At 40.5% G+C, this 72,089-nt stretch overlaps 1 non-coding gene and 1 pseudogene across 1 annotated transcript; both read left to right on the top strand.

The window, feature by feature from the left end:
* Positions 1-28,433: 28,433 nt before the first annotated feature.
* LOC145633404 (uncharacterized) lies at positions 28,434-66,527 on the top strand (annotated as a pseudogene).
* Positions 49,791-49,897, top strand: LOC145565077 (small nucleolar RNA R71). The gene has a single exon (XR_014094961.1). It is a non-coding gene; the product is annotated as a small nucleolar RNA R71 (small nucleolar RNA).
* Positions 66,528-72,089: the final 5,562 nt, after the last annotated feature.

The raw sequence follows: 72,089 nt of genomic DNA, 5'->3' as shown, positions 1-72,089 counted from the left end.
TTTTTGGAAATATTGTCAGTTGGGGATGACAATCCAATTTTTGGAAAACTTTGTCGTTTAATAAGAATGCGCGACAATCCATATTTGAAAATATTGTCGTTTAAGTGTTTGCTTTTGAACCAATGCTTTGGTGCTTGTAATGAGCCAATACTTAGGCGCTTAAGCTAAGTGAGACGATATTTCGTCAGGTCAATCACTTATTGCAATTGTAATCAAGCCGACTACTAATCATGTCAAATTGCTTATAGGGGCTAACTGGCGTACCAAGGAACCCAAAATTGCTGCATGAGGTCGAAATCACCTTTCTGAGAGGCTTCGAGCTCTATTGTTGAAATATTTCTGGCGCCAAGAATTGATTCTGTCGCCGAACGCTGTGATAGGGTCTTCCCTGTTCTGCTGCACCTTTATTTATTTTTTACTATAGAACTTCGCCAATTTCTTTAGCCATCTTAGGGGTGACCTAACGCTTAACATTGTTTGACTTATCGACTTGACACGACTCAAGGTATAAACTTGACTCGCTGTGATTGACTGACTCGAGGTTGACTTGACTCAAATCAAAGTGATATGACACGACATGACTCAATGTGTACATGACTCGTGTGTGCATTGTAATGTGATCGTGCGACTCAAAAATGCAGAAAAGCAAAAATTTCCGTCAATTTTGTGGAGGGTACCGACTTTCTCCCGAAAAATAAAGACGTGAAAAAGAAAATCAAAAGTTTGAAGATGCATGTTGAATAAGCTTAGTCAAATGTTGTTTGATACTATCTCTCAAGATTCAAGGATTAATTCATCCTAGACTATCTCAATTGTTGACTCCATGATGAAAGTATTTGGGTAACTTAGGCACGGAGGCTAAGCACTTCATACTTCGTGATGCAATGACAATTATGAGTGATTTTGACGAAGCATGCTTCAGCGTTAAGATTTCATGACAAAGGGTTCCTAAAGGAAATATATTTGGTCATGTATGCGTGATGTGTGTGATAGTGACACTAAAGTTAGGCCGCAAGAGCTAAGTGTGTGGAGAAAATATTATTTAAAAGAGTCAAATGGTGGTGACTCTTAGGCTAGGTAAGATAATGATGTAGGGATCAAGCCCCCAAGTCTAGCTCTAAATGAATAGGGATGAGCATTGGAGATTCCTTGATATGATCATGGTGCAAGTGTGTGAATGTGAATATGAATGCATGTTTATTACGGCCGCACCTCGATGTGAGGTTGCCTACGTATCTGTTAGGAATAAGGCCGAACGTAGCTCTAGCCGAACCTCGCACAAGTGTGTATACCTCAAAAAGGTCTTTTTAAGGGTTGTAACGTGGTTAGGCTAAAGGTGAAGAAGAAGGGGATAAAAAGGCTCAAGACCCTAGATAAGCCCCCAAGGTGTGCAACCTTGCTTTTGAATCTTTGTATTTTTATGCTTGAGTTTCTACTCTTTTTTTTAGCTCTTTTTGCTTTAGCATTTATTTTACTTTTGCAAGTGTGGGCAATCCCGATCATGCGGTCTATCACTCACTTGGCATTCATGTTTCACAGGCACGGTACCGAGCACTCGATAAGAGACGCAATCTGAGACGTGTTCATATCGAAGATATTTTCATATCAAAGACATTAGAACACTTGCCCTTTTGTACACTTTATTTATTTATTTGCTCTTGCTTATCTTTGCTATTTTAATCTTTTGAATTTGCTCAAGCTTTCTTTAGAATTGCAAAAGTTGCACACCATCCCATCCCAAGGATAGATAGATGTAGGTTGAAAAAGGAAGGTCTATCGTTATACGAGGCTCAAAGTGGTTTATGAAGAAAGGATTTGTAAATTAGAAAGGCGAAAGGAGATATGATGTGGCTACAAAGGGGTGCCTTAAATCATTGGTATACCTTGTGCTTGATTCGACATGTTTTTTTTTTTTTTTTTTTTTTTTTTTTTTTTTTTTTTTTGAATGCAATGCAATGTGATGATCATGTGCAAGGAGATAAATGCTCATTTTTTTAAAAAGGGAAAAAGGAAAAATCTACAAAATTAATCTAAGGGAAAGGAAAAGGTGCCTATGCTAGACTTATTGGGGAAAGGAAAAAAATGAAAAAGAAATAGCAAAAAAAAAGAGGCCATGAAATCTTGTCGTTGCAGCTCGCCTCTTGTTTTGTGTCATTCGCTTCATCATCACCCAGTCTTCTCGCTAGCTAGAGGCAATGGGACCTTGTTTGCTTCTATGAGGTCTTGAATGAGATTTTGAAACCTGTAGCATTCATCAATGGTATGACCGTTTCCTCGATGGTACTTGCAATAGGAATTTGGATTCCATCTCGAAGATCGATTTTCTGGTGTTGGATCCTCGGTAGGGCCAATAGGTTTGATTAATCCTCGATCATAGAGACGATCAAAAGCAGCATCGTAGGTCATTCCAATGGGTGTGAACTCTCGCCTGGGTTTCCTTTTAGATCCTTGATTATCTATGGCTAAGACACCATTATGGTCAAAGGTACTAACATAATTACTAGAGTGGGCGTTTTCGGAAGAAGAAGGATTGTCGCTCTTCTTTCCTTTCCAGCCACCGTGGTTGCTATTGTTAGTAGCTTTTTGCTTTGCGAGGTCATCTTCGATCTCGATACCTATGTCATAGACGGCCTTGAAAGTATTCAAGTTGTGTTGATATTTTAAGTGCTTTGAATACTTTTCTTGGAGATTCTTGATAAACATCCTCACGGATTCTTTTTCAGTGGGGACCTCAATCATCTTGGCGGAAGTTTCCCTCCATTTATTAAAGAAAGAAGTAAAGCCTTCATTCTCTTTTTGTCTTAGCATCTCAAGTTGTCTATGGTCGGTTTCAACTTGGATATTGCACTTGTACCTATCAAAGAAAGCGTTCACCATCGATTCCCAGGTAGAGGTTTTCTCCTTGTCAAGGGAGAAGAACCATTGTTGGCAAACGGTTTCAAGAGATAGTGGGAACAGAGAGGCGAAAACCTTCTTATCGATACCCTTAATGCTCATTATAGTTTCAAAAGCTCTTAGATGGAAGTAAGGGTTGTCTGTTGCCTTGAGTTTAGGGATGTCAGCGGTGTTGAATTTATGCGGAAGAAGTTCCTTGTCCAGCGAGACCCCTTGTGAACTCATGCCCTGAAATTTGTAGTCACTAGATAGCTTGCCCAAGCTTTCTTGCATGAGGTTCATTTGTTGTTGCTTCACGGGATCATCAACCTTGAGGGTGAGTAGCTTCAGTGTTTCAGTCATGGTAACTAATTGATTCCTAAGCTCATTGACTTCTTCTTGAGTTGCCATTATCTTCTTAGCCTTCCTCTTTTGACGAATCGGTTTATCAAAAAGCGAGACTTGAATAAAGAGGTTGTCCTTGATTAATCGCCCTTCCCTCCTCGACCAAGTATTGTGGAAAAGGAATTTGGGGGTACTGATTGTTAATTATTTTACTCAAACTCTATTCGACATGCAATGGAAGGAGGAAGTGAAGAAAGATGGAATAGAATGTGAAGAAGAATGATGGAGGGATATGAAGAATTAGGAATAGAATGTACCCTCAACTCAAATGATGGAAAGACCGACTCATGCATGAACCTAAGACATGGTCATGGTGATGTGTACTCAAAGTGTGTGCTAAGACTAGTGAGTGTAAATGGTGCGTTAAGACTCGTATCATGACCATGCGGCTAGACTATGTGACCAAGACTCAATTAATGACTCGATAAGGTGTTATTGACAGCGGAAATTAACCAAATTAATTAGCAAACTGGTTAATTAGACCCTAGGTGATGACTCGACCAATAATCCGAACTGTCTGCCAAGCGACAGGACTGGCGTCACAATACGGTGATTGGCGCCAGACTTTTTAGTAAACGTCTGGCGCTACACACCATACAGTGGCGCTACAGCTCAGACTTTGGCACCAACATTGGAGCTTTGGTCTGGGACTGTTTTCGGTATTATTAGTCAACTAGGGTATGCCTAAAGTCGTACTAGGTCCATTCCGATTAAAAGAAGAAAAAACTTTATTGACGTAAATTAATTAATTAAGGCAAAGTTCTATAAGTCATTAATTATAATCTCAACACAAATCAACAAACGGTTAAGAGGAGCATAGAATATATATGCACAACAAATAATGCACAATTAGTCAAGTAGGCACAATATATTGCGATGAGTTCGCAACCTAACCATGGCTCTAGTTCTCTAAAGTTCGGGATATGGTTTAGTCAAATAGGGTCCATGGTTAATTGTCCAGATGCACCGCGTAGAAGCCTAACCGTTAAGGGTTAACGCGTGTGGATAGAACACCGCGAGTTTTTAGAAAAAACTCACTTCCATGGTTTGGTGAATTCAACCTCTCAGATGTACCCTTTGTTGCCAGGAGCGTTCAATCGGGTAGATAGAGCATGAATTCCCAGAGGGTTATGTCCATATGTAGAACACATATGGGTTTCAGAAAAGTGAGAAAAAATTCAATCAGGAAGCAGGATCGAGCAAACAATACGAAAAACCGATCGAAATTAGAACGCATATTTCTGGCTCGGTATTGGGGGAAATTGGCGCCAGCAAACAGAGACTGGCGCCAACTTTTAACTGTAGCACCTGGCGCCAATACTGGCGTCTGGCTCTACGGCTAAAAGTTTGGCGCCAAGCTCTGGCCCCTGACGTTACTTCCCACATGCCTCAGCTGCTTTCTGTGCTCAATAAAATCATCAGTTTCACGCGGTGTTATTTCAGTCCTAGTTGTGAAAGACATTTCTCAAATTTCCTACGTGTAAAATCCTATGTTTTTGACTCATTACGGATGGTCTTTCCAATGAGAACCTTCTTATGCATATGACAATAATGTTAATCAAAATTATCATTGCCGAAAAAAATTCAGGAATTAAAATAGAAATCCTCCCCAGCGGAGTCGCCAAAAACTGTAGGGAATAGTTTCAAGCCTTTAAAATCCCACTAGCTTGAACCCCACTGTGATCATACACTAAAGTACGGTGGCGTCCAAAAGGGAAAAAGATAGAGCAAAAGAGTCGCCAACAAGTTTTTTTTAGGAACTTGTAAACCGTTCACGAGGTGAAGGTTACACCCCTTAACGATCCAAGAGATCTTCAACTCCATAAGGTCATGAACCAAATAAGGGTTCGGGGATGATGGTACAAATCCAACCTAAAAGAGATTGAACCTGCCCTAATAATAGGCCTCTACTTTATTCTGCTCGTATTCATGTCCGCTTTCTGATTAACATGCAATCAATAGGTTTAACCCTAAACCTGTTTAATCTATGTTGGTTGAATATTAATGCACAAATAAACTATTATTGGCGATCACTTGAATTATAATCATATTTAACCCTAATAAGATTATTAATTATCTTATTAAGCATGATTGCAAATACTAATTCCCTTTAAGCATTCATAAAAAGGTGATCAAGCAATAAAGAATAAACAATGTGTATCAAGCAACATAATAAATAATCATCATCATTAATAACAATAATAAAATAATCACAATCACCATAAAAATAATGATAATCACAAATTATAATTATAATCATGTTAAAGCATAGCAAGATCCTAGGCATGATACTAACAAGATTAATAACAAACCCTAGCATGTCACTAAGCAATAAAAATCAAATCTTTAGCCCTAACATGATACTAACAATCATAAATATTAGGAAGAGAATAAAAGGTATCATACCAATCATATTTAATATTAAAATTAACCTAGACATGATACTAGAAATATCATAATAACAATCAAAGCATGATGTCTACATCATAAATCAATTAAACCATTAAAGTACTTACTTGGATGCCTCGTACCTCTTTCTAATTACAAAATACACACGTTAGTAACTTCAAGGAAAATAATAATCAAAACAATTAAATTAAATAATTGAAAGAGAGATTTGGGACCAAACCCTCATAAATTAAAACCTTTCACGCTTAGGGCGAAGGCAACTTCGAATATGGCTAGGTGTATCAAGATCTTGTGAATGCGGAATTTTGTATTAAAAAGCAAGAAAGAATATTTATTCTAAAGAATAAATGATGTTGATGATTGAAAGAGATGAATGCTTTTATTGAATGAATATTGATAATTGGTGAATGAAGAAGAGAATTGATGATTCTTGGTGAATGAAAACGGAGTTTTAGATACGATATTTATAGAGAAAATCATCCAAAAAAGATAATTTAACAAAACAGAGTCTGAAGATCGCAAAACAACATTGGCGCCAGCCCTGGCTAGTTGGCGCCAGGCACCAGTGGCTAACGCCAGGCGCCAATGGTTAGCGTCTAACGCCAAGCCTGGTTCCAGGCGCCAAGACCTGGGGTTGGACACCAAACCGGATTTCAACGCGTTTTTGAAAATCTGATAAATTTCCCGTACTGGAAGATAAAATAATATAATTTCAGTCGAAAATGCTATTTTATCTTGATTAAAACTCTAAAGAGTCCTAATTGAATTAGGAATGAAAATAACCTTCTAGAATGTTCTAGAAGACTAAAACCATTCCTAATTACATTAGGAATGATAAATTATATTAGGCCCTCCCCTAGATCATTAGGCCGTACTTAAAACTCAGACCGGGCCCAGTTTAGTAAATTGGCCATAACTTCCTCAATATTCATCGGAATTAGGCTTATAATATATCGTTGGAAAGGCCTTTGCAAGCCCCATCCAACTACACCACTGTTGGACCCATATCATGGACCAACCAAACTGGATTGGCTGTTTTCTTAAAATAAAGTTTTTAAAATCAAGGAGAAGAGAAAAGAAATAAAACTTTCCACAACACTAAACCTTTCCACACTTTCGTTTCATTCGATTATGATTCGACGTGAAAGACACTCATCATCGGGTTGGTTTTGGGGAGACACAAATGGGTGTCTACAGCTAGTGTTTACATTAAAGCAAGAGAGAGAAGAGAGAATGATTGTTCCATGGTGCCCCGAAACTGAGGAAATCAGCCTCCTATTTATAAAGAAAAAGAGTAGGGTGAAGCACGGAACCCTAGAAGTGAAGAGTGCCACGGAAAAAAACCCTAGAAAAATTCCACTTTGTAATACCCTAGAAATTCCTTTCCTTTAAAATACCTGTTTTTCCCTTTTAAAAACTCAAAATAGGAAAATCTAAGACATTATTGCCACCGTGAAAACAGCTAAGGCAATTATCAAAGACACACAGTGGAAGACTATCTTTACAAACATTCAAAACGAGTCAACTTGAAAAGTCAACCAAATGAAAGTAAAGTGAAATCAAAGTCAAACAAAGTCAACCTACAACTTGGAACCATTGTAGGCCCTTATTAAAACCAAACCAACTTAAAAACATTGCGTTAGTCTCACAGATAAAATAATAAAATATTCAAAGCAATAAACCACATCGTAAACTTATGGAAACTAAGCATGATTCGCTCTTCACTCATGCCCCATCATGAATATGCTTCATCACCTGAAAAGCTTCTCTCTACTTGTCCCCACTACTCTCCATTAAAAATGGGTCATCATAGGGCCAAAGTAAAGATAAGGCCAAACAAACACGCAAACACACAATCGGCAAAGCTGAGTACATAAGCGTAAATAAAACACACTAACATTGTTGAGGGTAAAAATACCCCATATACGTGGACCAGTCCGTAGTGACACGTGGCCCAGTTATAGGGTGAAACGTGTCACCACGGGAAGATGCCACGCATTCAGCTCAAGAGCACCCAAAGTTTCAGGCCAATCTCGTAGCGACACGTGACCCAGTTAGAGGGTTACACGTGTCGTCACGAAAAGATGCCACGTGTTTAGGGCATATGTTCCCCTTAAATCAGCACGCAAAAAGAGGCCTAACAACGTCATGGCCCAAATCCCGAGAGATATCCATGAAAGCAGCAAATCGGCGCCCCCAAAGTAACACGTGGCATTCACTGATTGCGCAGCCAATCACATCACGCAATTCTAGGGCACAAAACCTAGAAAGGGGCACGAGTCCCACCCCTATAAATACCACAATCATTTATGACGGGAGGGGTGGATTAAGACATTACAACAAAAGAGCATTAAATAGCTCCAACTTCTCTCTACTTTCTCTCTCTAGCCTTTTCTGTTCCGATCACTAACTTGATCGTCGGAGGCGAATATTCCGACAACCAGAATATTCGTTGTTTTACAGGTTGGACCGTCTCGTTACCAGGAGAGCGTGACCAGTATCCAAGGAAATCCAAAAAAAACCCGAAACATTTGGCGCCGTCTGTGGGGATACTCGTACGTTATGGCGATAGACGGTCAGACACCTAATCCAGGCGAGGATGGACATGTAGAGGATATAATCCCTACAATCCATACCAGTTATCCGCTGATAACCACATTTCAAGAAGCTGATGACCCTCCTATTACCGCAGCCTCTCTTAAGGTCGCGCTTAACAAACTCAGGAAAGAGATTGAGAGCAATGGATCCTCTACCTCTAGGCAGCCGCCCAGGAGAGAGGAACAGAAGGATCCAAAGAAGACACACAGCAAAGCGGTCCATGCAACGGACGCTGGAAACACTCCCTTTCGAAGGCCGACTGGAAGGTCCCCAAGGGTACCACGGACAAATTTCTCTAATTTGTTGGCGAAAACAAAGTCGGCTGAGGGGAGGGGTAGGCTGCCTCGAAGAGAAGAGCCTGAGCCGTCCAGACGATGGAAGGACACAAGGGATTACCTCCGGCATAAGCAGCGGGAACGTGCCGCCTACTCGGACACGGCCTCAACCCCAACTATGCCGGATGATTTTTCACATCATTCTCTCTCCCAACATACCAACACGGCCATCTCCAGCAGAAGTCAGGCGATCCGCACCCCAACTCCTATTCTAGTTGTCCATACTCCAACTCTCATTCTAGCGCAATCACTTCAATATCAACCTCCTCAGGGGTTCAATGGCTTGATGCAGCTAAACCCCCAAGCCTTCGGACAATATGGGCCATACGGACAAGCGTACGGACAGGCTCCCTACCTGGTCGGACCTTCCGTGCATCCACAACCCATCGATTCGCAGATGTGCCTACTCACTCTGGGAGATTAGCCGCCTCCGTTTTCGCAAGATATTTTAACTGCCCCTCAGCCGCCAAAGATGAAGAGTGTACTTGTGGGAGCCTATGATGGCACGGGCAACCCAAAAGAACACATCACCTCGAACAGGAACCTGATGTACTTGCAGAGTGTAGATGATGCTACTTGGTGCAAATGCTTTCCGACCACTTTGAAAGGTGTGGCGCAGGATTGGTTCAATAGTTTGCCGGCCGGATGTATCAATTGTTTTACTACTCTTAGTTTGCTGTTTGTGGGAAATTTTTCATACAACATACCGCCTCGAAAGACTAGCCTTAACTTGGCGACAATCGTCCAAGGGAAGAGTGAGGGCCTACGCTCGTACGTCCAACGATTTAACTAAGAAAAAGCCCAAATTCATAATCTTCCAGATGAAATGGCTTACTCTGAATTTCTCCGGGGAATAAGGCACAATGGTTTTAAATTTGACCTGGTAAGAAAAAAGATTCGGACATACGCAGGTGTCTTGCGGGAAGCCGAAGCTTATATTGAAGCGGCGGACTTTTGTTCGCTCACGAAATCAGAAGCGTCGGCTAAGGGGGTTGAGAAAAAACTTTCTCAGCAAGACTCGGCCGGCCAAAAGAAAGAAGGAAAAAAGAGAAAGGAAGTCTGGGTGGCTGATGCTCAGCCACAGAAGCCCAAGAAGGTCAAGACGTACGAGCCTCAGTTTGAATTCAACAAGGATTGTTATTCTATCTTGATGGAAATCAAGGATAAGTTTTAATTTGAAAAGCCATAGCCGCTGAGAGGCCCGGCTCAGTATAGGAACAAGAACAAGTACTGTCATTACCACAAGGACGTGGGACATGACACAAACGATTGTATCAACTTGAAGAGATTGTTGGACAAGCTAGCCAAGAAGGGCATGCTGAATTCTTATGTGATGAAGTCCAAATTCACTTACACACGGACAAACAACACGTCCGAACAAAGACAGAAGAATGATAAGAATAAGGACAAGGAAGATGATGGGAATAGCACTGATTCAGGCTTTGTGGCCGTGATATCAGGGGGATTTGCGTCAGGCGACCCAACTATGAAGGGGATCAAGCAGGACGCCCGGGACTTGGGAAAGGTGATGCAAATGGAATCAGTAAAGGCCGAACCCTTCGTCAAAGTAATCATCAGTGAGGCCGATCAGGGGGAGGTCAAAGCCCTGCACAATGATCCCATGGTATTCATTATGAAGATAGTCAATTTGAAGGTCGGACGAATATTGATTAACACGGGTAGCGCGGCTAATATCATCAGCCTGGCCGCCCTGAAGAATCTAAGCTTCCCAGAGGATGCTCTCCAGGACATCACTCACCCGTTGGTCAGATTTGGGGGGAATGTCATCCACCCGGTGGGGTGGATAGATTTACCAGTCCGCTTTGGGCAAAAAGGGGAAGGAAGAGATATGGTTGTCCGCTTCTTGGTTGTGAAAGAGCTGACTGGATATAATGTCATACTCGGCCGTCCTACACTGAATGCAGCCAAGGCAGTCATTGTACCTCACCTAATGCTGCTAAAGTTCGAGAGGACGTACGGGAAAATAAGGACAATCCAAGGAAGTTAAAAGATGGCAAAGGAATGTAATCAGTTGGCGGTTAAGCCTACAGCGCGCGGACCAAAGGCGTCCGAGCCAAAAGATGAAGGAACCTCACTCCCAACACACCAGGTCGGCCAGAAGCATAAGGCGGCCAAGATAGAACAAGCATAGCAACTAATGACTGTCGGTCGGCCAAAAGAGTTAGGACCCCAGCCGGCCGGCAGTATAGTGCTTGACCCCGATCAACCAGGTCGGACGGTTAGTGTGGGCACTATAGCTTTGGGTGTGCTTGGAGATGAGTTAATTCAATTGCTGAGAGAGTTCAAAGATGCATTTGCATTTGATGTTGGTGAGATGCCAGGAATAAGCCCTGACCTGGTCGTGCATAAGCTGGCTGTAAATAAAGCCATTAATCCTGTCCGCCAGAAGAAGAGGAATCATGGGGAAGAGAGGAATCAGGCGGCCGCAGCTGAAGTAAAAAAGCTGCTGAACGCCGGTTTCATTCGGCAATGTTATTACCCAGACTGGGTAGCCAATGTGGTTCTTGTGAAGAAGCCGAATGGAACTTGGAGAATGTGTGTGGATTACACCGACCTGAACAAGGCATGCCCTAAGGATAGCTTTCCCTTGCCCAAAATCGACCGCCTCGTTGATTCAACGGCCGGGCATGCCCTGATGAGTTTTATGGACGCATACTCCGGATTTCATCAAATTCCATTATGGGAAGAGGATCAAGAGAAAACAGCGTTCGTAACTGAGCAGGGGTTGTACTGTTACAAAGTTATACCATTCGGCCTTAAGAATGCCCCAGCTACCGTTCAACGACTCGTTAATACAGTCTTCAGAGATAAACTCGGCCAAAATATGGAGGCGCACATTGATGACATGATTTTCAAGTCAAAAGAGCCGGTCGACCATCTGAAGGATCTTCGAGAAACTTTTACCGAACTTAGGCGGCATAAGATGATGTTAAATCCAAAGAAATGTGTCTTTGGTGTTGAGTCCGGTAAATTTCTCGGATTTTTAATTGATCAGCGTGGAATTGAGGCCAACCCTGAAAAGATCCAAGCCGTCATGGACATGAAGTCGCCAAGGACGATTAAAGAAGTACAAAGATTGACCGGCTGTTTAGCAGCACTTGGTAGATTTCTGTCAAGATCAGGGGATAAGTGTCGTTACTTCTTTCAAACCATAAAAAGGAAAGCCATGTTTGAGTGGACAGAGGAGGCTGAGGAAGCATTCGTACAGCTAAAACGCCACCTTCATACATTGCCTCGGCTTGTCAGTCCACTCAAGAGTGAGAAGCTATTTATCTATCTTGCAATCTCTGAACACTCTCTAAGTGTCGTCCTGCTTGCTGAACGGGACGGCCACCAGATCCCAGTCTACTTTATCAGCCATGTACTTCACAACGCTGAGCTGAGGTATCCCCCTATTGAAAATTTTGGCTTAGCATTATACATGGCATTGAAAAAGCTGCGCCCATACTTCTTGGCACATTCAGTTGTGGTCTACACAGACCAACCTCTGAAGAAGCCATTTACAACTCTAGAGGCAAGTGGCCGTATGCTTAAATGGGCCTTGGAAATGAGAGGCTTTTACATTGCATTTGAGCCAAGAAAAGCAATCAAGGGACATGCCTTTGCTGATTTTTTAGCTGAGATGACTCGGCCGGATCTTCAGCCGGCCGGAGACCAGATCTGGAAGGTGTTCGTAGATGGTAGTGCAACAGCTACTGGTTGTGGTGCAGGTGTCATATGTTAGTCTCCTAAGGGAGATAAGTTTGAGTACGCTCTGAGATTCAGGTTTCAAGCCTCTAATAAAGAGGCCGAGTACGAAGCCCTCCTGGCCGGACTTAGAATGTGTAAGGCGGCAGGAGCAACAAAAATTGATGTAAGCTCGGACTCCCTACTTGTAGTCGGCCAGGTGAATGGAGACTTCAAGGCAAGGGAGCCGGCTATGATGAAATAATTGAATATTGTAAAGAAGGAGGCTAAGGGCCTAGATCATTTTACTCTACAACAGGTTCCTCGTTCGTCCAATCATCAGGCGGACACCCTCTCTAAATTAGCATCCTCAGCATCATGTGATACCCCCAGGTCGGTATTTTGGGAGGTAAAAGAAAGGAGAAGTATTGATGTTGAGCCGGTACATATCATTGATAGAAGCTCCACTTTGATGGACGGGACCATATCTTACCTAAAGGATGGATTATTCCCGGCCGATCCTAAAGAGAGCTGGCTGATGAAAAAGAGAGCGACCTGGTTTGAAATAAAGCTAGGAGAGTTGTTTAAAAAGGCATTTGTGAAGCCGTACCTGAAGTGTATCACTCCTGAGAAAGGGCATGATGTCCTGGACGATCTTCACCATGGGCAGTGCGGCTCTCATATTAGAGGACGAGCCTTGGCTGAAAAGGCTGCCCATTTGGGCTACTACTGGCCGAGTTTAAAGTCGGACGCCATGAAAATGGTAAAGAAGTGTGACAAGTACCAGAGATTTGCAACCTTGATCCACCGACCCGCCAACAGTCTTTCGGCCATCAGTAGTCCGCTCCCCTTTGCCAAATGGGGGATGGATATTTTAGGACCGTACACACCAGCATCCGGTCAAAGGCGTTATGTGTTTGTAGCAGTAGACTACTTCACAAAGTGGGTGGAGGCCGAGGTTGTACGAGGCATCAAGTGGACGGATGTTTCAGCCTTTATATGGAAGAGTATCATTACACGCTTTCGCGTTCCTCAGTCTATGGTGTTCGACAATGGACCCTAGTTCAAAACGCCTCAACTCAAAGAATGGTTGGAGGACCAGGGCATAGCTCATTGCTTTGCTTCAGTCGGCCGACCACAAGCCAACGGTCAGGTAGAGGCATACAACAAGTTGATCTCCAATGGAATTAAGCGCAAGCTTGAAAGGGTAGGCGGCTTATGGGCTGATAATTGGTTAATGTGCTATGGTCCATACAAACCACGGCCAAGAGTTCCATAGGAGAAACTCCATTCTTCTTGGTCTATGACGTCGAGGCTGTCCTCCCAATTGAGATGTATGAGCCCACCCTTAGGGTGATACTATATGATGAAGCGGCTAATTGGGAAGCCATGAAGACTGCCCTAGACTTCCTTCCTGAAGCTAGGGGCAACGCGGCGCTTAAAAACGAAATCTATCGTCTAAGGATGACAAGGGCATACAATCGCCGAGTGTCAAAGCGATCGATTAAGTTGGGAGATCTGGTCCTAAGGAAGATGGAGGTTGTGGGACGAGCAAATGAAGATGGAAAGTTGACCCCAAACTGGGAAGGGCCGTATCGAGTCAGGGAAGAAGTCCAAGATGGGACTTACCGTCTTGAAGCTATGAACGGCCGACCTATTCCGTGTACATGGAACACTGACAATTTAAAGAAATATTATGTTTAAGTTTAAGTACTTAGCCAAAAGTTGTATATACAGCTAGGTCTGCTGACCGAGCAATGTAAGCCATACAGCCACAATAATGTAATTTTGACAAATTAATAAAAAGTCAAACATTCTTATATTATTTTCCATTCTATTTATGCTTATTTGCACGGTCATAGTCTACACAGAAATGCCGCGTGAAATTTGTGATTAGGTTGCTTGCAATACAGCAACCCGGTCACAAAATAAAGTAAATAAAATAAAATAAAAACGAGCGACTTGACCCTTAGTCGCATGTATACGTCCGTCCCTCACTGAGGCGGACGGAAAAGGTAAGGTACCCTATGAAACCCATCTAATTGGCCAAGGGCATACCTAGGCATTCCAGCCCAGCCAAACTTAGAAATTTTAAGTTGAGATCATACTTGAAATTTTTTGAGCACGTCCGAACGATAGTTTTAACGGACAAACTCGCATAAAGCTAATCGAACGGCCAAATAATGTGTTGATTCGGCGTACCGCCTAGTCCAAGGGCAATCATTACTATGATTTGATTGACTTGCTAGTAGTCATACCTCCCAAGGTATAAATTCTACCAAGTCAATCAAACCACTTAGAACATGGACTAGGCGAACGACGAATAAAGGGGCATACCCCCCCAATTGTACAAATGTACAAAAACGTAAAAAAGTACGCGTACGAAAAAGCAAAAACATGTCAGGTGTAAAATTTGCAAAGTATGAAGCATAATAGAAAAAATTGGATTAATAAAAAGACCGCTCAAAGGGCGGCAAAGTATTTTACATTAAACCGCACGAAAAGGCGGCAGATAAAGAAAATAAAAATTAACAAAAACAAGGCAGAAAGAGCTGAAATCAAGGGGCGGCTGGGGTAGAAGCTGGACTCTGGCCTAGGCCAGGCTCTTGAACGGCGGCAAGGGACGCGTCCTCAGCAGGCGTCTCCTTGCTCTCAGCCTCACCATCTTTGCTAGCCGCCACTTATTCGTTTTCCTCCTCTTCTGAGGTAGTTGGCGTGACGTCCAGCTCAGGAGAAGGCTGCCCGGCCTTCTTAGCCTCTTCTCTGAGGCAAACAAAGCTAAGACGTTTGGTGAAGCGTTCTTGATAAAAGGTCGCCTCACCCTCGTCCACCATAAGCTCAAAAGCCTCAAAGAAGTGGCTCTTCAGCCTGTCCTCAGCGTTCTGTTCAATGCGGACGACCTCATCCACACTAGGGGCCCGAGGTGTTTGCAGCTGGAGAGTTAAGTCCTTAACGGACTTCTTTAAACTTTCCACCTCGGCCTTGAGAATGTCCGCCTCGTCCAAGGCCTCCTTCAAGTGTTTTTGGGCCAAGGCCACATCACTTCTGAGCTTCTCGGAGGCCTTGAATCCTTCCCTCCAACGCTGGTCGTCCAGGAGGGCCTGGTCCCTCTCCTGTCTCATGGCATCTCTGGCCACGGACTCTTGCTCCAGGGCCTGGCCCAGCTTCACCAAATCTTTAGCCTGCCGCGCCGCCTTATCGGACAGCGCGTTGATTTGGGTTTCGAAATATCGGCGTTGGACGACCGTTTCCCCAGTAATGGCATCCTGGGTCTTCTGAATCTGGGTCCAGGCATGCTTCAGTCTCTCATTCTCCTTGTCCTTCCATTCAAGGAAGGCATTCAACCGCAGGAAGAGCTGCGTACAGGGAAAACGTGTTAGCAAAATAAGAATGAAAAATTGACTAAGTGTGACGTTTGAGAGAGAAATTACCTAGGCACTGTAGTTGATCATTAGGCCAAGGAAGCCCTCATGGATCCCCCGCAGCTTGTCTCGCTGCTCAGCAGGGACCGCCCTGACCATGGCCTCCTTCATGGCCTTCCTATCTGCGCCCGTGAGGGATTGGCCGGGCAGCTTCATGTGCAGCTCCTCTGCAATGTCTGTGTAAGGGCGCAAAAAATAAAAGATGACTCAGGTTTAATCGGACTTGAAAAAAGCGAAGTAGAGAATTCAAAGTTACTCGGACTGACCGTCAGAGAAGCTTGGAGGGGTAGGAAGATTGAAAGTGAATGACAGGGGCGGCGCAGGCTCGTCACCCTCCTCCCCCGTCCGGCCAGGCTGAAAGCCGGCCGACTGAGAGGCTTCGAGCCAATCAGATTCGTTAACTCTTCTAGCCCGGTCGGTTTTTCCTGGGTCGACTTACCCCTATCGTCCGATTTCTCAGACTTGTCATGATCCGGCATGGCGGCCGGATCTATGGACTTGGAGGTCCCGCTATCACTCAGCCGGGGTTGTTCTCCTTTGGACTGCTTAGAGGCAGTCCGCGACGTGGTCTTGGCCGCAATAGTGGAAGTGGTCTTGGATGCGACCGTCTTCCTTTGCTTGGACTCCCTACCGTCCTTGTCCGTCTTGGATGCAGGGGACGACTGCTTCCGTTTGGACCTAGGGGTCGGAGTTGACATCTGAAGAGGCAAAAGTTAGTGAAAAGAGAGCAAGATAATACAATTGATTGGCCGTGTCTAGTTAGGAAGAAGATCCCTTCCGTAATGCCTACACGGACGAAAAGAAGAAATTGAAATGGATACTTACTTCTTTAGATTGCTCGTACAGCTTCCGACGAGCCTTGTAGCGGGCCAAGTCAATCTCCGACATGTTTACATCCCCTTTCTGCTCTAGGTCAAGCATCTTGTACGCCTTAGCTGAAAAAGAAAAGGAAAAAGTGTTAGAAAATCCTTCAAATTCAAATAACCTACATATGTGTAAGAATATGTATCCATGCGTCCACCTTGGGGCAAGTTCTTATACAGGCCATAGGCGGACATAAATGTGGGATCCCAAAGCCAGCTGGATAAAGGGACCCAGTTACTTGGAACGCGCTTAGTTTTGCTGTTCCTTTTCACCCTCTTGACCTTGAAATATTCAAGCTGGTACTCTTGGCTGGGGTGGACGGGTGGTTTATCAGGCTTGAGGTCCCCGCGTCCATACTGAATTGGTTCAGCATTGAACCAATTCATCCGCAAGTTAAATTCAACATCTTTGGTCTTGATGCGATAGAATCAGTGCTTCCAGTCGCGCCATTTTGAGACGCGGTCAACCACCGTCATGTAGTCTCTGGTGGAGCTCAGAATGAACCAGCCGTCCGTTTCGCGTCCAACTTGGTTAGTGAGTGCATCTCACAAAAGACTGCAAAGTCTGGCTTGAAGCCTTTGCAGATGCACGTCACCAAATACCCAATAATGTTCAACCAACTGTTCGGCATCAGCTGGAAGAGGACAATGTCGTATTCGTCCAGGATGGTGCGGACGAAAGGGTGGAGGGGGAAGCGCTGTCCGACATCTAGGGCCGCCCTATAGACACTAAAAGAACTTTGGCGTGGCCTCTCTTCCTCCCAAGCAGCCAAAGCGCGTGACTTCCTTGGAGGCTGGATCTCGAATCCCTCCCCAAGGTGAAGGAATGCCTTGTACGTCTCAAATTTGTAGTTCAGGTAGCCCAAGGCTGTGCTACCCACTATGCAGGCGAACGGATCCTTGAAGTTGTCAATGTTGGCAACATCCTCCTTGGCCGCCTCTTCGCCCTCAGCGGCCGCCGCTTCACCCTCGGTCGTTTTCTCGACCTCACCCTCCTCTTATTGAGGAACACTCCCAAACTCAGAGGACAACACTCTATCCAGATCGGCTGCCTCTGCTGAGCTGCGGCTGCTAGAACTACGGCCGCCCCAGGAAGAGGTGGTGTCTTCATGAATTAGGGGCCTTTTGCCCTTTTCCTTGGCCCCAACCGCCTGACTTCCGGTAGGAGGAGCTCTGCGAGGAGGCAGGTCGGACGGTTCATTAATTAAGACCCCAGTCCTTGGCCTGTCCAACCTGTCATATCGGAGATAGAGTTCTGAAGGAGTGGGGACGGACGGATCAGCGTCCGCCCGAGAAAAGGAAGGAGGTCCTTCACAGAGTAGCAACTCGGCCCCATCCATGACCGAGTTGGCATATTGGGGGAACATTAATCCCGGAGTTTGCCAAGACGTTCCCCCCGCAGAAGAAGCGCCCTGAGTTCTTTGGCGCTCCTCAAAAGAAGAAGTCACTTCCACGGCCGAGCAGTGAGTGCTCGTGGAAGCGTTCGTAGGAGTATTAGAAGGCGTTTCTAAGTTAGGGTTGTTAGGGTCATAAGGAGGCCTAGGGTTCACCAGACTACCGTCTGGATTTTTGGCCGCATGACGATCGTACGTCTGCATCGTTCTTTCCATGTTCGACTGCAGGGACAGAGAAGAATGGGTGGAAGTGAGTTGGTAGCACTAGAAATGGACCCACTCCACGAAGGAGACAACTCGTCTCCGTCCACTCTAGACTCCTCAGTCCCAGGTGATCAGCCAGCCTCATGAGGAAAAACGGACGAAGCCGAGTGTTGAGCCAGATTTTAAATGAAGAATAAAGAAATAAAAAATGCAAGGAAAAGAAAACAGGCGGCCTACCTCTGTACGTGTAGAAAAACTTGAAAGTCTTGAAGGTTGACTGGAAAACTCAAAGAATGTGCCCGGAAAACTCAAACGCACGGCGGAGCTCTCGAAGATTCAAGGAAAATGGCACTTTCTCTCTCTAGAAGCTCTGACTTCTCTGTAGAAAATGCAAAGTTCCAAAGTGTGAAAATGAGGTGAAACCTCTTGTATATATAGGCCAAATTTATGGGGGTAGGCTGGTAAATTCATCTTTCCCGCCTAACAAAATTGAACGGTTATAATTTGAAATTTTAACCTAGAATTTGAAGGGGCAAAGAGCAACGCCGTTAGAATAGGCGGAAAAGGAGACGACCTAATAAACGGCACGTCCAAAAATAAGCTGACGGAGCTAAAGCTCCCTCCGCGATGGCAAGACGGTCGCAACTCCCAAAATCGAGACGACCTACCGTTGTCCGCGCCATTCGCATAGATAGGCGTTCACTCTAAATTATCAGGCGAACAGATTTTTGTCAAAACCCTAATACACTTGTACGCCCCATGGCTATCTGAGGTCAGAGGAGTCGGCCTGTAAGCGTACGAGCCACCCCCTCTGAGGGGCAAATGTTGAGGGTAAAAATACCCCATATACGTGGACCAGTCCCGTAGTGACACGTGGCCCAGTTATAGGGTGACACATGTCACCATGGGAAGATGTCACGCATTCAGATCAAGAGCACCCAAAGTTTCAGGCCAATCTCGTAGCGACGCGTGACCCAGTTAGAGGGTGACATGTGTCGTCACGAGAAGATGCCACGTGTTTAGGGCATATGTTCCCCTTAAATCAGCACGCAAAAAGAGGCCTAACAATGTCAGGGCCCAAATCCCGAGAGATATCCATGAAAGCCGCAAATCGGCGCCCCCAAAGTAACACGTGGAATTCACTGATTGCGCAGCCAATCACGTCACGCAATTCTAGGGCACAAACCCTAGAAAGGGGCACGAGTCCCACCCCTATAAATATCCCAATCATTTATGACGGGAGGGGTGGATTAAGACATTACAACAAAAGAGCATTAAATAGCTCCAACTTCTCTCTACTTTCTCTCTCTAGCCTTTTACGTTCCGATCACTAACTTGATCGTCGGAGGCGAATATTCGTTGTTTTGCAGGTTGGATCGTCTCGTTGCCAGGAGAGCGTGACCAGTATCCAATGAAATCCAAAAAACACCCGAAACAAACATGCTTTCATCCTATCATCACACAACTTACCTTGTTGCACCTGTTTACAAGCATACAACATACAACATGACTCTATAACTAAATAACTAAATAGTCTATTTAGCTTGATTACGCATCGAACGGGTTTCCCCCCTAACCTGCCCCAATAAAGGGGTACTAACACGGGAGCTAACCGTGCCAGTTTAAAAGAACCACTCGTAAGTGGCGGAATTCCTGCGCATAATAATAAAAAGGAATGTATAGCGTCCTGTACTCCAGTAGAAGTTATGGTTAAATATAAAACCCCATAACTCCCCCCATGTGTTCATACTCAAGGTATATACGTTCCAAGAGTTTTGGTGCGTAATCTCTTTCACTTTACGTTATTTACATATTTTTAGACTTGGTGATGACTCTCAAACCATAATACGATCAATCATAATAATTATTCAAATAATCAAACATACCAATTTAATTCTTGAATAATTAGTGTCCACATAATATTTAATGTTGAACCCTTTTTAAATCTACCTCGGTGTCAAAGACACCTTAAACGCATAATGCGCCACAAATCCTATCCCTCGGTGTTGAAAACACCTTAAGTGCACTAAGGCACCAAAATATAATTTATTCCTCGTGTTCAAAGACACTTAAATAGCTCTTTTCTCATGCTTAAAGCATCAATAAAAATTATATGAACCATAATATATAAAATTCTTTTTCAATATTCCAAACTCAATTAAACAAATAGTTTAATTAAACATGCTTTCTATCATGCCAATAATAAAAAGTGTGGTTCATATACAACATGCCAAACAATGATTTCCTATCATCAATCCATCACAAATAATTCATGCTTCATAATTTAATCACCAATATCAACAAATCCACAAATTCCAATCATAATCTAGCATGATACTACTTGAAATCAATTAATCAAAGCCTAGCATACTCCTACATAATCAATTATATTCCAAGTATGCGAACATACCTTGAATACGATCTTAGAATCGCCACGACTATGCGAAATCACTTAATAGGAAATCTCCTACAAACCAAAATTATAAGGAGGCATTAATATCTACTCCCCACAAATTTCCAGCAATATTTACACTCATTAAATCACTCAAATTTAATTAAAACAAGCTGAAAATTAATTTAAAACCCCTTACTTTAACCCCAATTAATGGGTAATCAAAAATCCCTTCAAGAAACTCAATATGGCTTACTAACCAAAATTCCAGCTTTATTAAATCATTAAAACTTGCTGTAATTTTGTTTTAAAACACCCAAAATAAAGATTTACAACATCCATAATCAAATTCCATCATAATACATTAATTTAGAAACCTAGGGTTTTCAATTTGGGGCTTTTTAATTAAAATCAAAATTCTGAAAATTAATTTGCATCATACTTACAATCAAATATCATAAAATCAATCACAAAACCCATAATTAATAATTAGATTTAGGATTAGAGTAAAAGAAATTAAAAAGAATGTTTTTTTTTTTGTTCGATAGCCGCAATCAGCAGCAACAGCCACCACGGCACCGCGGCTAGGTTGCTGCCGCGCCCTGCCGGTGTCGCTGCTGGCGCTTGCGTCGGTGGCTGTGGTAGCGGCCGGTGGTGGTGCCGGCCGTGCAAAACAAAAGGGGAAGGGAAAAGAAAGAAAGAAAAGAAAAATAAGAGAGAAGGGAGAGAAAATTTACCTTGGGTATTCTCCACTCTGGGCAAAGTTTAAGTTGTTCATGTGTTGAATATTTATACCCCTTTTCTCTAGAAACCCTCCTACCCTTGAATTCCCTTTCTATCCTTACTAATCCCTTTCCTAAATAAACTTGACTTTTATAAAAATTCCTTTTATAAAACTTTCCTTTTATAAAATCACATGCCCCAAAATATATTTTTAAATCATAAAATAAAGTAAAATATCATAAATAATTCATTTTGAATTATTTAAATACTTTACAAAATACTTATTTAAAATATAATACGTATAAAAAATACGGGGTATTACACCATGTCACGAAAAATTTGCCGTGCCGCGCTGGCATTTGCTGTGTCATGGCAGAAATTGACGTGGCGCGGCAAATTCCAGTAGTACGCGTTTTTAAAACTATGATAACTTTTGATCCGTAACTCGGAATAAGGCATATAATATATTGCTGGAAATCTTATCAAGTCTAATTTCTAATTCAATTAGAATCCGGTCAAAATATTTTGTAGATTTTAATATATGGTCGTTTTAGTGCAAGGGTGTCGGTTTGGGCCGAGTTTTAGTGTTTTTCTTATATTTTTCTTCGCTTTAAATCAAAATTGGGCTTATGATATATTGTTGGAAAGCTTATTGAAAGGCCTATCCAACCAAATAATATTTGGATCAAAATTATAGGGCCATAAAATCAGTTTAGCTCAGTTTTGTGATGTGGACACGAAAAGTGGAAAATAAGTTATGGTTTGGGCAAAATCGACTAAGAATTAAGTTGGTTTATGAAATGTATTGGATTGTACATGGATTTAAACACTCCAAAGATTATGTACTCAACCCGACCAATAATGGCGGTGAAAAGTTGTTCATTATCAGGTTTGGTTTTGGGGAGACATTTTTAGATGTCCATTCTTTCCTTTTCTACCTTTATCTTAGGGAAATCCTCCTTTGTCAATTTGACATCCGATGAAAGAGGAGAGAGCTGAGGCTTAGTATCAACCATGTTGAACCGCTTGAGCACTTTCTTGACATATTCCTCTTAGGTTTCCTTGTATGTTTGCTCGATGCTTGGTTAAGTATTAATGTGCTGGTTTTAAGTTTCTCTTTGTATGAGTCAGGTTTGAGGCTGGAACACCAGCAATTGGAGAAGCCATTGGCTTAGGAGCAGCTATATATTATCTACCAGGAATTGGCATGCAAAAGATACTTGATTATGAGGTTTGTTCCAGTGTTCATTGTCAGTACAACCTTATTCAAATTTCAATGAATAATTCTTGAATAATTGTTATAAAGCTTTAATTGTTGCTTCAAAGATTTATGTAAATTCATTGTCATTTGGACTAACATAAGTTATGTCTTGATCCAAATTGGGAATATCATTTCCCTTTTCCATATGTATGGACTTTAAAGTTTTGAAACATCTATCGTTTTCCAACAAAATTTCCAATAATTTAGTGTAATATCATTGTTAGTTGAACAAGTAATGATTATGTCTTCATCCGATTGGAAATAGCATTTCCCTTATTCTTGTGCGTGGACTTTGAAAAATTGAACATCTGCTATTGTTGAGACATTATTACTAATAATTGAGTAAAACTTTGTAGAAATATATGTCATGAACCTTCCTTATGGGGAAGGTTGTTATAAAATAGCCAAGTAGGAAGGGTTAATTTAGGATTGCTATAATATGTTGGTTAGTAATGATTTAAGGAATAAGTTAGCAAGCAAGTTAGTTTTTGTATACATAGAGTAGAAGAAAAGGCTCATGTTGAATGTTGAAGAGAGTTCCAGTCGTTTAGTGGGACAGAGTGAGCCTATGGAAAGCTCATACTTGGGTGAGAATTTACCTCTCGAAAGTTGAAAGATCAATCAAATTCCTGTAGTTTGCATTTTATTAGTACAATGACCTCCCCCTTCCTTAATATTCTGCCATTAATGATGCTTAAGTTGTGTTAATTGATAACACATGGCGCCTTGGGAAGTTGGGAAAATCCATAATGCCAGTAAGATGGACCTTATAAAGAAGGCTAATTAGAAGACAGGGACAGTATAAGAGAATGATTGAGGAGAGCAACTCATCCAGAAAATTCAATTGTTATTGTACTTTCTCTAACAGAAAAAAATACAGCGAATGAATATTTTATACCTCACAAATAATTCCCTTATTGGTTGTGTTTTTTGTTACGAAGGAAGTAAATAGTTAGGACGCATTTTATTAAGCAAATTTTTTAAGTGTTCAAGCCACTATAATTTTTTTTTTCTTTTTCTTCTTCTTCTTTATTTTTATTTTTGTTGTTGTTGATAGGGTTCAAGCCACTACATCTTGATCTTTTTCAGTTAGAATTTCCGATTATAATTAAAGACCTTTTCTTTTTAAACCACATTTCTTGTTTCTGTTGGAATGACATCTCTTTTCCATGTCTATGGACATTGTAAATTTTAATTTGAATCATCCACTATTTGATTGAACTTTCCAACATTATAATTGAATTGAAAGTTATAATTTCAATTTTCAATCTTGTAGTAGTTATTTATAATTGTCAAAGCAATGTCAGCAGTATAGACTTCCAACTTTCCAAGTATATGTCATAGGCATATTCCACATTATAGTAACGTTTTGCTCATTGCTATCATTCCCTAATAATGTGTATATCTCAAAATCTATTTAGTGGTTATGTTTTGTCAATGTCGATGCTTTTATTCATATGGAAATTATATCCATAAAAATCCTTAGCAGAACCAAAGCTTCTGGCTTCATTGTATTTACATGATATTCATTAGTTTAAACCTATCATAACTTGTTCGTGTTGAGTTGAACTAGGTTGCAGTTATCAAAACTTATAGGTATTTGTTAGAATATTTTTCTCCCACTTACCTCATAAAACAAAGACAAGACTAAAGAGGCCAATGAATGAGAGATACGATTGATGATTAGCCTTTAAAACTATATGGCTCCTCAGAAAGTTTGTATACAGTATTGTAACAATGTACTATATTCACTTTTGTGCTCCTCTTCCGGTGGAATTGGCTGGTTATCTATATGGAAAGCTAGCCTCTATACCTAAAGTTCGAATATATGGCCTAAGCCATCCTAGACAATTCGACGAGCTGCTCTTTGTTGATTTAAAGTTGAGAACTTAGAGCAACTCCAATGGTTGCTTTTAGGGACTAGCTTGCAATTTTAATAATTTTCAAGTTAATAGCCAAACCATTGGAGAGTAGTTTAATAATTAGCTTGGCCAAGCTAATGCCAAGCAAATTAGCTTAGCTAAGCTAATTAGCTTAGAAATTAATTGTCTCTAATAAAAGACTAATTATTTAAAAAATAAAGCTGAAAAATCTAAATGCTAATTAGCTTAACCATTGTGGCATAAATTAGCTAGAAGGAAGAATAACTTTGCAATCTTAGGTGGCATGGCAAGCTAATTTGGCAATTAGCTTGCCGTTGATTGGAGTTGCTCTAAGCACTCGAATGGTTGTAGTTAGGGACTTGCTTGCAATATTAAATAATTCTTACTTACTAGCTTAACCAATGGAGCTAGAAAATGCAATTAGCTTGGAAAAAAACTTGCTAAAATATAACAAATTAGAATAAAACTCTGCTTAGAGGAGCTTTTTGAAAAAGAGAGTTTTTGCTCCAAAACTCTGTTATAGAACTTTGTTTACCAAACACCATATTTAGAGGTTTGACAAGATCAAAAATCTACAGGGCGTTTGGTTGGAAGGATGAGAATAAGAAGGATAAGAAGGGAGGATAAAGATAGGGGATTGATAAGTGGGACAAGGATAAATAATCTTTATCTCATGTTTGGCAAGTAGGGGAAAGAAATTAGGGATAAGTAATAAATTTATAAAAACACCCTTACTAACTTCTACCCTTCTCCTTACTTTTTCAATTTCATTAAGGGTAATTTAGTCTTTTAAAACCCATTTTAATCCCTTCCCCTTATACCACCTAGGGGTGTTCAAAAAAACCCGACCCGATTACCCGATGACCCGGTAAATACCCGATGGGAAATTTGGGGAAAAAAACTGTTTTTTCGAGACGGTTACCCAACCCGGGAAAATTGCATGTTACCCGGGTCGGGACATGGGTCACATTTTTTAATATCCGGGTACCCGAATTCCCGAAAATGAGCCCAGGCGCCAGCCCATTAGAATCTAATGTAAACCCTAATGAGAAATGAGAAACCCCCCCTCCCTCAGCCGCTCTCTCTCTCTTCCTCCTCCTCCTCTCTCTCTCTCTCTTCCTCTCTCTGCTTCGTGCCTCTCTCTCTCTCTCTTCCTCTCTTCACGAATCTTCCTCTCTCTTCCAATGTAAACTATAATGCAATCAGATGGTTTGATTAATAAGAAATACGGAGTACTATAATGCAATCTGATGGTTTTCGAAAAGGAAAGATTATTATAAACAAGCCTTCACGAGTTCAAGCCTTCACGATCTACCTTCATTCAAGCCTTCACGGATCTGCCTTCATCCAAGCCTTCACGATTTCACGCGAGTTCGAGCAACTCAAGCCTTCAATTTGTGGTATTTTTAGGGGTATTTTTAAATTCGTTGTAATTTGTGGTAGATTTGAATTTATGTAATCCAATTGATAGTATTATTGTGGTAATTGGACTAAATCCATAGTGTATTTCGTTGAATTCATGGTATTGCATTTTTTTATGATTATATTCTTCATTGTTCATGGAATTCCTGGTATCCGTAGTGTATTTGTTTCCTTGGTTTTTTTTCTTCATTGAATTACAGCAGGATAAATACATAAAATTAAGTAAAAAAATTATTAATTTTTTTCAAAAAAAAATTCCGAATACCCTATGTCCTGACCTGAATAATTCGGGAACCCGGAACCCGGGTACCCGAGATATCCGGGTCAGGACATGGAACAAATTAATAACTACCCGAAACTTCGGGTACCCGGGTTTTTGGGTACCCGAAAATCCGGGTACCCGGATTTGAACACCCCTAATACCCCCCCTAGTTATAGAAATGGGTGATTTAATCCCTATCCCTAACCCCCTTATAATCCCCATCTCTCTAAACAAACACCCTCTAAAAGTGAATCAAAACTCTAAAACAACCTCAAAACTCTGTTTGCCTAATACCCCTTTGGTTTTCTTGTTTTTCCTCCCGTGCTATATACTTGTATATTGAGATTGAAAAGCTTAGCTTGTGCCATTCAAGAGGCCGCCATATCATCTTAGCGCTGCGACCAGCTTAGCTTGCGCTTTAGCACCCCTACACTGCCTTCGTGCCACCATTGCAATCGCATCATAATTAGGTTTTATTTTCCTAAAAACCAGCAATCGAGATTGTCAACGCCAACGCCCTTTTCCTCCTTTGTCGGTATCGTTCTCCTTCTCCTCTATGCATAGCATTTTTAACCGATTGGCTATTAATTTAATCCCTAATACATTGATTGTTAGTTATGTTTCTTTTATTTGGTATTACTTCTTCAATTTGATGTTTTAATTAAATTTGAATAAAAAAAATAGAGTATCCAATTCCATTTGTAGGTTTTGTGCTCATTAATCTATCAAAAGTGATGTATTAACTAATGGTGATCTTTATCGACGTTTCTTCTTTTATCTTTGATTTCGTATTATCTGAATTTTTCCTTTTTTTTTTTGGTTATTGTTTTGTTCCTCATATTTCTGATCATCCTTTATTCTTATTATGTACTTGTGCAGCTCTACTAATTGAAATCCAAATGGCCTCAGAAGAAGTAACCGGTAGTGATCCTGATGTTAGTGGTGTCAGTGCCAAGTTTGAGCATCTTAAGTTGGAGGGAGCTACACTCTACGATGAGGTGCAGACCTTTGATTACAAAGCTATGTTAGAAAATTTACAAGGTCTCCTGCAAAGTATGGAAGAAAATCGGTTCGCTCATCTCCCATTTAGAGGCAAAATGAATTCTGAATTTAATGAGGTGAATAAGTATTATGCTTATTGTGAATTCAAAGAGGATAGAAACCTTCGTACTTCGAGTGTCACTTTTTTGAAAATTCTAACCGGCCTTCTTATTTCGAAACTTAAAGCAATAGTACAGGGAAAACTTACCTCGTTAACCCCCATTCGTTCCCTCTATTATAATTTGTCAAACAGCCATAGTTTTAATGAAAATTTGTTACAAAGGACCTTTTAAGTCCACTATTTTGTGAGAAAGGACCTTTTAAAAAAAAGGTGGCAAGGAGGGACCAAATATGTATTTTTTTTGTGAGGAGGGACCTATGCCCGGAATTCACCTTAGCCCCACCCCTTTCACGACAGCCTCCTCTTTCCTCCACTTGACCACCCCCACCCGCGCCGCCTCCATCTTCCTGCTCCCCTTTCACGACAAACTCACGACCCCTAACCACTCCCTCTACCTCTCCACTGCCAGCACTGACCTCACACCCACCACCGTACCCCTTTCACGACAGCCTGCTCCTCCCCTTTCCCTACCCCCACTCCCTTTCCTCCACCCTGATTACTATAAAAATTCATGCGATTTCCTCCACCCTAATCCTAGAATTTAGGGATTTAGAGAATCGAGAAACGAGAGGGATGGAATAAAATTTTTGAATGAGTTAATGAAGGGTATGGAATTGGATGAGTTTTTGAAGAAATTGGGTTCAATTGAATGGGTTCAGAAGTTTTGAAAGCAAATTGGATGTAACATTGTGCAAAATTTGTAGAAACGAAGATCAATCTTCGCGCAAAAGCGGAGAAATGAGAGGAGAAAATTAAAGAGAGGGTAAGGCGGTGGGGATCGGAGGGTCACCGGCATGGGGAGGCTTGGGCGCCTGGGTCGGCACCGATAGCGGCAGGGGAGAGGGGGTGGTGGGCTGTGGGAAAGGCTAGGACGCTAGGCTACCTTGAAAGAGAAGGGTTTTCGGGGTAGAGGAAGGGATTGCTGCCATGAAAGGGGTGGGGCTAAGGTGGTCAACACCGGAGTTGGCGGGTCAAATCCTGCTTTCCGGGCAATGGTCCTTCTTCACAAATAAAAACTCATTTTTGGTCCCTTTTTGCCACCTTTTTTTAAAAGGTCCTTTCTCACAAAATAGTGGACATAAAAGGTCCTTTGTGACAAATTTTCCTAGTTTTAAAAAGAAAAAAGGGGAAGTAACCATGGCTAAAGTTTCGTCTTATATTTATGATTTATGCTGCCATTTTCTTTGCACCCGACAATCATTAGGTGTTAAAGCGTCAGACTCAAATTCAATTTTTGTTGGAAATATTGTTGTCATTAGAAGCGATATTGATTCAAATGGAGATATTGAGGACGATGCTAGTATATTGAATCAACCGTATAGAATCAATTTCTCCAATGTCAAATCTATTAAAATCGCCAGAGAACATCCAAAATTTATTCTTATTGTTGAAAAGATGACTGTTTTTGAAGATTTACTCTCACAAAGGTTCCACCGCCAGTTTCCATGTGTCGTCATAACCGGTGGGGGTGAACCAAGCTTAGATTGCAGGATGTTTGTTAGAATGGTGTGGGAAACCTTACAAGTGCCTGTTTTAGCTCTCGTTGATTGTAATCCTGCTGGTTTTGAGATCTTTAAGACATATAAATATGGATCATTTAACATGGCATTCATGAGTCAGAACTTGGTAGTCCCTATGGTTAAGCTGATTGGATTACTTAGGTCAGATTTAAATGAGTGTAACATATCTGATTCTGACATGATATCAACAAATGACAAAGATATATCTAAAGAAGTGCAACTATCAAAGGAATCTTGGATAAACCATGAGCCTGCCATTTCACAAGATGTGCAGTCTATCTTAAATGATAAGAAGAAGGCTGATATTGAAATATTATCCTCGAAAAATGGTCCAGAATTTTTGGTAGATACTTACCTTAAACATAAGATACAGAAGATACTAGATTTGAAGACCGACTAAGAAGGACCTATGAGTGTCGAAGTGGGACTGGGCGTGGTTAAGTGTTGCTTCCCTACCCGTGTGACTGTTTGTCAATGTTCCTGTTTTTCCAAGCAAGAGGTCAAACGTGAGGGATTTGGGCGCTCAATCAAAAGAAGTTGCTTTGTGGGATTTCTATGCACTTGCTTCATCTCTTTTCTTCTATGTTACTACTTTAACCTTGTTTTTGGGTCGAGATATATTATTATACTATCTGTTCTCACATTAATTTCTGGATCCTTTTGTTCCTCTCATTTTCAGATTGTGTTGTTCAATGAACTAGAAGGGAAGTGGAATCTCATGTTGTGTTGCAGGTATACTCTTAACTGCAATCTGTTAGTGTTTGCAAAACCATGTGTGAGTTTATGATTGCTCTCTTGTTGCAAATAATAATCGTCCTCTAGTATGAATTTCATTTGCTAAACTTTTTTGCCTGTGTTATTGTTTTTTTCCAATAATATGAAGAGTTGGCACATTCGGTAATGTAATTGCTATTGGATTTTTAAAAATTAGAAAGATCATAAAATAACTGAGGAGGCAAGCCAAGATGTGAACTGTACATATGCTCAAGTTGAAATGTGGATCTATATAAAATTTCCATGTCAGCTGTATGTATCTTATAAAAATCAATTTCATTATGGCATAATGATTCAGCACAACCTTTAGTTGATGATGGCTTTTATGTTACAACATTTTACACTTAGTGTGGCTATATTAATTTAACTCTGTTGTTTCTAAGGTGCAAGACAATTATACTAGTGTTTAATGCATACATTAGACCTGTCTGTATGTGACATACTCCATATTAAATACCTTAATCATGGCTCCCAGCCTAGCTTGTCCAATGTCCATTCATTTTATCATGTCACTTTATTATGTTGACTGAATTCTTGATTTGTCACTTCCTTTTGTGGCGAAAGAACTTGAAAGCAATTTTCCCTTTTATAACCTTTATTTCTGTACCTCTAGGCTCCTGCAACACCTAATTCTCCTATTGTAGCATCTACTACACCTCCTATTCATCTATTGTACCCAATGTAGCTCTGCGAGTCTTGAGTTCTATGATGTTAATTTCTATTAGCACTTTTATCTTATTCGTTTTCCCAAATTCCTCTTATTTATATTAATTTATTTATATAATTATTGATGATCAGCTATTTAATTTCTTGTTAATGATGCGTGATTATACATTAAGAATTATCTAAATTAATGATTTTAGCATGAGATTTACAATAATTTTAGGCACGGAATCTAGTTATATGTCACTTCTGAATAATTTTATTGTTATAATGTAATATTAGATTGTCATTTTTTGGTTTAGTGAATGATCAATATGTGTAATTTCAGATATGGATGGAAGTTCGAGTGTGGAGTCGTTATATGCTTGAACAGCAGCTAAAACTAGGTATGTTGCTCATTTTATGCCAGAAGATATACATATTGCTGAATTTTGATAATTATGGTGTTTGAAAACTCCATGTTACTTCGCTTGATTGATTGAAGTGAAACTAATTCATTATGGAATGAAGTATGTTTCCTTATGTGAAACCTGTTAGAAGGTTTGGTGATATAATTGTGGGGTCTCGGTACACTTCCTCCTCATCTTGAAAGGGGGCTTGTTTGCTCCATCATTACTAGGCATGTTATTGGATTCTCAATACGAATTAATCTAGGAACTTGAACATCAACACACATTTGTAATCGAATTTATTGTACAATATAGCTCTTTGCTTATCATATTGTGTTGATATTTTTTGTGATCTTATATATTATTCTATGCCCTATTACATGCACAAGTGTTTTGTGTGTTGAACAATCAGAATACTATGTTCTAGTTGACCATTCCTGTTAAGTTTCATGATCAAGACTATTGAAAGTTCTGTTTATTGAAAGTTTTGTTGTATTGATTTTTTGTTTGGTTGTTGAGTCCTGCCCTTGCCAAATTGGCAACCTCAGTCTGATATAGTTTTTGAATCTGTCCCACTCTCTACTTTCTTAATATCTTTGCCAGAGTTCATTGAAACTGTCACAGTGTTACTTGTTCGTTATCCAAAATCATGAAAATCTCCCGTCGATGACAAACCTGCTCCTGCAAGATGCTTTTGTAGCCAGTTTTACTTTCAGAACTTCTCTTTCTGTTTGTAAGGTTGTTGAAAACTAGAGGTAATGGTTTAGAACACTGCTCATGTTAGACACCTTGTTTCTCTCCTTTTCCAAGATTGTGGTTATAAAGGAAGTGTAGGCGTCGTTCGAAGTGCGCCTACGTTAAAGCATGTGTGAATATGCTTGGCACTCATAGGAAGTGGGAATTGACATTACGATTAGGGACAACGATTAGGGACAAATAAAGTAGGGAGCCGCTAACAAGTTTTTAAGGAACTTGTAAACCGTTCACGGATCATAAAAGGCAACCACGAATAAGGGACAACGAAGGCAACAACGATTGACCCGTGAAGGTTACACCCCATTCATAATCCATGAGATTACTAACTCCATATGGTTCGGAACCACGAAAGGAGGATCGGGGATGATGGTACGAAGTGAGTCATGGAGTCACATTCGCCCGTATTGGCCTCTACTCGATTCTTATATTGAAAAGCATTCCTGTGATCGCAAAGGCATACAAACAAAATATCCAATTCGCTCCAAACTATTATTATGCTAAATTGGTTGAATATTAATGCAACACATAATTCTAAAATATTTGTGATCACTTGAATTAATTAACAAGATTAAAAAGGAACCTAAACCGGTTGTCCAAATTATCTTATTAGGCGTGATTTTCAATTACATATTCCCTTTAAACATGCAATAATGTGGTGATCAATAAAATATAATAGAACAGACATTAATATTGGAAGCAATTTAATCACAATTCCAACAACATAAAATTGTTAGAAAAATAATAGAAATAAAAGGAACATGATTATTACTTTGATTCTGTTTGTTTGCAACTACAAAATAATAAACGAGTTAGTAACTTCAAGGAAATAATAAAACAATAATTAAATTAAATTAAATTAAGTAGAGTTGATTTGGGGCCAAACCCTCAAATAGTTCTACCTTTCACGCCTTGGCTTAAGGATGGAACCACGAGTAAAGTATGGACTCCTTTGAGCACTTGAAGAAGGAATTTTGAAGTGAAAAGGGTAGGCTAGTGTTTAGGCTAAAGCATAGAAGAGAGAAAAATAAATCAGAGAATTAATTGGTGCCCCGTACATCAGAAATGAGGGGGTATTTATAGGGAAAATGTGCTGAGGGAGCACACGGAACCCTAAAATGATAAAAACCCTAAAAAAGTATCCCGTGACATGGTAAACTGTACCGTGACACGGGATGTCCCACCGTCAGACGGCAAACTTTCCCGTGACACGGTACATTTTTAGTGTGACGCGGGAAATTTTCAGAAAACGGGAAAGAAAACGCGTTAAGGGTTTACGCGGAAAAGACACGGAATGTCCCGTGTCACGACAGACATCCCGTGTCACGGGAAATCCCACCGTCAGACGAGAAGGATTCCCGTGACACGGTGGCTGTCTACCGTGGCGCGGGAATTTCCAGCCCTCTTTTCCGTCTAAATGCATTTTTAACCCTAATTTCATTCGGCATTTTAAGTGCCGATTGATAATTTCGGGCCTTTTCTGACTTATTATTATTTGGGCTAAAATAAGAAAATAATTAAATAAAAATAAACAAAAGGTCTGGGCCAAAAATAAAATAAAAAAGGGTTTGGGCTAAAATTAAATAATAAGTTTAGGCTGAAATTAAAACTATGCTTTTTCCAAACATCAAGACTAGTCCATGGACTATTCAAAAATATGAATTTAATCAAATACGATTTTTTAAGCACTCTCGGGATTAAATACTGAACCCGACCAATAGTGGCGGTGAAAGGTTGTTCATCATCGAGTTTGGTTTTGGGGAGACATTTTTAGGTGTCTACAGCAGCCCCCACTTTGACTGAGTTTGTAGAAACGTCAGTTTCGAAAAACGATAGTCAAAGTAGCCGATAGGGACGGAGAATGATTTAAGACGTTCTGCGATCCTAAATCATTCTATATACGCCGATACCTACAGAAAAATGCTAGTTCTACAGATAAAAGGGTAAAAGGATAGAATACGTATCTGGCACCAGTGTATCGGTGACGAACGAATTTGGCAGCTTCCTATGCTTGAAGGAATCCACCGAGTGACGTTTGTTGAAACGCTTTCCATGCTTGAGGAAAGCCTACTGAAGAGTTTGGTAGTTTTCTAAGCCTGAAGAAACCTACCGGATGACACTTTCCATGCTTGAGGAAAGTCGACGTATGAATTTGGTGTCATTCTATGCTTGAAGAATTCCACCGATAATGTCTTCCATGCTTGAGGAAAGCCGACAAAGGAATTTGGCGGTTTTCTATACTTGAATAAAAAAATCCACAGATAACGCTTTCCATGCTTGAGGGAAAGCCGACTTGGCGGTTTTCTATACTTGAAGAAAAATCCACCAATAACGCTTTCCAAGCCTGAGGAAAGCCAACTTGGTGGTTTTCTATACTTGAAGAAAAATCCACCGATAACGCTTTCCAAGCCTGAGGAAAGCCAACTTGGCGGTTTTCTATACTTGAAGAAAAATCCACCGATAACGCTTTCCAAGCCTGAGGAAAGCCGACGATTGCTGAAATTTGCAAGTGTATGATGGTTCGATTATCCCCGAACGTGGGCCGCGGATGATTCACACCTTTAAGTCGATTATCCGACCATATTAGGTGCTTAAAATGCCGAAAAACAATAATGTGATGCTGGCTAGGGGTAAAATGGTAATTTTAGTCCCCTTTAAGTATCAATTATAATTTTCCGCGTAATTCAAGCAAAAAAATAACTGTCCAATTTACACAAAAAAATCGTGCAACCTTAGTCAACATGTCAGGAATATTCGCAAATAAATGTACAAAGCCACCGTGTCACAAATAATATTCCCGTGACACGGCACGGGTCCCCGTCACGCGGAGCTGCTTCCCGTGACGCGGCAAGGGGTTCCCGTGGCACGGGAATCTATTGGCTGAAAAATCGGTCAAATGGCATCTTTGACCAGTCAAAGCTTGTGCACCACACAAAATATGACCGTTACGTGGGAACAGGGTCCATTGCGCGGGATTTTTTGGTTTTAAATATCAAACATTTTTCTCATTTTGCTCATCCCTTATTCCTCTTTCTCGTCCGATTTTCACCCAAAAGCTCGAATTTTTTTTTTTTTTTTTGCTCGGTTTGCCGTGTCTCGGCGACTTCTCACCGGCGCTCGGAGTTCTTTCCCGTCAGCCGGCGTTCATCACCGTGTCACGGCGGTTCTGCTTCCTCTCTCTCTTTATTTTTTTATTTCCGCTGCGACTTGCTGCTATTCACTTCGCTGTTGTTCGTTGGTATTGTTACTTGAAGCTGCCGCTGGTGTCGCCGGAGATCCGTCGGTTCTGAGGCTCGTCGTGACACGGGACACACTCACCGTGTCACGACATTAACTGACCGTGTCGCGGCGGTCTGCTGGGTTGCCGGAGCTTTTTTCGAGCTTTTGTTGTTCGATTTTTCACCAAATTCACTCCAAATTTTTGCCATACTCCTCATATTCGAACCTCTACAAGGGTCTATGTAAGTTCCTCTTAATTTTTGTCTCAAATTTGCTTTAAATGAGTAATTTCATGAAAAACCCTTAAAAATCAATTTGGGGATTTTTTATTTTGAGGTTTTATGTTGAAATTCTTGCCATGATTTTACTTGTATATGTATGTATGTGTGTTCGTGAGAAATTTGAGACAAAAATTGCATGATTTGATGGAGAATTGAGCAAATCACCATTTTTGGGTACTACTTTTGTGAAATGATGTTCATGTTACTTCTTTGCACTTGAAATGGTGAAAATATGGTGGTAGACTTTGTAAAATATTTCATGATGTGTTGATTCATTGTTTTTGTGCAACTTCGAAACATATTTTGCGTATGTACTATATTGTCATGGAGAACATAGTATCATGCGGCTAGGAGAACTGTAGTATTAGTTTGTCATGGAGAAACTAAATACCATAATTTTGCCAATTTTTAGCCTGGAGGTAAAAATTTAGCGTATAATTCGATAAATAACTAAATAACTTAGGAAATGATGCTAAGTATTTAGATCTTTATTTTTATAAAAATGCAACTTGAATTAAATGTCTTAGGAAATGATGCTAAGCATTTAGATCTTTATAATAGCATGCCTAGGCGACGGGATCGCGATCTTTCTACCCACGGCCGGCGTCAGCCTTTTCGGGAGGACACTCCCACTATTCCTGAGGGTATGGACGACGATGCCTTAGAGTCCGAGCCTCGGGCTTCTACGAGTAGAGGTAGGTGGGTTCCACCTCTGTGGACTCCAGACCAGTTGGTTTTCTGCCGTGAAAACCATGTTTCTCATCGCCCACTCTCCGGCATAGTCGACGGCACGCTTCGCCACCACGGTTCTGGAGTCGGCGATTTGATTCCTCGACTTTACCAGATCATTACGAGGGATCCTGCTACGAACGCCTTATGGGAATCGGCTGGTTTAGTAGATTTCTATACGGCGGTTGTAGGGTTTCGCAGCCCCCGAGGTTGCGGTGCGACGGTCGTTCGCGCATTGTTGGAGTATTTCTAGGATACTACCAACACTTTTCATTTTGCTTGGGGGGGATGACAGTGACCCCTCTGGACTTCAGTATGATTAGCGGGCTGCGCTTCACCGACCGGGCCGTAGCTCAGATGTCTGATCTGTCTTGGGGATCGGCTGAGGCAGCTGATTTGTTAGGTCCGATCGTTTAGTATATCAGGACCCGACCAGTGTCTCGAGGTGGTCCCAGGAGCGGGCGATCGGAGCTGGCTTCAGTTTTAGCTCGTGGCTTCGACATGGAGGATACATCGGCTGAGCAGCGAGTGCGGATCTTCATCCTGATTCTGATCTCCATGACCCTTTCTCCTGATAGGAGTTCACGCGTACTCCTTTGCTACCTCCCCTCTTTGGTCAGGATCCATGAGATAGGATCCTATAGCTGGGCCAGCATCGGATACGCCGACTTTCTCTTATCGCTACGTCATAGGTGTCGGCAGCTGAACGACGAGTCTCCCATCACTGTCTATGGTCTGTGGAGAGTCGTAGAGGTGATGATCTTTTCCTCTTTTGGTTTCACTTTAATTTGTTCGACTCATGTGCTAAAGATTACTTTTCATTGTAGCTATGGTTCTACGAGTACTTCCCAGGCTTGGCTCCTCGCCAGCGTCGTGGAGCGTTCCATGATTTCCCTGTCGGGGCCAGCTGGCGTGATCGAGGAGAGTCGCGGGTGGAGTCTGTCCCTGCGCTGCGTGGGCTGCTACGCCGAGGCACCTCTTCTATTGGCGTAAGAATTAGTTTTGTTTCCTGTTATTTTCCCTCTGACGTTGTTTCCGTTGTTTCACGCCAACTTTTTATGGTTTTCAGGTTGCCATTGATGTCCAGTATCGTCCTTGGGCCGGGATGACTGATCTTCCTAAGGCCTTGCGTCTTTCAGCGCACCGCACCATTTTGGTTGGTACCGGACGCTTTGTCTGGTATTTGGGGGAGCGTGTCGTTCGTCAGCATAGCGGCGATCGCTTTGTGGTGCCCTCATCTCCACCAGAGTCGATGCTGGACTCACGCTTGATTAGGGAGTTGATAAACAGGGGAGAGCGCTATACTTTTCCATGGTAGGAGCTTGTGCACATGGAGGGTGATTATGCGCAGGACTTGCTTCCCTCTCTGGCTCCTCCACCCCGTCTTCCTGAAGTATGATTTCTTTTGAGGATCTTTGTTACTAGTCTTTGTTTTAAATAGTCGAATAACTTGATTGTTCGATCATATTTTCAGACGACTATTCGCCCTGTGGGGAGGATCGAGATTCCGCCTCAGTCTGTCTGCTATCTAGGGTCGATTGGTATCACCGAGGACCATATTGCTGACGCACCAGAGGGTTACAGACAGGCGCAGGAGTCTTTGCCCGAGGTCTTTGAGCCGGTAAGTTTTTTGATGCGTTATTCATCCTTTTAACACTGCTTGTTACTGACTTTTCTTTGTTTTATCCTCAGCCTAACCGCCCGGAGATGATATGACTCATGAAGCTGGTTGACGCCCTGAAGTATTGCATCATCAAGCTTCGGCGTGGTGCGAGTTGTCGGAGCTCTAGCGACGTTCTTGAGGTATCATTCATTTTTCTTACTTCTACCATTTGTTTTATTTTGCATTGTTGACACCTTTTGATTTTGTATCTTTCAGGAGCAACGGAGGTCCCGCTCACGCTCGAGGCATAAAGGCTCGGACGAGGAGGAGCTTGGTCGTGGTAGTCGATCTCCTGAGATTCACCAGCGTTCTCATTCTCAGCGAGAGCCTCAAATTACTCAGCCGTTTCAGGAGGCTCAGTGGCAGCAGCCTCAGTCTTCCCAGCGTTTTCCGGGCCAGAGTCAGGGGCAGCGACAGTCGTTTTCACAGCCTCCACAGCCTGAGCTTGGGTCTGTTTTGACTCCCTTGGATCCTGGTTCATTTTCAGCTCCATTGTCTGGGATTCCTCCACCGGTGTCGGGCTTGTTCTCAGTTCCGATGAATGGGACGATGCCTTCACCGACGATTCCCGCGTCTTTGAGTCAGTCTACACCGTTTGCCGGTTGGACGGGTCCTGCCTTGAGTTTGACCACTGCTGGGGTCACAGGGACTAGTAGGGACACTACTTCCCGTACTCGGATGATGGAGGGACTCTTTGGCTCACCGTTCCCATATTCACATGGTGGAGATGATACTGATTCTGGCTCTAGAGACTTCTGACCGAGGGTTTTTATTTGTACATACTATGATGACACTTGACATGTTTATTTATTATGACTCTTTTGTACATTATTCACAGTTTATGTATTTATTATTGTGTGTTAGTGTGTGCTTGAGACTTATTGTGTGTGATCATGTATTTATTAATGACGCGACAAAAAACGTAAGTGGAGTAATGGAGGGTACCGACCTTCCCCAAAAGAAAAAGAAATAAAAAGACAAATAAATAGAATAAGTAAATAAAATGAGAAAGAGAAAAATAAAAAAATAAAAATAATAATAATAAAAATAAAAAAGTTGAGAATTTTATTAGAAATAAAACTCTCAGAAAACTGAAAAATAAACGGTGAAGATAAAATACTAAAAAAAATCCGGATAGATACGGGAAAAGATGAAAAAAGAAAACGCGTGATGTGCCGTGACACGGCACTGTACACCGTGTCGCGGCAAAAATTACCGTGTCGCGGCAAAAGTTCCCGTGACACGGTGGGATTTCCCATGTCACGGTACGCGAATTCCGCAGCGGTGTGTTTTACGCGTATGAAAATATAATTTCTGAGCAGTTTCGAGCGCTTTTGCTATAAAATAGGACCAGTATATTCATGATATGCATAATTACGAAACACAAAATAATTTAGAATTTCATATTTCAATAATCATGTCTCGGAATTTTGATAATACATTGCGCGACTGGTCTTATTCTTTGACCAATGCTGACAAAAGAGAGTTAGAATTATTTCATGTCAAGGGTTTGCTAGCCCTGAGACATGTAGCTATTGAACATGATTTTCTTAGGGCAGCATTAGATTATTGGAGTCCAGAAACACACTGTTTTAAAATTGATTATGATGAAATTTGTCCCCTGCCGGAGGAATTCGGTGCAATCTTTGGGTTTCCTGCTAGAAATCTTATTGCCATGCCTACCCTACGTGAATATTACTACCAAGATTTTGAACGTCATCTGAATCTAACAGATCCAGATTTAAATAGAATTGTGTGTGGTAATGAGGTAGACTTAGAAAAACTTGCAAATTTATATTTTAATCGCCCTATCTCTGAGTCTTATCATGTATATCGTAGAAGGGCATATATTTTTTGCATGTTTAACAAGATTTTATTTGCAAACGGTAGGGTAGGACATGCTTGTCTAGCGTCTGTGCTTGAACATGTCGAATCTAGAAGATCTCCTATGCCGACGTGCCTTGGAGAAACATTTCGTGGCCTTGACGAAGCGAAAGCTGACCGGAAAGCCATCAAGAAGGGCTCTCTGGTACTGCTGCAGGTAAAAATACGCTCCGAGTAGCCCCCGTGACACAAAACAGGCACCGTGTCACGGTGGGTGTCTGCCGTGACCGGTGAGATCTGCCGTGTCACGGGAATCTGTACCCCTTTTTTTCAGATTTGGTTGATGGAGCAATTAGAACTATTTGAAGCCCCCGACGATGTTGAAAAATATGGCCCTAACGACCTAGTCCGCAGGAAAAAGAATTACTCTGCGAACATGTCGTATGAAGATTGGAAAAATTTCTTTGCGAAGAGGGAATTTTCCATTCGTTGGGTGGTGCCTTGGTGGAGGCTTACTAGGATGGTTGGAACGAATGATACTCCATATTGACGTGTTCCTAGTATCTCAAAACTGACCTTTTATTGTCCTTCTCGACTGATGCGGCAGTATGGACTTGAACAAGTAGTTCCACGCTATAACGATAGTCCTCGTGAAGTATCGTTGCATGAAAGTAACGTTCACAAGTACGAGACTTATTGGATTGGAAGACCTTTGTGGACCGTTTCTGCAAGTGACCAAGCTCCTCCTCCTTTATCTAGTGCATACAAGGCATGGTTGAACCCTAGAAGTAGGAGGGAACGATTCGGATCACGCGAGTCTGATGTGAAGAGTCGTCTTGGAAATAAGAAAGCCCCTCCTAAAGATCGTCTAGGTCCGAGAACACAAGGGATTGAGTTTAAGACTCCTATAATGCCGAGAAAGAAGAATTATGTGAAAGGGAAGGGTAAAGAAAAGATGGTCTATAGGGAGAAACAACCGAAAAATTTCAAGAAAGGTGAAAGGCCAGGGGTGAAAGTTCGACTAGGGGTGTGACGGTTCGGGCTACGAAAGACACATTAATGGTGAAGGCCGACCTAATTGACCAAGAGAAGGATGTTCCTAAAGTGAAGAGAGATTAGATCAATAGTGCTTTGCTTTTTATGATTTATAATTTTTATTTAAAATAAGGCATATGATGCCAATAATTGTAGTCGCATTTATTTCAATAATAATAGCATATTTATTTCAGCCTTAAAAATAAAAAATTAAAATGACTTTTATTTATTATTTATTTATCCGAGTCAAGGAGTCGGACGCAATGGAAGAACGAAAATAAAAAAAACCTCGAACAAACAATGAATTCGCAGCTGCACAAAAACGGAAAACCTGAAATTCCACCGTGTCACGGTGAAAAATCCCGTGACACGTTACAAATTCCCGCGTCACGGCAATTCCTTCTTTTTTTTTTTGTTGCACTCAGGTCCACCGCGCCACGGTTGACTGTACCGTGACACGGTGGAATGTCCCGTGTCGTGGCAAAAACCCTTTTTTTTTGTCGTGACGCAGTGCTGAACTGACGCGCATATTTGATCGACAGAGGGAGGATTTTTATTTTTTAAAGTGGTCGGGCCCCCTTGAGGGGTTGCCTACGTAACCTAAAAAGGAATCAGGCCAAACGTAGCTCTATCGGGTCATGAACCCATACGACTAGGCATAGAATTTCTTGAGTTGATCCAAGTTGGTTAAGTTGTGGAAGCCATTACCGTCCATGTCTACCAATTGTGCCGCTCTGCCAGACAGGATGGCTTTAACAATGTACGGGCCTGACCAATTCGGTCTGAATTTTCCTCTTGGATCTAACACATTTTTACGAAGTGCCTTAAGCACCAGGTCACCCTCTTTGATGTTCCTAGTCTTGACTTTTTTATTAAAATGTCGTGCCATACGCTGTTGGTAGGTTTGGACATGATGCCAAGCGTTTTTCATCAAGTAAGACTAGTTCATCAAATCTTGCTCTAATCCAGTCGACTTCATCTAGTTGGCTTTCCAACGCGATTCGAAGAGAAGGGATTTCGAGTTCTATTGGTTGTACAGCTTCAACTCCATAAACCAGAGAGAAAGGAGTAGCCCCGGTTGATGTACGGACAGAGGTTCTATATCCCCAAAGGGAGAAATGTAGCTTACTTAGCCAATCCTTGTAATTTTCTGTCATCTTTTCGATGATAGTTTTCACATTTTTGTTGGCCGATTCGACCGCACCATTTGTTTGTGGTCTGTAAGGTGATGATCTGTGATGCTTGATATGATATTTCTGTAATAATTCCGCGCATTCGGCTTGGAAATGTGTTCCATTATCACTGATCATCTCATGTGGTACCCCATAGCGGCATATGATATTTTTCTCAATGAATTGAGCTACATGTTTCGCCGTCAGCTTAGCATATGAGGCAGCTTCGACCCATTTGGTGAAATAGTCGATTGCTACGAGAATGAATTCATGCCCCCCTTGTCTTGGTGATGTTATTTTTCCAATGATGTCGATGCCCCAAGTGGAGAAAGGCCATGGAGAAGTATATGTGTAGAGAAGCGAAGGTGGAACATGATGTAAATTTGCGTAGACTTGACACTTCATACATTTCTTGACGTATTCGTGACAATCTCTCTCCATAGTAGTCCAATAGTAACCTTGTCGTTGAATCTTTTGGACTAACATCTTTGCATTCATGTGTGTTCCACATATACCGGCATGAAGGTTTTCCATGGTTTTATGTGCTTCTTTCTTGACTATGCATAAGAGATTTCTTCCCATTGCAGTTCTCTTGTGGAGTTCTCCCCTGATGAGCACATACTGTGAGGCCAGGAGCCTCAAAGCACGGCGTGCCCTTTTATCAGTATTAGGAGGGTATTCTCCTCTTGTCACATTGACAGGGTAAAGTCGTATCCCCTAATCAAAAATAATTACCTAAATCACTAACTAAGGTAGATAGGGAAGTAGGGTCGATCTCCACAGGGAAACAAGTCTTTTTACTCCTAATTAATTATTATAATCTAAATTACTTAAGTAACCAATATTTATAGTTGAATAAGAAACTAAACTACAAAGAGTAGGAATAGGGAGAAAATAATATATAAAAGGATCTAGGGCATAGGTTCACCAATAAATAATACTCCAGGGTAAAATAGAGTAATCAATCATTGACATTGTATAAATAACATGATTAACAGGCTCTCGCAATTTATTAATCAACATAGATCTAACAGGCTCTCGCAATTTACTAGATCTAAGTTCTTATTGAAAATGGCCTTTAATATCAAATTAACATCTGCTCGATTCATCAATTTAATATTGCTATACTTTTACAAGCCGCAATTGTAAAACATTAAAACAATCCAATAAGAAATTATCATGCAATACCAATAATCAATAATAGTCAATCATCAATGCATCAATTAACCAGATTGTAAAGGGCTTTCGCTACGTATTACAATCACATAATTAATCTACCGGTATTAAATCTCATCTCTCGAATCTCGACTTAACCATTTATAAATTAATCTGCCTATTGAAACTAGACCTAAACATTAATTCTCATCTCTCGAATCTTGAATCAATATTGTCAAACTCATGCATAAAAGATAGGCCTAATCTAGTCACAGAGCATTAAATCAATCAATAGCAAATTAATCTAGCATTGATAATCAACAACAATAATTTACCCCTTCATATTAATTATTAGATCCCCATAAACCCTAGAAATAAAACTACTCACACATATTAAAAACTAGACAAATCAAAGCAATAAAATAAGACATGATTAAAGGAATAGAATAAATAACTAAGATTAAGAGAAGAGGAATCGTTACCAAAATAAATCTGGAATTAAGAGTAGAATAAGAACAAAGGTTTAGAGAGAGAATTCTAAGAGAATAATTAAGAGAGTAAAGAAAGAGTAAAAAGGAGAAGAAGAAGAAGTCCTAAAAACGTATTACGGAGGAGTATTTATACTCCGTACAAAAATCCTAAACTAAAACAAATTAAAACTACGTTAAACATCTCCTAAGAAATACACGCGCCCGATCAGGCGAGGCACCGCCCGATCGGGCGCGCCTTCAGGCGCCAGCCTTTGCTTCTCTCGCCCGGCCGGGCGCGCCTCCGGGCGCCAGCCTTTTTGGCCGGGCGGCTCTCTTGTGCCACTATTTGGACTACGATTGGGCTCCAATTCTTCGGGCCAATCTGGGTTTCCTCTTTGGGTCTTGAATACTCGGTCCAAATGCCCCGGTATCACCTATACCGAGCCCTTAATCACCGGTTCGATGGCTCTAACCGGCCCTGGGCTATAAAATCTGGTCTTGTTTCTCCAATGCTCGTGATTGCTCCAAAATATCTCGGGAAAATACTCCAAAAGTATAAATCCCTGCAAAAGTCAACCAAATCTACGAAAACACTAGAAAACCCCAATTAGTAATAAAAGTGGCTCTAAAGAGCCAAAAACACTACTAATTATGACCAAGGGACGGGGGTAAAATACTATATAAAACGGACACATCAAACTCCCCCAAGCCAAACCTTTGCTTGTCCCTAAGCAAAGATCTCATCAACGAATCAATAAATATGCTTCACCCCGAAAGTAAAATTAAGCACAAACGATTCAGGGTAAATCAAATAAACATGCTTCAGAGTCAATCAATCAAGTCCATCCAATTACCTTTCTTCCCTAACAATTGTCAAACAGAGCAAACCACAAGAGCATATAGAATTCAAGACTAGTGCTCACACACTCGACTCTCATTTATGTGGCGAGTAAAATATATACTCGATCGCTCTCCAACCACCCCTTTAATGTGAACAATGCCCTCCCAACTCACACTCTCGTGTGTATAAAACAATGAACGCTCAATCCTACTAGTTGACTCGAAATATGCCAAATCATAACTTGCATTGATAAACAACACTTTCACATTCATACAATTCTATGCACAAAGGTCGGAAGGTCTTTAAAGCTTGTAATGTAAGGCTAGGGTAAAGGGTAGGAATCATTTGGGAACAAGTGAGAGTAAAGCTATGCTTAAGGGAGCAAATCCTAATAAAGCCCATGATCAAAATAAATAATGATCAACATCTCCTACATAACCAACTCTAACATCAACCAAATATACTCCAATCATAATAAATAATCCCAACACTTACAAACAAACTTTATTTTCCAAACTTGAATATTTCATTGAGGTTCAAAATTATTTTTCTTTTGATCACCCTCCAACTAGAACATTTGAACATTTTTTTTCTCTTGAAGTTCACTTATTTTTTTTCATAACATCATGGTTTATTTTTTTTTCAAGAAAATATAACTCTCAAACTCATCAAAAATAAACATGAATAACAACAAAACAACTTCTCGAAGTCCCACCCAAGTTGTGCAAATAATAAGCACACTACAAACTCCCTCACCTCACTCACTAATAGCTCCCCCAAGACAAGCTTGGGACTAGTAACCAATGGGGCAAAAAAAGCGTGTAATGCGGCTAATAAACAACAAAAGGTCAAGGCAACAACATGGGTAGCAAGAAGAGAACAAATGTATCTACAATGTCTGGAGGCTACCTAAAAGAACAAATGTCTTCGTCCTCCACAATGTGCATAATAATGAATCATATAAACATTACTTATAGTTGCAAACCAATACTCAAATTCATTGACATACCAGGAATTATGGAACTATCACACATTCCTTACCAAATTAACTAGTCAAGCACTATATTCACAAGTAGTTGGACAAAATTGACGCATGTAAAGGTTTCAAGCAATCAAACATCATATCATGATCAACTAATCCACAATGCCCATCATCAAGTACCAAGGATCAAAATAAATTTCTAAAGTAAGGGGCACAGGGAAGCATAATTTATAATTCATTGGAACGTATTTTTGAATTTTTTTAAGTTTTCAATTTTTTTGTATTTTTATATATAAAGAAAGCAATAAAACTAACCTAGAAAGCGAAAAATCTAACCTAAGAAAACACACCAAAAATAAAAGAAAAGAGAAAAAGAAAAATACCAAACCAAAATCTCCCCCAAGCTAGAATCAGACAATGTCCTCATTGGCTCGGAAACTAGCCCAGCATAGCTAGTCCTCATCATCCTCGTCCATCGAGCCGAAACCCGCACCTCCACTACCACCTGCACCACCTGCTCCAGAAGAGCTACCACCAAAATAGTCAGCGTGAAAACTCCCCCCCGCCGGTCCCCCGAAAGGTATGTCCTGCCCGTACCCGAAAAAGGAAGAATAGTCAGAGTAAATACCACGGGCAGTGGGATCCCTACCGTATCCCTGGGGTGGAGGCTGAAACCAGTCAGGGTGGATAGCGTCGTCGGGAATGTTGCCCCGACGAGCATAATCATCGTACATATGGTAGAGAGCTCTACCCTGGTTCCTCTCTAGGTACCCTAATCTGTGGTCAATAGAGCCCACCATCCTCCTAAGGTCAGTCTGTGCATGCTCAATACGTCCTAGGGCCTGACCTATACTCTGAAAATCCCAAATTGGGTCAGAGTCAACATGAGGGACGGAATGGGACATACGAGGTGGAGAGAAAGCCACCTCGGGCTGGGGCTGAGGTGGTGGAACTGGTGGTGGTGGTGCCTGTCCCCTAGCGTTGGCAACTAAAGCATCATAAGTGTAAGAAAGTTGCCCTGGGGGAAAGGCGTTCAAATCTGGACTAGGAAGGGGAAAAATAGGCAAAGGTTGCTCGTTCCCAGTCCGAATACACCAAAAGGGTGTCTGCTCGCTATCCGGCCTAACCCACCCCACATCCTCAAAATACCTAGCAGTCATGTAGGTATCTGGTCCACAGTTAGTCAGCTGGTGGGGTCCGTCTACTACAAATACGGCCTTTTTCACCGCTAATCGAGTGATAAGGCCACCTAAACGGATAGGGGACTTGGAAGTGGTGTTGGCTGTGGCATGCCGACTCAGGTGGTGAACTATAAACCTGCCTATGTTCAATTTCCCGAACCCGTATACATAGTGACCTATTATAGCTAGTTCGTTGGTTTGAGCGTTATGAGGCTCGGCCCTACCCAAAAAACACAATCCCGCAAATCTTTGCCAGGTTTTCGGGACAGGGTGGTGAATGGGTTTGGTACTAGCATGTTGGGGTCGGGGGCAGGTAAACTAGTCAAAGAAAAATATAAATCACCCATTTTATAATCTTCATGCCACTGGTGAGATAATTCAGAATTTAATTAAAAAATTTTACAGAATTCAACAAAAGTTAAACTAATATTTCTATTATTTAACCTGAAAAATAAATTAGGCCCATTCCTACTACTAACAACATGAAAAGTGGACAAAATTCACATGTGAGTTCTCGGTATGTAGGATAATGCATGTCAACGAATTTTCTCATGCCAATATCATTCAAAAATCGTTTAACATAATCAAACAAACCATATGATTCCAAGGTAGGGCGGTGCAACCACCGAGAAGGGATTACCTCACGACCGACCAAATGCTCCAATCGTTCTTTCTGTTCCCGGCTCACGATCCGGATCGTCGGCCAATACGGGAGCTGTAAGTCTGGGTCGTACTCCTCACTCGAGCTGGAGCTCCTACCAAAAATTGATCTTGCCCTCTTTGAAGCCATGTAGAGAAATGGGTCGAAAATATTTTGAATTAAAACTGAAAAAAAAAATTTGTATGAGAGTGAAGAGGATGAAGAGAGGATTACAAATATATAAAAAGTTTTGAATTTGGATTGGTAATGGAGGAGAAATCTTAGAGAGAAGTCAGAGAAAATTTGAGTTTTAGAGAGAGAAAGTAATGAAAGAAAGAAGAAATGAAGAAAGAAGAAGAAAAGACGAAGAAAAAGCCGCGGAACTTAGCTCGCGCCCGGTCGGGCGGTGGCTCGCCTGATCGGGCGATCTGATCTAATATCAGGTTGTTTCTCGCGCCCGGTCGGGCGCCAGTCGCCCGGTCGGGCGATTTGACTTTGCAAAATTCCGTAGTCGTTCGCGCCCGGTCGGGCGCCAGTCGCCCGGTCGGGCGCCAGTCGCCCGGTCGGGCGCCAGTCGCCCGGTCGGGCAATCTGACTACCTGATTCCCCCTTTCTCTCGCGCCCGGTCGGGCGCCAGTCGCCCGATCGGGCGATTTTTTACCCTAAATTTCTTCACTTCTCGCGCCCGGTCGGGCGAAGCTCGCCCGATCGGGCGGACAAAATAGTCCGTAAACGTCAAAATTCGCGCCCAGTCGGGCGCCTCTCGCCCGGTCGGGCGAAATTTCTTATTTTTGAAGCCCTGCTCTCGCGCCCGATCGGGCGAGCTTCGCCCGGTCGGGCCCGAGACTAAATCGGGGAATGCTAATTTTATTCTGTTCTCAAGAAGTTGTCTAACTCTTTTCCTTCAAATCTGTACAAACACTCATAAAACTCATTAAATTCCCTCGTCTCTCCTCTCATAAGAAAAAGAAAAGAGAAACTAGTCAAAAAAGCATTAAAAATACGGGTTGCCTCCCGCAAAGCGCTGGTTTATCTAGGTCCCGCACGACCTTCTTACCAAGTACAATTCCTAGGACCCTTGGCCTAGCGCTTGATCGGGTGGTTTCTCACCCGGTCTAGCGATGTTTAGGCTGCGATGCGGCTTCCTGACATAACCTGTGGGACGCCAAGTTGCCTTATCTGGTGGATCCTCCTTGACTCGGGAAGGGGGATCTTCAATGCTACGCATTAAAAACCCTTCTTCGATCGAATGTTGCTTCAAATTGTCATTGCGTTCAACACTTGCAACTCGATCTGGTGGAACACTTACCGTAGGCTCGATTGGCACAACTTGCTCGATCGGTTCCACTTGTTCATCCTCGAAACCAAGACCAACATTGTAGAGTGCTCTTTCTATTACATCGATTTCCTTCTGCCATTGGTCTATCTCACCTGAAAGGGATGCAACACAAGATACCGCCTCCAAGGGATCTTTTTCAAGAGCTTGGGGCTTGTTAGAATAATTTACAACCACATTAACACTGAAACATTTCTCCTCAGTCATGGAGCTTTTGGGGGCATTATTCAGATTAAAAACAACTTTATCGTCCCCTACTGATAGTGTTAACTTACCACTTCTAACATCTATGACTGCTCCTGCAGTGTTAAGGAATGGTCTACCCAAAACAATTGGGGTTTGCATATCCTCAACCATATCAAGAACAACAAAATCCACAGGTATATAAAATTTACCTACTCTGACGGGAACATCCTCTAAAACACCTAGGGGGTATTTGAAAGAACGGTCGGCCATTTGCAGAGTTATATTGGTAGCTTTTAATTTACCCATATTCAACTTAGAACACACAGATAATGGCATGACGCTAACACTAGCACCCAAATCACATAATGCATTATCAATTAAGAGATTACCAATATGACAAGGGATAGAAAAACTACCCGGATTTTTTAACTTAGGCGGAGACTTATTTTGAAGTACGGCACTACACTCTGTAGTGAAAGCTACTGTCTCTACCTCACTAATAGACCTTTTTCTCGTCAAAATTTCTTTCATAAATTTTGCATATGAGGGGATTTGTGTGATCAATTCAGTAAAGGGAACTGTTACCTTCAAATCTTTAACCACCTCCAGGAACTTACCAAACTGCTTATCCAAGTTTGTCTTCAATTGACGATTGGGGAAAGGAAGTTTGATAATAGGCTTTTGAGCATTCTTCTCTTTGTCTGGAGTAGCCACCTTCTCTGGAGTTTTACCCTGCAATGTAGAATTATATGTGTTAGTATTATCCTCTAGCCCTGCAGGGCTAGCAACTACATTGTTTGGTTTAATGGAATCAAGATTAGCATTATTTAATAAAATAAGTTCATCAACTCTGGGCATAGAGGGCCCTTCATAGTTTGAACCACTCCTTAGAGTGATTGCAAATGCTTGATCCGTAGGCCTAGTCGGCTGTGCCGGCAGGGCTCCCTGTTGGCGTGCTTGTAGAGTAGCGGAGAGTTGCGCAATTTGATTATCTACAATTTTATTATGCGCTAAAATTTGATCAATTGTCGTATCTCTGCTCTCCATGTGCTTTTGCATATTGACCAACATTGCTCTAATTTCCCCCAAAGAAGGGTCGAAAGATGAGGGGAGTTGTTGTGGTTGAGTCTTCTGGCTAGCATTTGGGTGATAATACTTCTGCTGCTGTTGCTGTGGCACCTGTGGTTCTTGTGGTGGTGGATTTTGAACATTAATGCTCCGGTGGGAAAGGTATGGATGATTCCGATACCCAGGATTGTAAGTGTTGGAGTATGGGTTATTCTGCCTATAAGCTTGGAAGGCATTAACTTGCTCCACGGAACTCCTGCAATCCTTCTCCCAATGACCTACAATACCACAATTTTCACAGAAAGCCTCATTAGAATTATTATTAATCGCAGAAACATTAGCTACATTAGCAGTGCTCAGATTATCTAATTTTTGACAAATAGAGGTCAGTTGAGCTTGCAAAAAGGATACAGAGTCGACACTATGTTTCCCCTTGTTAGCAAATCCTCTGGGATTCCCATATTGGGAATTGTGTATTGCCATATCTTCAATAACCTGACCTGCATCATCAACATTAAGATTCATAAATCTCCCACTAGCTGCAGAGTCTAAAATTATTCTGGAAGAATTTCCAATGCCGTTATAAAAGGCTTGGATTAACTGCCATTGTGCTAAATTGTGGTGAGGGCATTCTCTTTGTAAGTCCTTGAACCTCTCCCAAGCCTCATATAAAGACTCATCGGCTTCTTGGGCAAAGTTCTGAATCGCACTTCGTAGTACTGCTGTTCTCTCTGCAGGATAATACTTGTTATAGAAATTCAAAACAAGAGTTTCCTAGTCAGTTATACCAAGTGTAGTTCTATTTAAGCCATTAAACCACAATTTAGCTTTTCCAGTTAAAGAAAAGGGAAAGAGAATCTCCCTTATTTGGTCTTGAGTGACCCCGGCTTGCCTTATGGTGTTGCAATATTGACAATAGTCGGCAATGTGAAGATTCGGGTCTTCACCCTTGGCTCCACTGAATTGTTTCCTCTCTATCATCGTTATAAATTGGGGCTTGATCTCAAATTGAACTCCATCAAGAGCCGGAGTAGGGGTGAGATGTGGAAAATCCGTAAGCTTTGGTTGTGAATAATCACTAAGCTTCTTTGGAGCCGCCATCTCTGATTCTGTGTCTGATGATGCCTCTAAATCGCTAGGATCAGTTGGAGGATCGCGGTGATTATTGTTGTTATCACCAGAATCCGCCAGGATTTGCTTGTAGAAGTTTTTCTGCCTATGGAAGGAACGTTCGATCTCAGGATCGAATGGGATATAACCTGATCTGGAACACCTGGGCATAAACAAAAACTAGAAGCAAATATGAGATTTGTCTCATAGAACTAACGCTCTCTGAGACAAAAGAGAAATAATCTAGACTACAAAAACAATCAGAAATAAAAATAAAACCGTCTCCCCGGCAACGGCGCCAAATTTTGACAGGGTAAAGTCGTATCCCCTAATAAAAAATAATTACCTAAATCACTAACTAAGGTAGATAGGGAAGTAGGGTCGATCTCCACAGGGAAACAAGTCTTTTTACTCCTAATTAATTATTATAATCTAAATTACTTAAGTAACCAATATTTATAGTTGAATAAGAAACTAAACTACAAAGAGTAGGAATAGGGAGAAAATAATATATAAAAGGATCTAGGGCATAGGTTCACCAATAAATAATACTCCAGGGTAAAACAGAGTAATCAATCATTGACATTGCATAAATAACATGATTAACAGGCTCTCGCAATTTATTAATTAACATAGATCTAACAGGCTCTCGCAATTTACTAGATCTAAGTTCTTATTGAAAATGGCCTTTAATATCAAATTAACATCTGCTCGATTCATCAATTTAATATTGCTATACTTTTACAAGCCGCAATTGTAAAACATTAAAACAATCCAATAAGAAATTATCCTGCAATACCAATAATCAATAATAGTCAATCATCAATGCATCAATTAACCAGATTGTAAAGGGCTTTCGCTACGTATTACAATCACATAATTAATCTACCGGTATTAAATCTCATCTCTCGAATCTCGACTTAACCATTTATAAATTAATCTGCCTATTGAAACTAGACCTAAACATTAATTCTCATCTCTCGAATCTTGAATCAATATTGTCAAACTCATGCATAAAAGATAGGCCTAATCTAGTCACAGAGCATTAAATCAATCAATAGGAAATTAATCTAGCATTGATAATCAACAACAATAATTTACCCCTTCATATTAATTATTAGATCCCCATAAACCCTAGAAATAAAACTACTCACACATATTAAAAACTAGACAAATCAAAGCAATAAAATAAGACATGATTAAAGGAATAGAATAAATAACTAAGATTAAGAGAAGAGGAATCGTTACCAAAATAAATCTGGAATTAAGAGTAGATTAAGAACAAAGGTTTAGAGAAAGAATTCTAAGAGAATAATTAAGAGAGTAAAGAAATAGTAAAAAGGAGAAGAAGAAGAAGTCCTAAAAACGTATTACGGAGGAGTATTTATACTCCGTACAAAAATCCTAAACTAAAACAAATTAAAACTACGTTAAACATCTCATAAGAAATACACGCGCCTGATCGAGCGAGGCACCGCCCGATCGGGCACGCCTTCGGGCGCCAGCCTTTGCTTCTCTCGCCTGACCGGGCGCGCCTCCGGGCGCCAGCCTTTTTGGCCGGGCGGCTCTCTTGGGCCACTATTTGGACTACGATTGGGCTCCAATTCTTCGGGCCAATCTAGGTTTCCTCTTTGGGTCTTGAATACTCGGTCCAAATGCCCCGGTATCACCTATACCGAGCCCTTAATCACCGGTTCGATGGCTCTAACCGGCCCTGGGCTATAAAATCTGGTCGTGTTTCTCCAATGCTCGTGATTGCTCCAAAATATCTCGGGAAAATACTCCAAAAGCATAAATCCCTGCAAAAGTCAACCAAATCTACGAAAACACTAGAAAACCCCAATTAGTAATAAAAGTGGCTCTAAAGAGCCAAAAACACTACTAATTATGACCAAGGGACGGGGGTAAAATACTATATAAAGCGGACACATCACACATAATTAAGGATATCTGTATACCATGGCTCTTCATCTTCTTCTTGTGATTATTGTTCATCGTCGAGTGCGTGAACATAAGCCGGCTCATATCTTCTTTCTATGGTCAGTGGCATTCTGATTGTTTCAGTTGGAATTCGCACCATTGATGCTAATTTAGCTAGTGCGTCGGCGAATTGGTTTTCTTCTCTTGGCAAATACGTATATTCCACTTCATCTAGTTGCTCCGTGAGAGTTTCTAAATGAGCTTGATACGTAGCGAGACTTTCACTTCTCACTTTCCATCTCTTGGAGATTTGGTTAATGATTAGTGAAGAATCACCATAGATTATGAGTTTCTTAATTCCCAAGGCGACAGCTGTTTCTAACCCCAAAATGCATGCTTCATATTCTGCAGCATTGTTGGTGACATCAAAGTCGAGCTTCATGGAAATTGGGATGTGCTCTTCATTGGGTGATACAAGCAAGACTCCTACACCACATACTTTTTGGTTTGAAGCTCCATCGAAATAGAGTGTCCAACTATCATCTTCAGTTATGAGTAAATCTTCGTCAGGGAAATCGTACTCATCTTCTTCTTTTTCAGCTTCTTCTAGCGGAAAGTCTGCTAAGAAGTCAGAAACCGCAGAACCTTTGATGGCTTTTTGTGGCACAAATCTCAAGTCAAACTGAGCAAGATTGACTATCCACCTTGATAATCTGCCATTGAGTGTTGCTTTTTCGAACAAGTATTTGAGAGGATCCATCTTGGACACGACATGCACTGTATGAGTGAGCATGTAATGTCTTAGTTTCTGTGTGGCCCATACAAGTGCGAGACACAACTTCTCAAGTGGTGTGTATCGCGTCTCATATCCTTGAAGTTTCTTACTCAAGTAATAGATTGCATTCTCCTTGCTTTTGATCTCTTGCGCTAACATTGCCCCCAGCGTTTCTCTTGTGACCGTAAGGTAGAGTCGAAGAGGAAAGTCAGGTATTGCTGGCGCTAGCACGGGTGGGTTTGCCAAGTACTCTTTGATTTTGTCGAAAGCTTTTTGGCAATCCTCATCCCATGTGACTGGGACATTATTCTTGAGCTTCTTGAATATAGGTTCACATATCGCTGTGAGCTTTGATATGAACCTACTTATATACTGCAACCTTCCAATGAAACCTCGAATCTCCTTCTCATTTTAGGGTGGTGGCATGGCCATGATCGCCTTTACTTTTGTAGGATCTATTTCAATCCCTCGAGAACTGATCACGTATCCAAGTAATTTGCCTGACGTGACTCCGAATGCACATTTTGCTGGATTTAATCGCATGTTGTACTTGCGGAGTCTTTCAAAGAACTTGCGAAGTGCAATAATATGGCCTGGGCGATCTTTAGACTTAACGATCATATCATCGACATAGACCTCCACCTCTTTGTGCATCATGTCATGTAACAATGTTGTAGCTGCTCTTTGGTAGGTGGCACCCGCGTTTTTCAACCCGAATGGCATTACCGTATAGCAATATGTACCCCATTGCGTGATGAATGTGGTTTTTTCCATGTCTTCTTCGGCCATCAATACCTGATTATATCTGGCGTAACCATCCATGAATGATAGGAGTGCATGGTTTGTTGTATTATCGACCAGAATGTCAATGTGAGGTAGAGGGAACCCATCTTTTGGGCTTGCTTTATTGAGATCCCTGTAATCAACACACATTCTGACCCTTCCATCCTTCTTTGGAACTGGAACCACATTTGCTATCCATTCTGGATATTTGGATACTCTGATGAAACCTGCGACCAACTGCTTCCTGATTTCTTCCTTGATTTTGAGAGCCACATCGGGTTTCATACGGCGCAACTTTTGTTTGACAGGCTTCATACCTGGAATGAGTGGTATCGTATGCTGAGCTATATCCCTGTCAATTCCTGGCATATCTTGGTATGACCAAGCAAATACATCAACAAATTCACTAAGCAAGTTAGTTAGCTCTTTGCGTTCATCTTGACTTAGTGTTAATCCATTTTTTACTTCTTTAACAGTCGTATCATTGGAAATATTAACTGTTTCTGTATCTTCGATAACTGCTGTTTTATTTCGTGTTCTTCCATTGCTTTTATTATTTCTTTGTCATTTTTATCATTAGCAAAGCAATATTGATCAGGGCTAGGGGAATGACACGCATCATAAGCAAAGGTACTTATTTTATTGAATTCATTGGCTAATACATCAAGGGGGGCAAGGTCGGCTGTGACCTCACCGGAATTATTTGGACTAGAAAGAGAGGACTCAACAAGAGACTCGGGGTTGAACTCTGTAGCAGAAAGAGGATCGGCCTCAGACTCTAAGGACTCGTCTACAGAATTAAACTCAGACTCGGACTCGGACCTAGACGACTCAGACTCATCAAACATAGGACCCTCGCCAGCGGTTATTTCCAACTTCTCTCCACTCGGCGTAGTGATCCTCAATGTCTTGCGCCATCCCCTTGAAATGTTGTCAGCTTGGACGATTAACTCGGAGGGGTCAAAATCCTTGTTTGCTATGACAGCTTGAACAAGCTCGGAGTTATCATTACGGACCGGCTTAGACTCATTCTTCTCCATTCCAAAAAGCAGGTTGATTCCTAGATCATCAGAGTTCGGGCTAGCTTGCTTCTCGGTTGTGAAGAGCTCTTCGTCTTCATCAACAAAGTCACAATCGAGGAACATCTCGAATCCTGGTTCACGGATCCCATCATGGACGAATGGTTCAGGGAATTCATAGCATGGGAAGTCTTCCCCTTCTTTGATGTACTGGCCATTCAGGGTGAACGGATATGGATCCATGGCCATTTCCGTCTTCGTGATTCGAGCATTATTGCGAGCCTTCATCTTCAATAAAGCTTGTTTCACATCTTCTTTTGTTGGCTTGAATCCCAAGCCAAAAGTATCCTTCTTGAGTGCACTAGGATGGCCCCAATATTCAGCCATTTTCTTCTTGAGTCCAAGGGTCATTCCAGGGAAATGACCTTGCTTTTTCAGAATGGCATTGATATTGGTGTTTAAATAGGGATCGAAGTCGAGATGGCACTTTTCCTCCTCTTCAATCACGAGAACATCATCTAGTGAAAACCCCCAAAGATCTTCATCTTCTTCGTCATGTTCAACACGGACGATAGGAGTGTCGATAACTTGAATGCGCATAGGAGAAGCAACAATAGTAATTGGAACCCCTCCAACTATGGCTTTCACTTTCTGGTGCAGTGATGATGGAATCGCCTTTAGCTCATGAAGCCAAGGGCGTCCTAACAACAGATTGAAAGAGGCCTTAATGTCCACCACCTGAAACTTAGTGCGACGTTCAATGGCCCCAGTAGTTATGTTCAGTATGATAGTACCCACGGCTTGACGGCGAGTATTATCATAAGCGCGAATCCCTTGAGTGGAGGGAGTCAGCTCTTCATTCTTTATGCCCAACTTCTTTGCAGTACGGAGTGGGCACACATTGATTGCAGAGCCATTATCAACCAGGCTCATAGGAAAATTCATCTGCCTACACACCACAGTGAGGTGTAAGGCCTTATTATATTGGTCCCCTTCCGGGGGCAGATCCTTGTCAGAAAACGAAATTAGATTGCTAGTACTTGGCAATTCAGTAGTGAGAAAGTTGACCAATCCTTGAGGAGTCATGTCATCATCAACTCCTATTTTTACCAGAGCATTCATCACAGCCTTTCGATGCTCGTGGGAAGTGGCCAAAAGCTTCCATACATTCATCTCCACCTTGATCTTTTGTAGTTGTTTGACCACATCGATGTTCACAGGGTCGATGGGATCAACTATCGGATGTGATTGTGGTGGAGGTGGAGGTGGATTAGGTTGTTGCAACCGTCCACTTCTGGTGAGAACCTTGACCTCAAAGTCCCCCCAAACATCTTCACTTGTACCAAGAGATGAGCAGGCTATATCCTTGAGATAGACGTCTTCATCGTCACTATCCCAAATTCCATTCACTTCTTCAGAACTCGAGACAAATACAACTTCTGGGAGAGGTTCATTCACAGGTTGAATGAGTATCGACGGATCAAAGGAGACTTCATCTCCCGTGATAGCCAAAGCATCAGAAAGAGGACCTGTTTGAATGTTAGGCTTCTTGCCCCCTGGAAATGGTCCGATTGGCATAATCAGTCCTTGACCATGCAAACGGTCATAAGCAGCATCATAAGTCATTCCCAAAGGCGTGTAAACCCTCCTTTGCCTTTGGAATATTTAAGGAGGAGCATTAAGGGCCAGCACATCATTGATATTGATATTGTTGGTAGCATTATTGGGCTTAGAAGACGAAGAAGAAGGAGTGTCGTTCTTCTTGTTTTTCCAAGTGCTGTTATTATTGTTGCTACCAACAGACTTCATTAGTTCGTCCTCGATATTGATTCCAATATCGTATACAGCTTCAAAGGTACTCAGAGGCAGAAACTTCAAGTGTTGCTTGTACTTATGAGTCAGATCGGCAATGAACAAGCGAACCATTTCTTTCTCCTTGGGGGGATCCACCAAGAGCGCAACTGTTTCCCTCCACCTGCTTAAGTAAGTGGTGAAGCCTTCATTCTCTTTCTGTTTGAGAATGGAGAGTTCACGTTCAGAAGTCTTGGCCTGAATGTTACATTTGTAACGATTGATAAAGCTTTCAGCAACATCCTCCCAGGTCGCGACGTGTTTGGATTCCAAAGAATAGAACCACTGTTAACAGGCATGCTCCAAGGAAAGAGGGAACACCGTAGGGAAGAGCGTCACATCTACTCCCTTAAGAGTCATGGTTGCAGAAAAAGCCTTCAAATGGAAAAGCAGATTATCAGTAGGCTTGAATTTGGGAATGTCAGCAGTGGAAAATTTCTCAGGAAGCTTGTCTCTTATGGACGAAGAGGTGACAGGCTGTTTCACATAAGTGAATTCTTCAGAAATTTTGCTCATCTGTTCCTTAATCTTGTCCATTGCAGCGGTAGTGACATTGTTTTGATTGTCTTGTTCTACTGTGCTGACTCTAGTGGTGAGTGTCTGCATCATGTCAGACAATTTTTCAATTGTCATGTTGAGGTTCTTGATGTCTTCCTTAGTTGCCATTGGTTGAAAGTAGACTGGAGATGGATCTTGTGGAGATGATTGAGGTGGTTTCCTTGTACGCCTCTTTGGTATAAGAGGTTGTTGAGGTATGGACTCGAACCGTAACAATCTACCCCTGCTTCTTGACCAAGTGTTGTGACACCGAAACAAACACACCTTTAATGACCAAACTTAACCTTAACCCATCCGGATTAAAAAGAAAAAAAATGGAAAAAAGAAAAATTCTTTTTTTTTTTTTTTGTTAAAAATCTATAATTTTGAAACTCTATTTGTTTATTTTTTTTAAAAAAAATATGGGAGGATACCATCCGACTTACTCCGAAAAAAAAAAAAACCGACACAAAAACAAGACCTCCCTAAAATACGGTCAAAAAAGTAGTGCACGACTTAAAGAAAAAAAAGTGTGTGAACACGATATGTGAGTGATTAAGTGAGGTTATGGACGCGTGTTTTGACCGTATAGCTAGACATGACACCAAACTGGACACAGCATTCACATATGTACGCACAAAAATCGAAAAAAGACTGACATTACACTTTTCCTGGGCACCGTGTCACGGTGCAGACTGTCGTGACACGGTGCAGTCTATCGTCAGACGGTAGAGAGCCCCGTGTCACGGCACTGTTCACCGTGGCGCGGCAGAACATGTCGTGATACGGTGCGCAGTTCCAGGTCAGTTTTGTGATTTTTCCAGATTTTAACCGATTTTAGGTCCGTACTAATTACTATGTGAGAATAAAAACCCTCGGTCATGGGTTAAACAAAAGAGTAAACACATGAAGGTTAGCACCAAACAACCACATAGCATTTAGGCACGATGATGTAAAAAAAGTTCACAACCTAGAGTCAAGATCTATGTTCAACTATTGGTCAAGCTTTGGGTGTCAAAAGGGTACCATGGTTAAGAGTTTGGACGCGTTAACAAGGCAGCCTCCCTTGAGGGTGTATGCCAACGGGCGGCTCCGCGAGTTCGTGATGAAATCGAACTCGACTCCATGGTTTGGGTGGATTTAATAACTCGGATGGACCCTTATTGCCATGAGCGTTTTTGGGTCGATAGAGCTTAAATCCCCCGGGGCTAAGACGCATGTAGAACACATACGTTTTTTCAGAAAAATCGAAGGAAGTCGACTGTGAGGAAAGAAAATAGGCCACCGGACTGATTTTAGGACTGTCGTGACACGGCAGATTTTGCCGTGGCACGGCAGTCAGAAGATCTGACTGGTGCCATGTTTTCCTTCGCGCGCAACCAAGTTATCCAATTTTTCCTACGGGACAGACCTGAATGCGACGTTAAAACGTCTATGCAGATGTAAAAATGCCAAATTAATCACAGGAATATTTTTTCAAGAATCTTTCAAGTCTCATCCACTCATCTTAATTAAATATCGATCACTCAAATCGATAAATAATCAAGAATCCTCCCCAGTGGAGTCGCCAAATTGTAGGCGTCGTTCGAAGTGCGCCTACGTTAAAGCATGTGTGAATATGCTTGGCACTCATAGGAAGTGGGAATTGACATTACGATTAGGGACAACGATTAGGGACAAATAAAGTAGGGAGCCGCCAACAAGTTTTTAAGGAACTTGTAAACCGTTCACGGATCATAAAAGGCAACCACGAATAAGGGACAACGAAGGCAACAACGATTGAACTGTGAAGGTTACACCCCATTCATAATCCATGAGATTACTAACTCCATATGGTTCGGAACCACAAAAGGAGGATCGGGGATGATGGTACGAAGTGAGTCATGGAGTCACATTCGCCCGTATTGGCCTCTACTCGATTCTTATATTGAAAAGCATTCCTGTGATCTCAAAGGCATACAAACAAAATATCCAATTCGCTCCAAACTATTATTATGCTAAATTGGTTGAATATTAATGCAACACATAATTCTAAAATATTTGTGATCACTTGAATTAATTAACAAGATTAAAAAGGAACCTAAACCGGTTGTCCAAATTATCTTATTAGGCGTGATTTTCAATTACATATTCCCTTTAAACATGCAATAATGTGGTGATCAATAAAATATAATAGAACAAACATTAATATTGGAAGCAATTTAATCACAATTCCAACAACATAAAATCGTTAGAAAAATAATAGAAATAAAAGGAACATGATTATTACTTTGATTCTGTTTGTTTGCAACTACAAAATAATAAACGAGTTAGTAACTTCAAGGAAATAATAAAACAATAATTAAATTAAATTAAATTAAGTAGAGTTGATTTGGGGCCAAACCCTCAAACAGTTCTACCTTTCACGCCTTGGCTTAAGGATGGAACCACGAGTAAAGTATGGACTCCTTTGAGCACTTGAAGAAGGAATTTTGAAGTGAAAAGGGTAGGCTAGTGTTTAGGCTAAAGCATAGAAGAGAGAAAAATAAATCAGAGAATTAATTGGTGCCCCGTACATCAGAAATGAAGGGGTATTTATAAGGAAAATGTGCTGAGAGAGCACACGGAACCCTAAAATGATAAAAACCCTAAAAAAGTATCCCGTGACACGGCAAACTGTACCGTGACACGGGATGTCCCACCGTCAGGCGGCAAACTTTCCCGTGACACGGTACATTTTTAGTGTGACGCGGGAAATTTTCAGAAAACGGGAAAGAAAACGCGTTAAGGGTTTACGCGGAAAAGACACGGAATGTCCCGTGTCACGGCAGACTTCCCGTGTCACGGAAAATCCCACCGTCATACGGGAAGGATTCCCGTGACAGGGTGGCTGTCTACCGTAGCGCGGGAATTTCCAGCCCTCTTTTCCGTCTAAATGCATTTTTAACCCTAATTTCATTCGGCATTTTAAGTGCCGATTGATAATTTCGGGCCTTTTCTGACTTATTATTATTTGGGCTAAAATAAGAAAATAATTAAATAAAAATAAACAAAAGGTTTGGGCCAAAAATAAAATAAAAAAGGGTTTGGGCTAAAATTAAATAATAACTTTGGGCTGAAATTAAAACTATGCTTTTTCCAAACATCAAGACTAGTCCATGGACTCTTCAAAATATGAATTTAATCAAATACAATTTTTTAAGCACTCTCGGGATTAAATACTGAACCCGACCAGTAGTGGCGGTGAAAGGTTATTCATCATCGGGTTTGGTTTTGGGGAGACATTTTTAGGTGTCTACAGGAAGGTGTTCAATGTATGCTAAGACTGTATAATTTGTTTTAGAACAAATTTTTATTACTGTGATTTTTGCGGGAGACCTTTATTTTTTAGTTTTTTCAAGTTGGGGGTAAAATGGGAGCAGGGTTGTTCACTTATGAAATATTTGGGAACCAGTTGCTTGCACCTGATTTTTGCTTAAGGGTTGACACCCAACTTTTTTGTATGTATTAAGTTCAATTTCTTCCCACTATGGAATATCTTGTATACTGGTAACACATGATGCTTGTATTATTTTTGTTGTTAGAGAAAGATGAGCTGCACAAGAAGGTCCCAGTTATATTGCTTTTGCCACTCAGATGTATTGTCGAAGGTAAACAACATATATGAATAAGTGAAACTGCTGGGTGTTTCAGTTGTTTATCTGAATAATGTGCTGTCTGCTGGAATGGGAATTTCAAATGCCAGGAGTGTTACAAGTTTTTCTATTGGTCTATCAGGACTGCTGGCTTGGAACAGGAAGTTGAGAACTTGAAGAAGAAGCTGGCTGATTGTGTCAGAGAATTCAAATATCATGGAGGAGCTTTCCGAGGCCCAAAGAATTAAAGTGAGTTTTAAACTTTATCTACAATCGGATTTTAAATGTCATATGTGTCTGATGGGTTCTCTTTTCCTTTTTCGAACTTATATAGATAAACTCGACAAATCGGAGGTTGCAAAGGTCTCTCTATATCTGTCTTTTTGATCCTTTCCCCATACCTGGCTTAGTTACTAGTTCACTTCTATGGTTGGTGAGCTTAGACACACCTACAAAGTTGCCTGCATCAATGAACTGTAACCTCTGCTTCTGCTAGAGATGACTTGTGAAGTACTCTTGGTTCATAGATGAAAGTATTGTGCTGCATCATGTTGTCTCTAGCAGAAGCTATACATTTCATGCTGTGGAAGCTGACTATAGAAATGACATTTTCACTTAAACAATGGGGCGTAGAGTAGGAGTGTCCTTTGGATTAGGAGTGTTGTCAGCTTTTGCACTAAAAGTTATTTTTACCTGTCTTTTATTTTTTGGTTTGTATGTGTTTGTGTAGTAATATATAATGGTGAAGAATGCTATGTTTCTGTACAAGTCTGTATTTGTTTTTCAGATATCCTAGCTCAGATCTACCAAATCATGTGGTGCTTTTGGAGGCACAACTAGCATATCAAATTTCTTATGCCTATTATATGACCTTGCTTGGTTACTATTGGCATATTCAAGTCAGTCTTTAGAATATGTAGATGTAAGTCTTTTTTTGATAGAATTATTTCTTTGAACTGTAAAGGTGAGGAAGCAATCGCATATTTGTATCCGAGATGTATTACAAAGCTTCCAGAGATGTCCACTGTTGGCACCTTCAAGTGACGGATTCACTAGTATGTTTCAGAAATTGGTGTTTCTTGCTGGAGCATCAAAAGGTGCCCCTGCTGAGATAGCCCAGGAGATTTTGCATGTCCTTGAGGCTCTTAAAGATTGTCTGCCTTATATTTCTATGAAATATAAAACGTCCATCCTGAAGTACTACTAAACCCTTTTGGGAGTGCGTAAGCCCTTTGTCACAAGGCGTATAACAGATAGTTTGTATGTCCTTTGCCTTGACCCTAGCGTGGAAGTTAAACCCGAAGATTTGGTATACCTTCTAAGCACTTTGGCTACTTCAGTTCCAGTGGATGAAACATCAGCTGATGGCGTGAATTTTACTGCTCGTCTGTTGGATGTTGGAATGAGGAAGGTTTACAATCTCAACAAGCAGATCTGCGTTGATAAGCTTCTACTTGTACTAAATGCTTTGCAAGGTTGTTTTTTCTCCCTCTTCCATATTTCTGCATGTCAAGCAAAATTATTTCAGTGATTTTTTACCATTCTATTTCTTGGCATTCTACTAGCCTACCTGGCAGATATTTTTGGATCTGGGTTTGAGGAAGTAAATTTGCTGCGACCGAGTCATTAGAGAATCTGATACAAGCTTGTGTTGATGAAGACCTAATAAAGAAAGGTGTTGACCGAGCAAACAGTAATTTAGACTTCAACAACAGAAAGTCTGCACCATCTACTATTGAGAAAATTTGTGCTACTATTGGAAGTTTGCTCGACAACAGATATCGTAGCGAGTGGGACATGGCCTTCCAGATTGTCTCTTTGATGTTTGACAAACTAGGTAATCATAAAGATGTGCTTATTTCAAACTTACAGAGGCTGCTTTCTTTACCTACATTCTATCTCATGTGGGGTGTATTTATTTTTGGGTTACTGTTTTTAGGTACTTTCTCTTCTGTCCTCCTAAGAGGCAGCCCGGAGAGCTTGGCAAGCATTGAAAAGGAAAGCGAGGAAGATTTCCCAGAGAGAAAAAAGGTTTCCATTTCACTTATAGCTCAATCCCCATGAAAGTTGGTGATGCCATTTTAGTCACTTGCATATTGTATTTTGTTCTGCTGAAGCTTTCCTTAAAACAAGGTATAAAGAGGGATGTCATATATTTACAGTCAGGATCATTGTTGTTCACAATATCCTAATTGATCAGAATAGAAAGCGGAGAAATTTTTTGTATCGTCATGAAATCTCAGGCAAATGTTGTTACATACATCATTATTTTGCAAGCTATCAATGGTTCTTGCCCAAAGCATTTGATATCTTATCTTTAATCCTTATTACTAAAATCCAGTTTTATCTGCTAAGTGTCCTAGTAAGGCCTGGCTCCTGCTGACTTCACCACATAGTTAGAAAGTGTTTCAATGTGAGCGGTTCTCCTCTTATCAAGAAAAGTATCTCATGCAAAGAAGAGCTTTTTTGAACTTTCATGATTTTATTGTTACCAGTCTTGTCTTGGATGTTGTCCTAACTGAAATTCAACTCTTAAGAAATTCTTTGACCCCAAAAATGCCTGGGTTTACCTCTGCCATCTCTCCCAAGAATGCCTGGTTTTCCCAACAAATTGTTGTATATGGTTTAATAGTTTGTGCTGTAGTGTACACTATTACTCAAACTATATATCCTTTTTCAGATTCTAATGATTGATATGGATATGGCATATGCAACTAATGCTTTATGGAAACTGTGTCATAGAAATACTTTTCCCTTCCCTATTCCCCTTCTATCTGATGTTTTCTTACCTTCAATCTACCTCTTTGACTTGTGATGCTTGTTCTCACGTACAACTGCAAGCTTGCATTGGATCAGCACTTGGGGCAGTGGGACCTGAAGTCTTTTTACACATTTTGCCACTGAATTTGGAAGCTGACACTCTGTCTGATATCAATGGTTGGCTTTTCCCAATTCTAAAACAGTATACAGTTGGTGCACGTATGAGGTTCTATGTCGAGTCATTGCTGGGTACGGTTGAAAACCTCAAGCAAAAATCTAAAAAGGTACTTTTAGTCTTGCTACTTTGCCTTTATAAATACTCTACATAATTTTCATCAATATTGTTTACATTTTTTCTCGTATCATTGATAAACAAAAGTACTTTACCAGCTTAAGTTAGAGGGGCAAGTCCAGGCATCAAGATATACAGACAGGATTGTATACCAAGTGTGGACCTTATTGCCTTCATTTTGCAATTACCCTTTGGACACTGCTGAAAGCTTCAAACTACTTGAGGAAGTTTTATGCAATGCTTTGTATAAAGAGCCTGATCTTCAAGGAATTCTTTGCTCCAGTTCGCAAATCCTCATACAACAGAATAAGTGTATTCTAGAAGGAAACAATTATGTACCCATCGATAAACTAAATGCTCCCACTGAGAGAGCTATTGGTTTTTACAATCAAGAGGTGGCTTCCGCTAATTTGGGAGTGCTGAGATCTTCTGCTCATAATTTCTTGTTAGTTTTATTCAATGCTTTCCTGGTCTCCACAAATGATCCTGGTGGAAGCTTGCTGATACAATTCGATGTTCTTTTTCATGCTATCATAAGTTTCTATCTGTTATATAGTGTTAGCCGTGTCTGCTTGCTGATTTGGGTAGAGTGACTTCATTTTTGTTTGTCATAGTTCATGTCGATTGTTTTTCTTTATTACATAATTATTCAATATCAACCCTGTTGAATGTTGCAGGTATATGTTTATGATTTTTTTTTTCTTGCTCCAGTTTATTTGTTTATTTTTTTATTTTTTTTTTTTTTGCATTGTCAGGCTATTTAGACAAAACGTTCTGTACTGTCAAGTTGTTGGTCTACATAGATTGATTGATTTTGTTTCAATAGATTGATTGATTTTGTTTCAGTTATAATTCAATGCTCAGCCATAATTAGGTATGATGGGATTTGTGAGCACAGGAAGCCCCAGCCTTAATACCTTTGTATCTTTCCCAAAATGAGTGTATAATTTCCCATCTTTTCCTCCACCATCAATCACCACCTCTTATTTTAGATTCCACCACCCCTAGTCAATACCCTTGATTTCCTTAACAATCTATATAATTAACTCAAATGTGCACTAAGGCAATAGGGATCATGTTGTGCCTTTTTGTACCCCATTGCGTTGAAGCGCACTTGATAGAAATAAAACATTCGGTGGCAAAAAAAAGTTGTGCTCCTCATTGCGCCTAGGTGAGCTTCACTGAAATCACCTCGCCTAGAGAAAAAAGGTGTTTGACTCCTAGCGCCTAGGGGCGTGCCTATTTATATATTGTCCACTAAAAAAATATAGCAAGATTTGTTATGCTTTGGAACTGTATTAAGAGGGTGTCCTGCCTCACGTACTAGTGAATTTGTGTTTCTGTGATGTTCAGTAAAAGAGTTGTTGGACCTTTATGTATGTGAAGCATCTATTAGAATTTCATTTGATCCCTTTATCTTGTGGATTTGGGATGCTTGAAGACATTTTCTGTCTCCCTTAGGGTTTATATATGTCTCTCTCCTCTCCATTCCCCTTCCCTGCTTGAAATATTCATTCTGCCTCAATGACTGACTCCATGACAATGTTTTAGGGGATCAAACTTTAAGGAGGATATCTGAGTGAATGTGTATGATTCTGAGAATTTCTTAGTCTTACAATGTTTGAAGTTCACTGACGATGGCAATAAAAGAGATGAAATGGAGATCGACTTTTATCCGGTGATAATTCATTTTCTTTCAAGAGGTGTGTTACTTGTCTTTTCTGTTAGTAGTATGTCTTTTGTGTTAAAGCCAAAAGGTGAATTTTCCATGTTTGCTCCTACCAATGTGTTAGGTTTACGGTTTCTTCTATGTTTATAATGATAATTCCTCATTTTTTCTTTTTACATTGGCAGAGCTCAGCATTTTGATCTGGCTGTTTCACTTTTGCCTGGTTTGGGTCCTCAGGATACTGATATCTTGTTTTCTTCCATAATTCCAGCACTGGAGGTTTTTGATTCACCAATATATATGATCATCTCATTATATTCACTGTAGTTTTCTTTGAGCTATGGTTGTGAGGTATGTCTGATGCATCTTTGATATAATGAGCTGCAGGATGTCGATGGCTTGATCCAAAAGAAGGCGTACAAGGTTCTTTCAATGATTCTCAAGGTGAATTTAACCTCTTTACAGATTTAATGCTTCAAAAATGAAAAGTGCCCATTAATTAGCGTTTTGAAATGGGTCTATCATTGGCTAAGAGGTAGATGATGGTTTTTAGCATTTGTTTCTGATTAGTAGGGAGATAATTTATTTCTTCTTCTATTTACTATGGTTACGGTTGAAGTAAGCAGAGTTTGTAATGGTTTAGAACGAAAGTTCAATTCTTTGCGCAATATAATGATCTTTTTCTAGTCAGTTTTTTAACTATTCATTTGACTTGGGTTTGCTGGTAGAATTCGGATGGGTTTATTTCAAGGAAGATTGAAGAAGTTCTCAAGTTCATGAGTGAAGTGCGGTCTAAATGCCATTTCTCAGCCAAACGTCATAGGCTTGACTGTTTGTATTTTGTTATTGTCCATGTGATCAAGGTTTGATTTGTTTTACTTAAACTCTACATGCTAGCTATATGTATTCCCTCCATCCTCGAAATACTTCACATTTTCCTTGATCAGCTGTCCAAATTCTATAATACTACAATTTGGGGTGAAGATGATAATCCCATAATACTTAATAATAAATATGTATTCTCTCCATCGCATAAATCCTTTTTCTCTTTCCTAAGAAACTTTGGAGTTGGATGGAGTACATTGGCAGAAAATGTGCAAAAAAGTTCTTCCTTATGGTACTTGCATATAGCCAGATATAGGCCTCTGTACATCAGTACATGATTGCATAATTCTTTTGAAATTATAGTACTATTAAATAGTACTATTTTTATTGTTCATTCATAGGAGTATTATATTCTTTGTATAAGAAATTGAGATGGGGCACAAATAATAAGTGCATGAAAAACTAAGAATTATCTTTTTTCAAAAATAAAATATTTTTTCTTCCTGTACAAAAAAACATGAATGGGGCATAAATATTTATAGAAAATATGGGGTCTTTAAGGAAAGGAAAATCGGAGCAACACCTTCATTGCGTTGCTGAATTGCCCGAGTCACGTTCACTGCATCACATTAAAGCTTCACCTTTGAATAACCCCATTTGTGCGCTAATTCAAGCCCATATGCTGCACCAGCTGCTTCAACTATTTCGGGAGTCCATCTGCAGCAGATTTTCTTCACGCCAGCTAGCAGAACTGTCCCAGCATCGTCTCTGATCACCACACCCAAACTTACCTCCTCCTCACACTAGTGGAAAAAAGGTCATCCGTACGGGCAAAAAGGGCCCATCTGTAACGGGCAGCGTCCGTTACGTATGCGGCCGTTATGGATGGCCATTGTTATTCGTAACGGACATTTCAAATGTCCGTTACGAATAACCCCTTATTCGTAACTAACATTTCAAATGTCCGTTGCGAATAATGGGTTATTTGTAACAGACATTTGAAATGTTAGTTACGATTAAATCCTTTTTTGTATTAAAATAAGTCCTTATTTGTAACGGGCACCTCAAACGCCCGTTACGAATAAGTGATTATTCGTAACTGACATTTTAAATGTCCGTTACGAATAAAGTTTTATAGTATATAGTTAAACACTTATTTGTAACGAGCAACAAAATTGCCCGTTACGAATACGTGGTTATTTGTATTTGACAAATCTCCTGCCCGTTACAAATAATCATTAAATTATGTTTTTTTTAATTAAATTTCGATAGCATGTATTTATATATAATTAATATATATTAATTAAAACCTATTATAATAAACCTGTTCCTGTAAATACACAATTATACCGAACAATCTTTCGTAATAATTAATACGACGTAATATAAAAATTGAAGTAGTAACACATTACAAATAAAAACTTGTATAAATTTATCCAACATATACAACATACAACACTAAAAATATTACTTTGTTCTACCTAAGCTAATAGTTATGCATTCAATAAATATTTACTTCTAAAGTATTGCGCCCACTGTTCTCGAACCACATTCAACTTGTCAACATCATCAGGGCTGCCCTTGGAAAAAAATCCTATTGAAAAAAAAAACATATGAATGAGGATACAAAATAAAAACAATCCATCAAAAAAACAATCATTAGAATAAATGTGATGGTCCAAATTATAGAAATAAAACTCAAAATATAGAAATAAAAAACATAACATCCTTAATTAACTTATATTTTGATTTCTATGAATTGAAATCAATGAAACGTGAACATTTACTCACTTTTAGAGCGTACAGAACCAAAAAGGCTTCAAAATTGCACTAAGGGACTTCTATCTTTCCCATATTTCATGTATTGGTTCAAAATGACACAATATAACACATAACATCCTTCATTAACTTATATTTTGGTTTCTATGAGTTGAAATCAATGAAAAGTGACCATTTACTCACTTTTGGGAGCGTATAGAGCCAAAAAGGCTTCAAAATTGCCTAAGGGACTTCTATCTTTCCTATATTTCATGTATTGGTTCAAATTGGCACAATATAACACATAACATCCTTAATTAACTTATATTTTGGTTTCTATGAATTGAAATCAATGAAAATTGACCATTATCTCACTTTTGGGAGCGTATAGAGCTAAAAAGGCTTCAAAATTTGCAAAAAAAACTACTAACCTCCTATAAGACACCTTTGCACTCCAAGTGAGAAGTAACAATCTCATACATGTATCTCATAATGTAGTAGCCACATTCAACGCCTCCTTGTTGTTGAGCGCACTAGTATATATAACACATAGTTAAAAATTTTGTTTTCAAAGTGAACAATGTATAACAATATGGGGTGAGTAGCGTATTTACCTCCATTTGTATGAATTTCAATTTTTGCCTATGTGATTTCAATTTACTCCCTGTGAGATTCGCCCGATATACTTTATAAGCCCTACAAAAATAATATATATTATAACACTTTGAACAAAATAATCTACAACATTCTTTTGCAAGTTTTCCAACTATTCCAAAAAAAAAACATATATAAGATATGGCAGAACAAGAACCTGAATAGAAAAAAAAATGATGTGCATAAATAGAGAGACTTGTAGCCTACAGCATAAAAAGCATAGAACTGATCATAAATGATCAGCATATAAAGCAATATGCATAGAAGTAATCAGAACTGATCAGCATAGAACAATGATGGCAGTGAACATGATAACAAGCGGGGACTCGAGCAATAAACAGAAAGGCCTGAAATGAACTGATCAGAATTGATCGGAACTGAAATTTCAGAACTGATCGGAACTGAAATTTCAAAACTGATCAGAAATGAAATTTCAGAACTGATCGGAACTGATCAGAACTGAAATTTCAGAACTGATTGGAACTGAAATTTCAGAACTGATCGGAACTGATCAGAACTGATCGGAACTAAAATTTCAGAACTGATCGGAACTGATCAGAACTGAAATTTCAGATATGATCGGAACTGATCAGAACTGATCGGAACTGAGCAGAACTGATCGGAACTAATCAGAACTGAAATTTCAGAACTGATCGAAACTGATCGGAATAAATCGGAACTATACTTTTATTCTTCAATTTATCTAGATGGCTATGGTATTAATCAAAAACTCGAATTCAATAACGAGTGATTGCTACTAAACCTAACGAGACCAAAGAACATAGGAGGGGCTATTCAGGGCAGCCAAAGTGCATAACTAACAAAAATAACCAAACACATAAACATGAGTTATTTACCTAACAAAGAAATTTTGATATTTGATGCAAATAAATTATGCACATACAATAAAATAGACCAACCAATGAAACTATACACTAAAAGTATCCAAATAAAGTACAACATACTTCAAAATTTCCAAATGCGAGAAAAATATTCACCTCTACCTCTAATTCTTAGGAATTCGTCACATAAATATCATTTCCTATCCTCTTACATAGTAACACTCATTCTTCATTGAACACACCCAATTAAAAGACTCATTCTTCATCATCACTTGTTTTTCAAACAAAATGTTTCCCGGGATTCAAAATTTCTATGCTAATCACATTATCTAATACATAATCAATCTTAGTTTCATATCAGGTTCAACTAAACAAATCATCGTTAAAAGTTTAAGACAAAACAAAATCAATCAACAAAATACACTACACCACAACAAAAATGCCGAAAATTAAGACTAAAATCAGACCTTGCCCTTGCTGATAAAGGCGCTGGAGCTTGTCCTAACCTCACTAAACTGGCTATCCCAGACTCATTACTTCCTCATGGTTCCTGCAGACAATACAGAAACGCATTAAGTGATTAAAACTCAATGGTAAGTTTTTGAAGATAGAACTCATAAAAGCCATGGTTGAACAGAATTGTTCTTCACCTCGCTACCAAAAAAATTATTAAAATTACATAAATTAAGGCTAACAAACTTAACAGCTTCAAATTTTTTTTTTAGAGAAAAACGGGAGAGGGGGAGCTTTATTAAACACAAAAAAACAATTTACAAAGAGTCAAGCTCCGCAAGGGCAGTAACACCCTGCGGAAATGAGTCCAAGAAAATTTGCTCCACCCCATTACAAGGTTCAATTCTGGCCATTAAATGAGCTACAACATTCCCGTTTCGTCTAATATGAAAGCAAGAAAAAGAATCAAAGGATCGTCTATCTTCATTCCTTTGTTGGATCAGCTGCACCACAGAAAGAGAATCACACTTTAGCTCCACTCTCAAGTACCCAAGTCTCTTTGCCATAGCAATGCCAAGGCGAGCTGCCATTGCTTCCGCCAATTTCACCGAATCAGAGCCTACACATTTATTCACAGCAGCAGCAACTATCTTACCCTCCTCATTCCTGATAATCGCTCCTAAACCCTCCTTAGCCACATCAAACAAAGCGTACTACCCCAGGGCAAGGCTTCTGCCAGGTGCTATGAGACGCTACACCACATCCCCTGCTCACCCCACCAACAACCCCCTTATACTTCCCATAATCTTCCACAAATTTCACAAAACCCATTACCCCTACCACCCTGCTACTCCATGGACTATCAAACACCATAGAATTTCTGTAGGCCCACGCACCCCAAGCAACAACCATGAAAGTAAGAAAGTCTTTATTGCTCACCCATTACCCCCTCTCAGGTTTTATTCCTGAAATAATTATTTTACCATTCAATATTATTATAATTACAGTATTATTTATAACACCCTTTTATAATTACAATATCGTGTTACCCCTCGCATTTCCATCTAGTAAAATGCAAAGTTATACTACAGATATCTACTATGGAGTATATCAATCTACCTTAATTATTCAATCTTGCTATATAGTTGTGCTTTAATTATGATTTTATTTATGAAAAATCAAATTGACTTTTCAGCCAGAAATAAATTAGAATCTTAATTCGAATCCATCTAAAACATTATGAATATCAGATTTATTTCCACCCAATGGAAAAAATCAAATTAAACATGTAAAATCAATCAATTAATTCGGAAAAAAAAAATTAAAAAAAAAAAAAAAACCCTATAATCAATTAATTCGGAATTTTTTTTTAAAAAAAAAAACCCCTATAATTAAGTAATTGCAATTAAGCAAATTGAAACAAGGGTTACGAAATTGGGGGAGGAGATAGAAAGATAGCATCAAATTGAACTTACAGGAAGCTATTGATGGGAGTTTCTTGAGTAGGAAGGGAGAGCTTGAGCAGCTTCAATGGAGAGAGCGCTGCTGCGTGGGAGGGAGTAGAGAGCGCTGCTTCAATGGAGAGAGCGCAGCTGAGTCGCGACGAGAGAGCGCACCGGAGTTTGGAGAGGACCGAGCTGAGGAACGACCTGAGTTGAGGGAGCTGAGGACCACCGGAGTTTGGAGAGGACGAGCTCAGGATCGGCCGAAGTTCGGGGAGCTGAGGTCCGAACTGAGCTTCAATATTATTGGAGAGAGAAAGGGGAAATATTTTGATGAGAGAGAGTGATGAGAAAGGGGAAATTAAAAAGTTAGGGTTTACATTGAAAAACTATTCGTAACGGACATTCCTTGTTAGTTACGACTAGTGGGTTATTTGTATCGGGCAAGACTTGTTGGTTACAACTAGTTGGTTATTTGTAACGGGCAAGACTTGTTGGTTACGAATAAGTTGTTATTTGTAACGGGCAGAATTCTGCCCGTTACAAATAACAACTTATTCGTAACGGGCACTAATCTACCCGTTACAAATATATCTTTTTCTGCTCAA

Source organism: Chenopodium album, chromosome 1 (assembly GCF_948465745.1).
Source record: "Chenopodium album chromosome 1, dcCheAlbu1.1, whole genome shotgun sequence".
NCBI classification, from domain to species: domain Eukaryota; kingdom Viridiplantae; phylum Streptophyta; class Magnoliopsida; order Caryophyllales; family Amaranthaceae; genus Chenopodium; species Chenopodium album.
Note: the sequence above shows the minus strand (reverse complement) of the source record. Positions and strands in the feature narration are given on the sequence as shown.